Source organism: Pezoporus wallicus, unplaced genomic scaffold (genome assembly GCF_028554395.1).
Source record: "Pezoporus wallicus isolate ANWC-B61680 ecotype Strahan unplaced genomic scaffold, APGP_CSIRO_Pwel_v1 contig_8188, whole genome shotgun sequence".
Lineage (NCBI taxonomy): Eukaryota > Metazoa > Chordata > Aves > Psittaciformes > Psittacidae > Pezoporus > Pezoporus wallicus.
Window position 1 is genome coordinate 2,759,029 of NW_026640104.1, and position 67,193 is coordinate 2,826,221.

At 42.8% G+C, this 67,193-nt stretch overlaps 2 protein-coding genes across 4 annotated transcripts; one reads left to right on the forward strand and one right to left on the reverse strand.

Moving 5' to 3' along the window:
* Positions 1-6,303: 6,303 nt before the first annotated feature.
* On the reverse strand, positions 6,304-23,531 carry BAG3 (BAG cochaperone 3). The gene is made up of 4 exons (XM_057417361.1): positions 23,257-23,531; positions 11,640-11,996; positions 9,189-9,569; positions 6,304-7,612 (listed from the first exon to the last, which is right to left on the reverse strand). The coding sequence occupies exons 1-4, from the start codon at positions 23,428-23,430 to the stop codon at positions 6,839-6,841; spliced, it is 1,686 nt and encodes a 561-aa protein (XP_057273344.1). The 5' UTR covers positions 23,431-23,531; the 3' UTR covers positions 6,304-6,838.
* A 12,339-nt stretch (positions 23,532-35,870) lies between these two features.
* On the forward strand, positions 35,871-57,145 carry TIAL1 (TIA1 cytotoxic granule associated RNA binding protein like 1). 3 transcript variants are annotated; one of them, XM_057417362.1, is made up of 12 exons: positions 35,871-36,157; positions 43,080-43,176; positions 46,505-46,654; positions 46,972-47,026; positions 47,327-47,414; positions 49,258-49,333; positions 52,775-52,883; positions 53,175-53,270; positions 53,357-53,441; positions 53,734-53,857; positions 54,318-54,457; positions 55,509-57,145. In XM_057417362.1, the coding sequence occupies exons 1-12, from the start codon at positions 36,129-36,131 to the stop codon at positions 55,624-55,626; spliced, it is 1,167 nt and encodes a 388-aa protein (XP_057273345.1). In that variant the 5' UTR covers positions 35,871-36,128; the 3' UTR covers positions 55,627-57,145. The 3 variants fall into 3 exon arrangements, with proteins under 3 accessions (XP_057273345.1, XP_057273346.1, XP_057273347.1); XM_057417363.1 differs by having other exon boundaries at positions 35,872-36,157; positions 46,556-46,654; XM_057417364.1 differs by lacking the exons at positions 35,871-36,157; positions 43,080-43,176; positions 46,505-46,654; positions 46,972-47,026 and adding an exon at positions 48,720-48,787 and having other exon boundaries at positions 47,331-47,414.
* Positions 57,146-67,193: the final 10,048 nt, after the last annotated feature.

Consider the following 67,193-nt stretch of genomic DNA (forward strand, 5'->3'; position numbering starts at 1 on the left):
TTGTGTGTTATGTAACAAGAGTGGTGTGTCTAATTGTTACTGCACAAAAAGAAGCATAATAATAATGATGATTGCTCTGATTTCTGCCTTCCCTCATGGTACATATTTTCCTTGAAGTAATCAGGGACTTGTTGCTAGGTAGTTAATATTTAAGGTACCTTAAATATTTTAATGTGTCTGTGCCTGTCGTTTCTAGGCAGCAATATTTGTTTATGATATTGTTATACAACCCTTTCTACCTTATAGCCTTTATTCAGTGTAATCTAATATAATAACCCATACAGTTAAATTTCAGTCCTGAGACTTGTTTTTCTCACAGAGTAGCATATTGAAGTATTGAAGCTACTGTTAAGAATGATAAAGTATCTCTGACATAAAAGATTTATTCTTTGTCAGGACGTACTGCTAGCATTCTTTTTGTTCTTGATACACTTCAAAAGTGAACAGGATACTTAAATAAGGCCATTTACTAGTTGGTAACGCTTCTGTGCATTTTCAGCACCTATTGCAAATGCTTGCATGTTCCAAAAGCAGAAAATTCCAGAGTTTTAAAGTAAATCATCAGTGGTTTGGGTGGAGAGAAGCCCAGTCTGAACTGAATTACAGTTACCTTCATCTTCGTCCTCATGCTTCCAGGCATGTTGCATCTCTACAGCTGGCTTTCTACCTAGTCTGCAGGCATGCAGGAATTGTGATAAATGGTTGAATTTAATGGCTGAGGATCAAGATTACCTCTAGCTGGAGAGAAATCTTCACATGCAAATCTGTTCTATTGCACTCTTTCCTAAGAGACCAAGAGAAGGAAAGAGGTTTCATGGTAGTTGGAAAGGCAGTTAAATGGAGAAGGAGTGGAGATGAGACAAGGGCTCAACAGAAATAGTGACTCTTAGGGAATGTCCTGAAGACCAAGTGATCACCTACACCTACTGAAATGTTTAACCAGGGGTATGCATTATCATTTCATCAGTCCTTTGGAAGTAAAAATCAACATATTTTTGTCTGCTGGGCAACACTGCTGTAGGTTTTCCTTGGTGTAATCTCAATTTTATTTAAATAGAAAAACTCTAAAACATTTAACTTGGGATTAATGTTGTATCTCTTGCTAACGGGTTTTGTCCTCTGAGCTTGCACTTGGAGAGGCAAGAGACTCTGCTGACTCCTCATGTTCTTTGCCACAGATCTATATGGGCTGCAGAAAACATACATCATCTACCTGCCGAGCCTGTGGGAAACACAGAAGAGAATTACTCCAGACAGTGCTCATGTCTGCAAATGAAAGCTGAGCTTTCCTGACAAGACACAAATGGATGGGAACTCAGAAGTTCACCAAATGCTGAAAAGCAGAAATCAGGGCTCCAGGTAACCCATGCTGATGGTTTTGCAAATCTAATCTGTTCACTGTCAGGTGCTGCAGCAATACAGTAAAGCCAGGCAAAGTCCCAGAGCCATTGCTGCTAAATTCAGTGTATTTCTCTTAGTGTTTTAAAACTAAGATAACCTCCATTTCTTAAAATTAATCTTGTATTTGTGAAGGCAGCTGAACAGCCCTGCAAACACATCCTCTATCTGCAGTAGATACAACAGAAGTTCAGAGTTTGTTAGAACAAGTACCATTACTCATTAGGAGAAGCTACTTATTTTCATGTCTCTTCAAGTCTCCAGCCTTTTTACTGAGACCTCCAATAACATTATCAGTTAGTGCAAATTCTAACAGTGATTTCTGTATTTGTTGCAGAACACATCACAGAACACTGCATGGTCCTTGTGTAACAGCACAGTTCAAATGTAATGGACCAGAGATTAAGGACTCCATATACCATGTTCAGCTCCGAAACATGAGGTGTGTCTTTGCCAGTTGGTGCCCTTTGGAATCCTTTCCTGAAATATGTGTGCCAAATGCACTTTTCTTTTTCTTTTTCTAATCTGAAATTCACCATGAGATCCTCTACTCCTGCTTATCCTGCAGTTTGCTGGTGCAGGGGCATATAAAAACTGAAGGCTAGACCTGTTCCTTCCTTTCATGTAGACTCTCAGCTTCTGGGGACAGCAGTGACAATTCTGGTAGGTAACAACTGAACTAACGTCTGATTTTTACCCTCTTTTAAAGCTTAGTTATAAATTCTGGAAAGGTATTTGACTGAGAATTGGTATGTTCCACTGCTTTGTAACCAGCTTCTTGCCCATCTTAAAATAACTCTTGCTTTGGATTACACTGTCTGGCATACAATTACATTTGTATCTAGTATTACAAAGAGTGGACAGACCGTTTGAGTTCACTTGGTGTTTCACAGGGGTGTAGACTGATGCCATCCACAATCCTACGAATGCGAATTGGGAAATCCCAATTATCCAGTATAAAAGGCTCTTTCTTTGTGCCCGAAGGTTAGTGTAGCTTAGTGTCATCAGTTTATCTGTAGGCAAATGCTTTATCTTAAGAGCAAAGTGGTTTCAAACAGACTGGTTGATTTGGATCTCCAGTACTGTTATGAGATACCCTACCTGCATAAATAGATGAAAGTGCCAATAAGATCATTGTCTCTATTGCTAAAATGACTGCATTCATATTTCATTAATGAAAATATCATATATCCAGAGAAATTTAGATTTTTCATTTTAGGATTTACATTAAAGCTCCAGGAAATCGTATTTTGTATGGCTAACTTGTGGCTTCGATCTGTATTCTACAGCCAGCACTACTGAGCTCAGATGAGCATGTTCTAAAGGCCTCCTTTACCAAAGTGGTCCAAAGGGACTGGATTTGTTTCTGTCAGAAAAATGTTATTGATCAATAACAGCTTTTGTAACAAAACCAGAGCTTGATCTGATATTAAATGTTTACAGTTAATGATTTACTTTAGTTTCATAACACATCTGCATGTCATTACTTGGACACAACAGGACCGAAAGCACAGTTACTGCCCATAACTAGTCCTTTAGTCTGAGCCTGTTTTACTCTCATGTTTGTGTGTGTCACATTTAAGTTCATGATGCAGAAGTGTCTTTTATTTGGTTACCTGCATATTTTAAAAGATCAATACATACACATCTAAAGAGGGAGATTGAAAACCTAGCAAACACAAACCTCATAAGCATACCTTGATTAACCTTTGTCCTCTTCAGCAGCTACATGCCAGCTACCAGCAGCTTTATTATAATTCCAACTATCATTTTATAATGTAAGAAGTGTGACATGATATCCTCACTGAGAATACTGAGACTAAAGCTTTCCTAGGCTGGCTTACATTGCTACTGCAGTGCAGGGGTATGACCTGCCTCTACAAACTGCGCTGTGTCACCTTCCTGCCTTCTGGGTGGAGTTTCACTTGTACTTCTTTCCTTCCCCAACCTGTCTGCAAACACAGCTAAGCTAACATGAAGTTGGAAGTCAAACATATCCCAGATAACAGGGATACGTACCTCCCACTGGAGAGAGGGTGAAACCACACACCAGAGTGCCACAGTCCTGTCTTGGCATGTTCTTGGGGGCAATGGAACTATCCCCTGCCTCTTCCTCAGGATATGATTTGGTTGTGCGTAAATAGTCAAAATGCTGTATTTATAGGAAACACAATGCCTCGCTGCTGTGATAAGTTTAAATATAGAGAACAGGCCACTACTGGCATTTAAAATATCACTAGCTGGACAAGATAGTGCAATCAGAAAATAGCCTAAGCTTTTACTGTGGTTCTGTGTACAGGCTTTTCATATCCCTCTTACTGCTTTTAAATGAATTGAAATGGGATTATTTGCTTCTTGAACAAATTAAATGCTTGACATTTACTCAAAGTGAGTATCAGGCAGCTTTATCTTTTCCTTAATATAAATCTTTGGATATTTTCCTCTTTTAAAGGGGCTACTGCAAATGCAGTGTGTGCATTTGAACACCATGTATTCCACAGCGCATCTGCCATTTGTTGTGCACGGCTATATTTGAACAGTAATGCAATAATAATGTCATTCTTATTGTTAGTATTAAAACTATAATTACTTTCTACCTGAGTTTCAAAGCCAAGTTCCCAGTGAGTTACTCACTCAGGGTCAAGCCAGAGACCAGCTAGTACTTGCATTGCAGAAGAGCAAGTTAATGAAGAATCCTTTCCCTCTCCTCTGCCAGTTACCCACATCACTGGTACCAACGCAAGGCAGCAAGCAGGCCCTGAGAGTAGGTAGGTCATAAGCTTACAGGGAAGGGGTGGGAATCTTCATCCACTTCCTCCTTTGCTACTCCCTCCTCTGAGCCCATATGCAGAATTGGTAGCTGTGCTGATGTGTCAAGACATATATGCTGGGCTGGGTGTAGTGTATTCTTGAGCAAGAGAGGAAACAAAGAGAGGCTATGACTCAGAGCAGCCGTCTTCCAGCCAGGCAGCTAAATGCACTTTCCCTTATTAGGCCAGATCATGAAACCTTGCTTCATTTTGAATGGTACCTAATTCTGCAGTAGTATCATTCCCTTCAAGAATCAACTCTTCAAATCCCGCTTAGCGGAGTGAAGCTCCACCTGCAGCTTTAATTCTTAAAACAAACCAAAAAAAACCAACAAACACTTGTCATTAAACTTGACTCCACCTCCTCTGCCCAACATTGAATAGTGTAACATGAATCAGGCTCCATTAGCAGCAGATGACAGGTTTGAAAAGGATAGCACCTGCTTAACTTCCTGTAAATGCTATGTTTTTATGACTGTAATCTGAATTGTCACATTGCCACCTCAGCTAATGAGGTGGGTTTGATCTGAGTTACTTTAGCAGGCTACTAAGAGAAACCAGAAAGAGATCGGGCCTCATGCCTCCCACAGACCTCGCTTATAGCTTAACTGAAAGGACCCATAGCTGATTTTCCCTGATTTAGGTATTTTTGTTACATGATGTCAAGAACTGTGTCCTCGACTGAAATGTAATCCTGCAGGAGGGATGTGTCACTGAAGTGAGTTCATATGAGAATTATGCAGGCAGATGAACTTTCATACCTCTTCTGCTAGAATGCCTACGATGCTGCTCCAAAAGCTGGAGTAACCAAATGGTTACAAGACATTGTGTCTTCTTACAAGGTGGTGTTGACTATCAAAATGAAACTAAAAGCAGCATCAACCTTCTACCTACAACTAAGCAGACATTTCAGCTGTTATTTCAAAACACTTGTTGCATTATAATTTACATGCTATATTGATATTTATAATAAAGAGTGACAGCTCTAAATGACCACTTTCAACCTGCTTTTTAAAACCAGGTTTTCAGACAGGTCTAAACTTCATTTCCCAACTAATCTCATGAGTCAAGAGTGTATGTAATTCAATATGTAATCGATTGCCTTGAGCATCTATTTTCCTCATAAACATGCTGTCAGGTTAAGAAAAGATTTGTTCATTTTACAAATGCAAGTCAAAGTTAACTTCTGGAGTTTGGTTGCACATCCCCCTTCATCCCTTGCACTCACTGGGCTGACTCTGCTGCTTTCATTTTACATGGACGTAGCCGAAATATGTTTTATGTCCCTTGCTTAAGTGTAAGTAAGTTGCTAATCACTTCAAACAACCATGAAGTATTACCTAAGTGGTTCACAGGCAGCTCTAGCACCTTTCATCATACTGGCTCTATGAATAAAAGTGTGTTTAGCTGGAAATTCAGTAGTTGTTAATAAAAGACACTGCAGAACAAGTCAAGATCATAGAATAGTTAGGGTTGGAAAGGACCTTAAGATCATCCAGTTCCAACCCCCTGCCATGGGCAGGGACACCTCACACTTGACCACGTCACCCAAGGCTCTGTCCAACCTGGCCCTGAACACTGTCAGGGATGGAGCATTTACCACTGCTTTGGGCAACCTGTGCCAGGGCCTCACCACCCTCACAGTAAAGAGCTTCTTCCTTATATCTAACCTGATCTTTCCCTGTTTTAAGTTTAAACCCATCACCTCTTGTCCTATTGCTACAGCCCCTGATGAAGAGTCCCAGTCCAGCATCCTTGCAGATGCTTTAAAGTAAGTTTCTGTGGACAACAGCAGTAGAAACCAACTCCTTCATGTTGGCAACGTTTCTGTTAAATGGTGACTCCCAGGGCAGAGGGAGGGGGAACAAAAAACTAATGAGGAAATGCTAAGCCAAGTTCTTTCCTCAATCCACCTATGTGATACAGCAACAACATTAGAAGGGAGCAAGTGAATGGAGAAGGGCACATTTTGGTCCTGATGAGAAAGCAGCTGTCAGACTACAGCAGTGTCCTAAAAGAAACCTGTGTTTAGAGGAGTGCATTTGAAACCCGTGACTGCCCTTCCATTTCCAGCTTATAAAATCACAAGACTAAATTAGGCTTCTATATTATTTTATTTCCCTCTTAAAATATAGCATTGAAGTCCTGCACACATATAAATATCCCTACAGTTTCTTACACACTTTCTATTCATCATTACTTAAAGTGCCCAACTGTGAACATTAGAAATAAAAACATTACTGTTAAGAGTGGCTATGCTTAGAGAAGGACAGGTATTCTGACAGTGCAGGCCTCTGATTTTACAAAAATCACCTGCAGAAGAATACACCCTCAACAACACGCATCAAGATTAACCCTGAAGTACTTGCTTTGGGTTTTTTTACTCTGCTCTGAAAGTGATTAACATACAGGGTTTAATTTTGATGTCTTTTACATAGTGTAAGAATAAAGGATAAATGCATTACTTTCTTTCTAGCTCCCTCCTTCCCCCACAAAGTGTTTACTGTGTCCCAAGCTGCTATGTTGATTAAAAACCAGTTGAAAAGAGCTCTGGAAATGCATGCAACTTAAAATTCACTTAAACACACTTTCAGTTATAAAGTCTGAGAGATTTTCAGTTCAGCACATGGCTATGGTTCAGTTGGGTTATTAGATGTGTTTGTCGTAGTGGTGAGATTGGTAAACACTTCTTCCTTAGTTTCAGGCTGGTGTCTTTCCATTTTGCTTTCCTCTTTAGCATCTTTATTACTGGTATCTCCCTTGCTCTTGACTACCACAGGTTCAATCTCCATGATTTCCTGTGGTGGCTTAGGCTCTGGCAAATTTGGCTGAAGTCCATCAACTTGAACAGGTTCTGGGACATCTTCTGCTTTCTGTTCAAGTCTTTCCAAAATATTCTGGACCTTCCTTACACCATCTCTCCTGGCCTGGCGCACATCCGGACGACCCTCAGGGTCCACTGAGTCTAGGGCTAGCAACTCTTTGGTCAAATACTCTTCAATCATCAAGTATTTTTTGTCATTTTTCTTGCCTTCAAAGGAGTTGACTGCCTGCTCAAGCATCTGTACTTTCTCCAGAATTGCCTCCACTTTCAACACACCAGGATGCTTTTGAGGTTCTCCTGATTCCATCGTCTTCGGTGCCGCCACCTCTTCAGGAGGAGGAGGCCTTTCCTGCGCGGGAACCATCTTAGGTGGGGCAGGAACCCTTTTATCAGCTTTCTCTGCCATGGCTGGAGGCTTCTGGGCAGGTAGTTTAGTATCCGGCTCTTGGTGGGTGATCTGGATTGGGATATATGATGATGGTGCCTCAGCTGGGGGTGGTGGGACTACCTTGTTCTCAGGTTTGATTTCAGGGGATGGTCTTGGTGGCTCTTGAGGTGGGATCTGTTGTTGCTGAGAAACCTGGTGAGCAAAGCAAGTTTGTGTTGAGACACAATGAACAATGCTCCTTATTTCCTTCTGAAGAAGGAACCTAACTTCCATTTTCTGTGCTTCTAGAAGTGCAATTTTCACACCCCCCAGATGACTCATCTTTCCTGTGCACTGCTGAATTTTACCATTCTAACATTAAAAAAGCACTGTGCTGAAGAGTTCTGTTACTGTTTTCAAGCTATTGCAGATCATAAGCACCAGTGAACTCTCAAAGACCAATCTGCCCATGATCACTGGAATCATCCCTACAAGCAGTTTTGTAAGACCCTAGGGGCAAAGCTCTCACCTGATGCAGTCAGTAGGATTTGCTGTAACTGCCTGCAGCACAGTCCAGATTTCATCCTCACCGACAGCTGGTGCTTCTTGAAAAGCCAACTGCTTTGCTGAGTTCTAACCACATTTTGAGCTATTCTCATCCCATTTCTGTTTTCAGGACATTCCTTTTGTTGTTTGTGCTTATTTTTACTGATTTTATCTTTAGAGTATTTACACACAGAGGTTACTATGTCAATCTTACTACACTGTAGCGGTTGGAGACAATGCCTGGGATTACTACAGCTCTAAGAGTCATCAAATCAGGAATCTCTTGCAACTGAGATTAGCTTGGATATCTTAGCAGAAAACTGCAATTCATGAGATCTGTATTTTCCATCTGCCACCCTGTTCACTTACTCTTGCACATATACAGTGATTTTGGAAAGGTATATTTAAAAGGCTTAAGTAAAATACCTACATTTATACTTAAACCAAGTAAGTAAATGCCCTACATTGACAATCTGTTACTGCTTTACCCACCAAACATAAAGTTTGATCAGAGAGCTCCAATTCTCACCCATAAAAATATATTAGTATTATAACCTAGAATGTGCCATTAAATCTGAAGGCTTCATTGTTCCGTACTACCTCCTGGGTTTTCAAAACTATTAACCTAGTTCTGCTGTCAGTTTTAATGTGAAATCTCTCCAGAGAGGAAATCAAGGCTTGTTTTTATAACACATCCTTACACACACACACTTGTCAAATTCCCAGTAGGTTTAGTAGTTTTAGTAACAATTTTAGCATGGATAAACTCTTCAGTGAGCAACAGAGTCTATGAGCAAGAGCACGCTTCATATGGGAAGAATAAAAAGCTCTAAGACTAGGTTTTGCTGATCCCTTCTTCAGAACTAAAATTACTCTGTGCACCTGATGCTATCCTAAATGGTTCTGAGACATCAATGAAGTCTATTTACATAGATGCCACAAATCCCACGGACCTGATTTTCTTCTTAGAAAGATAATGCAACATCAGCTACCTCAGTGTCATTACACCACATTATACCCTGACGAGAGGAAAATCAAACTGTGTGCTAAATCCTATTTCAGTGATCCACAGAACCCACACTCCTGATGGATGGAAAAGCCACTTGCTGCCAGTATCATCTCAGTGTCTCCCAGCTTGTTTAAATCCAGAATAGAGACTGCTTTACATCAAGTACAAGCTGATTTCTCAGCTCTACACTGAACGAACTACCTGGACTGTAAGTCTCTTCCGTGCTCTACATACCTGGGGTCTGTCTACAACTGTTTGCACTCTGATGGGTGCCGGGGGCTGTATCTGGGTGGTAACTCTGGCCGGTGAACTGTCACGGCTCGATGAGCCTCTCTGGGCCATCCTGAACGGAGACTGCGCTCGCGTTGTCTTCGGCTCCCTCTCATCTGGTTGGATTTTGTGGAACACTGGTTGGTGGGCTTGGAATTCGCTCTGCTGGGCAGGGTAGTGTGTCTTCTGTGCCTGGTGGTACACCTGCGCTGGTTGCCGCTGGATGTTTTCATGGATCACAGGAATTGGAATATAACCGCGAGGAAGCTGATGGCTCCCTGCGTTGGGTCTGCCAGAGGACTGAGGGGAAGAGGTTGCAGAATCAGGAGCTCCAGGACATTGAGGCTGCCACGAAAACGAAATCCATTAGTAAACTTTGTGTTCACAGTACTTTCCATTTCCAAAGAGAAAAGGAGACGGTAACAGAAACAGAACTCTTGTTTCCGGCATGCACTTCCTTGTTTTTTTAGTGAAAGGCCTCTCTAGACAAACCGCAGAAGTTGTGAGAGCATCATTATAACAAGTAGAAACCTGAGCTACAGCATTCCCAGCCCTCAAATGAGCAGGGAGTGGATGCTCAGTCAGAATGGTTGCCGCTTTTGCATGGCTGTTCCTGTCTAAACCTGTTAAATTTGAGGTAAGCTAAAGTTAAGCAAACAAATTATACGCTGGAAACAAAAACAACCCCCTACCAGAGGCACACAGCATTTAGACTTCTGATTCCAGCCACACTAGCAGATTTGGTTTGGTTTGGGGTTTTTTAGAAGCATGTAATTAACTCAGTAGCAGGCAATGGCAATGCATATACGGATCATGCTCCCTTTTTCCCCCTAGGACCTTGCAACACCTTAGCCCCTTGGCAGCGAGTGAGCTGCACTAGCTCAGACCTGCTGTTAGCAGAAGCAAGCTGCAGAATCCAGCTTCCAGCGTGTTCTAGGCTGTGGGTCTGCACTTTGCTCACAGCTCTCTCCCACCTCCTGCTATGCCAATCCATCACCCCAAATACTGTGCACCAACTCCAGCAGCTGTCAGGCTATTTTCTGACCAGTTTCACTCTCTAAGTAAGAGGAACAAAATCATTTCCTGATGGGTTTGTTACACGTCTCAGTGAAAGGCCAGGTCAGCCTGGAGCTGGCAGAGGAGAGAGCAGGACAACACAGCCAGAAAGCAAGAGAAGGATGGGCAAGAAGAGGAAGGGGTGCAAAACCCCTCATTTGGTGCTGGTGAGCTGTTCAGCTGCCCATGAAAGAGCAACCTTGAATAAGTAAGTTAAATGCTGGTTTGTATTATGGTATCCATCACTGCCATGATTCGTGCTTTTAAACCCCATGTCAACGAGGCCACCACCACAGGCTCTGGTCAGTTGATACCCACACCATGCTCCGTAAGTTTGTAACAGCAAGTTCTGAGGTCCTCACTAGTTTTGTTGGAGGACTTCAGGAAGAGGCACAGAAGACATGCTCCTAAAGCCACTCTGCGTACAAGACAAAGCTGAACAGTGTGGGGAGAAGGAAAAGCTGAGCCTCTTGCCCTGATATTGCATGGAGATGGCATCGTTAGCCAAGACAGCTGAGAAACCTGCTAACAGACTTCTAATTACATTGTTCAGACTCCACCACTGCTGAATTACAGACCTGATGATACATTTTCAGCCTGGTCAAGGCTGCGTTTCCTGCTCATCTTACTTTGAATAAAGATGAGGTTGGTATTTCCATGTACTACAGGAGCACCAATTCTGCTCATTCTCCAGAGAGAACAGGCAAACCAAAATCCTACCTCCTGACACACAAAGCAAGCAGGGTGACTCTTTTGTTCAATGAAGTCCATAGCTTGAAAATACTCTTAACACACCTCTGAAGAACCAAATTCCTTTACAATTCACTTTTAAAGCTATATGTATGCAAATCCATATGCTTAATACAACTGAAGTATTAAATTGGCAAGCAAAGATCACAGCAGTAGCACTTCTGAAGTGGCCTGGCTTGTTAGCTGCCTGGCCACTTTTATTTCTGTCTCTCCCACTTTTGTTCACTTCACTTTCTGAGTCATGGTGCAGAACACAGGAACCTGTCTGTGTCCTCCACTTATGCTGGAAGCAGAATAAACCCCAGAACAACCCTCCCCTGCTGCAGGGCCTCACAGCTCAGAGGCTGTCCTTCTGCAGAAGCCATCTCCATGCATTTATTTCTGCAGAATCACTGCAGACCAAAAGCAGGCCACGCTAGGAAAAAAACCTCACATATTTATGCTGCCCTGACTGTGCACTTTTGCATTTGAATACTCTTGGGAAGTATTGGGAAAATGTAATCCTGTGGCAAGTCTGGCTTTCTGAAGGATCAACTACCCGTGTGACATTCAGGTCATACATGCTGCGAAGACCAATGCAAACACACCCCAGCAACACTGACAAGTTACCTCGGGTCCGTGCACGGCCGGCGCTGGGGCTGCTGCAGCTGCCGGTGTCTGTCCACATTGTTTATCCGCTTGAGAAGCCTCCACCGGTCCCCTTGGAGGGGACTCGGGGCCAGCATAGGCTCCCCTCAGAGGTGGCTGTGCCTGCACCGTGGTAGGGACAGCTTCTGTCTTGTACCGCTGCACACCGGGCTGCGGAGCAGAGAAGCACGGGTGCTGCTGTCTGCCGTCGATGCCTTCATGGATAACAGGAATAGGGATATAGCCGGCCCGGAGCTTGGGATATCCTATGTTTACTTCTCTTGCTGGTGGCTGCTTGGGGCTATCACGAGATGGACCATTTGCTGATGACTGGCTTTCCTAGAAGTTAAAAACATCACATTGCGCTTGTTGGTAGCTCAATACAATGCTAAAGGTCTGTCCTAAAAGTGGCATCAGCTCTATAGGAGAGGTTCAGGCACTTTTGCGTCTGTGCAGCTAATAGCAGGTGCTCACACCCCAGGTCTGCATGCAAAAGAAGAAAGGAAGCTAGTAAGTCTGCTTATGTATGAGGCTTTCACCCCCCCAACCCCCCCCCCGAATACCAACTTAGGCTTTAAAATACCTGCCTAATTACAACAGCATTTCTTATTTATCATGCATTACTTGTGCTTAGCCACCAGCCCACCCCCTTCAGATGGAGCTCCTCCAATTCAAACAAGTGCCCACAGGACCAGAGGCATTTCTTTAACACCTCTCAGAAGCCAGCCTATAGATAACATCTGAAAAGATACTTTGATGGAAGCCTAACCCCATCAGAAGCACAATGTTTGTTGGTATTGTTCTTCCCACTGGCTATATAAAGAGTTACTGCTGCTGCATACTGCACAATATACTCCCTTTCAGTGAGGGGAGGATCCGGTTCAGTAAATACTGAGGGAGAAGGGAAGACAGGATAATGAAGAGTAAAATGCTGAAAAGCAAGATAAAATAACCCCTGTATTGTCTGCATATGCTCACTGGACAATGTCAAAGCTCTGGCAAGGGTGGAAGTGGTTTGTACTAAGAGCCCTCACAAGTCCTCTAGTAAGTTCTTCCTGCATCGGTCATTCTATTTTGAGGCCCTGCGAGGGCTAAGTTCCAGATGTATCTGTAAGTCAGATCATGTAACAAGCACCTCTGTCATTCAGAGGGTAATGTCATTATTCAGTAAGAGGAGAATTTAATAAGGGGACATATGGTGCAAGTGTTGGAAACCCTATTTTTAAAGGGGTGTTTAAGCTGCAGAGATATTTAGTGTTGCTTCTGGACTGGACTCATTAACATACTAATTCATGAGGAATTAACCCTTTCACCAACCAGATTTTGAGTGCTCTTCCCATATGAATGTCCCCTTAAAACGCAATTCCTGAAAATTCCTGTGAGCAATAAACTGCAGAGAATAAAGGCTCTTACTTAGGTAAGCTAATAAAGATAAGAGTACTAAAAGGAACAAGATCAAAGTCAGAGCCCGGATGTTGCATTTCCTTTTACTCACTAAAAAGGAAAACATTCTGCAAGGGGCACAGAGGAGATCCAGGCCTAGAAACTTCACACAGAGAAGTAACTTGAAGTTGGCTTTTCCAGTTGCAGAACAAGGATGATCTCATGCCAAGGTCTGCACCAGGATCCACCGCCGACAGTGAGTCATTTTAAATCCACCCTGCAGGGAAGCCACGTTCCTCTGCCCAACACACACCGTCTGGGGAAGGGTTTCAGGACCCCCATCACCAACAACCCTTTGCCAGTTTACCTTCCACTATCACAACCCCAGATCCACAGCATTCCCGGCAGCCACCTCTCCCGGGATCCGGAGGGAAGCGCGGTGATGCCAGCAAATTGCATTTGCCGGAAAAATAGATGTGAGGTGCTCTCAGCTAACAACAATGCAGGGCTGTGTCCCTGCCAAATGTCTGCTGGGAGAGCGGAGCCGAGCAGGGAGGGAAAACTGATGATTCCAGAGTGGGAAGCAGCACCTTGCTGCCGCTGAGCACCGACTCGATGCATTCTGCGCCCCGCATGCACCAGCTGCTCCCCGGCACAGGCTCCCTTGACAGAGGGAGCAGGCGGCGGGTGAAACCTGAGCGTTCACAGCCAGCCACCCACAGCTATAAAAAGGAGATTCACTCACTTCCAGTGCTGTCCAAACTCCCCATGGGAAGGGTCGGGGCTGGGAAGGGGTTAGGAGCTGGGTGGGCACAGCAGTACCCACAGATGCCCCAACAGGAGAAGGGTTTCAGCCACTCCTGCTCTGCTCCACCGGGCTGTACAGCAGATCTGCCCTAGGGGATTAGTTGCCAGCTCCTCTCTCTTGGCATTTGAGGGGTCTGCCATGGTTTGAACTGCTCCATTTGGGGATAAAACCTTCAGTCTTTTGGAGTAGCCCGCAATGATTGCAGGGGGGTTGGACTGGAGGACCTCTGAGCATCCTTTCCAATCCAAACTGTTCTATGATAAATCACTGCCAAGGCTTCAACATGGGCAGTCTCCTCTCTTAGGAGTCTGCCCATGGGCTTCATTTTCAGACCCTTGTGGCTACCCTTGTTTTGAACCATTTAACAGTCTGAGAGATTTGCCTCTGCAACTTAAGCCCTGGTAAGAAATACAGAAGCAGCAGCCCAAAACCAAAGGAAAAAATCAGGTTGGACTGCTTTCTCAAACCATTCAGTTTGTGTCCGAAGTGAAACTTCTGGCAAACTTAATACTTTTAAATGGAAACACTGACCCCTCCTTAAGAGCCACAACATAAACTATACTCTCATCATTTGTTATTTATTCTTACAGCTTCAGACAACCTGTGCTGATCCTGTGGAAAGTCAGTATTTCAAGTCGATCCTTTGTTCCAAGCTTTTTTCCCCTGTAGTCCGGTCTGCTAACCACAGAGGAATTTCTGCTTGTGTCTCTCTGCAGTGCCATCGTACTGGAGCAGTCCTCAGTGGAGGAACAAATGCAGTGTCCCCTTTCTTTTCTCCATGGTCAGCAGGTCTGAGGCAGAAAGATCAGATGCTCTCATCACAACTGCTCTTCCTGACCCACACTGGTCTCTTCAACACTTAGTAGTAGCTTGGGTTTGTTCTTAGTGATGTGGATCCCGGTTGTTGATGTTGTTCTTGGTGCATGTGGATCCCAGTACCCCTGCAGTCAGGCTTGTGGCCAGAGCCAGTCTGTTTTGTGCAAGGGAGCCTGGACTAACAGGTTCTGGAAGACTTCAGGAGAAGCTCGGGTGTGCCTGGGGACACTGCAGCAAGGGGGAGGAAGGGAATCCAGCTCTGGAAACCTCTCATCCTAATGCTGCAGAGATTGTGGACTCCCTTTGAATGGTTTAATTCCTGTTTCACAGGTCAGGCAGCCAGGAGATCAAACATGGCCATTTTTTGGCTTTATTTGCCTGCTATCAAATGTATCTGCCTTCATCCAAGGAAATCAAGTTCTTTCTTTGACAATAAAACTGAGAATAATTATAAGCAACAGAGTATCGATGGATTTTCTCCTAGTAGCAGGACTGACCATCAGCACTGCAGGAATCCTGGCTGTGATCACACGCTTGGTTTACATGTAACAGGCAGAATCCCCAAACAGAGATTTGAGGTAGCAGCTCAGAAACATTGACACCAGTTGTGGGCTACATTTCTGGTAGCCTGGACCACCAATGGAAACTCTAGACCTGATCCACCATTTCAGGACTCATCATAGACAATCAAACAAGAGCAAAAAGCATCGCTGCACTGTGGCCAAGCCGTGCTGGAGATCTGCTCAGGAGGAATGACAGGGGACGAGGACATATGCTTGTGTTGTGAGGCCATCACCACGATAAATAAAGGTGCAGCCAGCACAAGTTGTGCAACTGGAAAAAACACTTCATCCCCCCACATCCTCCTGTTGGCGTCCCATGGGAAGGGCACGGTCAGGAGTGATGCTGAAATCCTCCAACTTGCTCCAATTTGAAGCGAGTTCTTGCACTGCGTGCCAGTGGAATGGCAAAGTGACAGCAAGAGAAATAGACAACCTTGCAACAAAACTGCCAGGACAGCTGTACTATCCATCCGGAGCGGATAATGGCATGCGCGACTCCTGATGTGCCCAGCGACTGCTTAAGTGTTATTCCAGACGGAAACAAAAGAAACCTGCAAATTCAGTCACTGCTGATGCCAGCAAATTGCCACTGAGTCATCCAGATGGCTGTACCAAGAGAGTGAAATCTCAAGAGTATTCTGTGCGCACGCTAGGGCAGTTGCACCTGACTCAGAATCTCCCTTCTGAGACTCCTTGCATGAGACGTTTTTCATTCCTCTCCTACTAAAATGGTCTACAGGAAAACAAATTAAAAAGCAAGTCTGATATTATTTGTAGTGCAGTAAATGCAGCTCTCTAAAGCATGTTATGTATTGTACACACATGTAGCGCCTCTGGAGCTCTTGCAGAGCAACGATGCAAATACTTAAACTGTACTCGTTTTGTTAACTATGATCTAGCAAAGGATCACAGATTTCACCAGCATTACCAAGAAATGAATTCTCTCTGATTGCAAATAGAAACTCTACTGTTTTCAGTACAGCTCTATATTTTTAAGCTGCTTCTGTAAAGAGCATCACGCAAATAAAGGAATTCTAGCTGCTCAAATGACTGCAAAAATCCCAGGATCTGACAAAATCTGACATGAGAGCACACTTCTCATGAGTTTAAGCCCAGATCCATTATCTAGGGAGAAAGGAGTAAAATGATTCTGTTCTTTCACAACACAATGTAACTAAAATAAGTGACTGAAATACAACAAGTTCTCTTTGCATATATCTTTCTTTGCATACTCAAATCTATTTTATCAGAAATTGTCATGAATAACCAAAAAAGCCAGTAGCACCTAATATTCAAATCTAAGGTTGATGCACCAACTCTATTTATTTAAAAAGAAATACCACTTTATGTCATGGAAAGGCAATAGTTTAACCATCAGAACTGCATTCCATATCCCCCTGTATTTTCTTTTTGGGCGCACTTTTCCCCCTACCCTTTTCTCTTGCACTAACTAGATGAATCAAAACCACTACGCTAGCTTTGCTACCAACAGAAATCAGCATGTCCAAGTATTTCTAAGGAGTTTCTCAACAATGCTTTGTGTTTAAACACATTCATAGTACAATATTAGCATGAAATACATTTCATTTATATACATATAGTATTTTATTTAAATATATATATTTATTTTCATTTATATACATATAGTTCCCAGGGAACTATACAAGTGGGAAGGTGGAAGGGATTTGCTCTCAGTGCTGACCCCAAGCCTCCCACTGCTGTGCTTTAGCCACTGAGGAGTTTTACATTCTCACTCTTCTACTCACAATTTGTGCTTAAATATACACACTGAGCACACAGGCATTAGAGCAAGATATCATTAGCTAATGACTGAAGGAATCCATGAATAAGCTTAGTCGCATGAGCTGTCTCAGTAGAACTTGGTCACATCATGTAACCCATTTATCCGCCAAGCCGCTTTTGATGTTTTACTTGTTGAATGCTGAGTTTTATTTCCTAACAAATACATGTGTAGGCAAACAGGCCTTTTGTTCTCTCTTGTAATTATCATGTCGTATTAGACAAGCATTACATTAGCACAGGCTCTATCTGATGAAGCACAATGATGTCATTAGAAATAAAGAACCAAAAATTGAAGGAGAACTCTAATCCTAAGCTTTCCAGAGCAGAAAGCCTTACTGGAGCAAATATGTTGGCTATCTTACAGCCCAATTTTGTTTCACAAACTAAAACTGTTCTTATTTGATCACCAGGATGATTCTTTCTTAGGCTAAAATGCCTTGGTACAGACATGACAACACTTGCCCTTCATGCCCATGAGTTGGCCCAGGCACAGAAGGCATCCAACAGGCCAAACCGAACATGTTCAGAGCAAGAAGCAATGACTGACTGCTACAGAAAGCAGAACACTCTTGAAGAGAGAACCGGGATCACCACCCATTCTGTCAGCTTTAAAGGACGAGGTTAAAGAAAAGCTCTTTAGAGCACTCACAGAAGTATCCTTGTCAAGGGCAATGAGAACGACACACTTTATACAGTTATTTCTGTTCACTGCCTGCTTACCTAAGAAGCAGGTGTTCAACCTGGTGCTCTCCCGCTATTAGAGGAGCCAGAAATTTGGAACACAGAAAAAAGCACAAGCCTCAAGAATTTGCAAACCAATGCCCCTTGACAACCAGGAGAATAAGTAGCTAACAACTGAAAGTCACAGGTTATAGCCCGGGTTTACATCTCATTGGGATTCATTTTGCACACAGCACTTCTCTGACTTCACTTCCTCAAACAGCGATTTTCCAACACCATAAAAACACTGGCTACACTGCACCTATTTATCAATTATAAGGCCTTGTCACCATCCATAAAAATGCACTTTCATGCTGCCCAACCTGCTGGGTGATGCTAGACAAGTCGCTTCACCACCCCATGTCTCATTTTCCTGTCTGTAAAGCTAAGTGAGAATCAAAAGAAACCAACAGCTTCTACAACATAATTGAAGAGACAGGGGTTTTCAATTATAACCAATGCAATTTGGGTGAACAAGCCATTTCTTCCATTTTTGTATCTCCATTTAATTTGGCACAACTAGAGGGCATAGCTGCCACAGAAGAAGGAAACAGAGCCTACCTATGAAGTGATACTGTCTATATACCACAACATGTATTGGATTGTTACCTGCCTTATCACGGTTCAAGTGGGAGCAAATCTATTTTTGCCGTGTGGTTATGGAAAAGTCCTGCCTGTGTATGTGTGTTAAAAATGTGATTCCTAGATAATGCTGCCACCTGGCACGAGTATTCTTCCCGTCTCCTTTAGATAAGGGGTGTGCTGCGTCAGGACTTACACAGAACCATGCAAGACCGTCCGTCCTTGCTTCTCCTCTTGCATGCCTGCACAGAGATCGCCACGTTGTTTCCAGCGTCATTTCTTTCTGCTCCTTTCTCTTATATCAGATTTGATCCACCCCTTGTTTTCCCCATCAACTGGCATCTCCATAAATTAACTCTATGCTTACCACGTTCGATTAAAGGGGCCCTTAAATAACTACTCAAAGCAGCTTCAGGGGGTCCAGACAAAGCCGCAAAATCCCCTGATGATAATTTTCTCACTCTTGCATATATCACAGACTGGTTTGTGTTGGAAGGGACCTTAAAGCTCATCCAGCTCCAACCCCTGCCACGGGCAGGGACACCTTCCACTAGAGCAGCTTGCTCCAAGCCCCTGTGTCCAACCTGGCCTTGAACACTGCCAGGGATGGGGCAGCCACAGCTTCTCTGGGCACCCTGTGCCAGCGCCTCAGCACCCTCACAGGGAAGAGATTCTGCCTGATGTCTAATCTCAATCTCCCCTCATATACTTTTCTGTGTATACAGTACCTTTTTAATCCAGTAAGTAATTTATTAACTTGTGACAATGTGTATCAGCAAAGTAATGTAAAAACCACTGCAGGCAAAAGAGGCCTAAGTTGTTACCTAGTCTAGCATCCCCTTCCACTGATGCGAACCACGGCCGAGTTTCGGAAGTATTGAACTTCCAATGAAATTTCTAATTTGGTCTTCCAAGAACTTTTCAGTCAACTTGAACGTGAGAAGTCAGCGCTCAAAAATAAGTTCACTGCTAAAGAGATGGGAATTGAGTGACTTAAGTCTTATTTGGGGAAGCGGAGAGAAAAGAGATGTATCAGTCATGAAGGGCAAGGATGGAAACTTAGGTGTAGTCCCCCAAATACCAATGAAGCCATCAGTTAGAGGGTGACATGGCTTCTTCCATTGTTTAGGCCTGTGCAGTCCCTGTTGCACCCAATAAATATATCCCTATTAGGACTGCTCCCAGACTTTGTGGCTGGTAGAGCTTTTATCTCAAACCCAAAGCATTAGTGAGCTATCGATCACTGCAGTAGTAGTTCGGTGAAGCTCAGTACAGTCAATTCCTTTGGTCTATTTTTAGTTGCAGTATTCCCCACTGGGTTTACTGCATGTGGAAACAACATATGGGAGCGACATCAATAAATACTTAAAGCCTTGTTTTCTTCTTTAATCGTAAGCTATTTTTATCAACACTTTGGGGAATACCAAGTAAGCAATTAAACACTATGAATCTTGCAGAAAGTATGCTGAGCTGTGATGGCATAAGTTAATACCAACAACAGATAAGCATAGGAAATCAATAATTCTACCAAAGAAAAGATAAGAAGAGTGACATTGCTAGGGAAGACTTTTAGTAGAAGTCTGCATATTCATGCTTCATGATATCGACTGTACCTTATTCTTTGAATGTCTTGCTATTAACTCCTTGGACACTTGGAAGAAAAACATTAGTCTACAGGAGGTGTTGTTAATAGATGTTTTTCAGCCATTTGCAGAGTCATGGCTGGTTTCTCACTGGAGATTTTCTGTTCTTTCTCAGGAACGTCTCCCTGGTCCAGCCTTATACTGCAGCGAACAAAGCTAAACGCGCAGAGGAAGGACACTCATCCTTCAGGTGGGTAAAAGAAGGCCAGACTGCCTGAGAAAATAACAGGGAGCCATCTGAATTGAGGGATGTGTCTAAAACACGTAGTTAAATGCAAAACCAAAATCTGCTGACATAAAGTGGCTCTGTCATGGGTTACAATTTTAAAAGAGCCATGTCTTATTTTACCTGATCATCTACCTGGTACAGTTTACTGCAGTCAGTGTAGTTACACTGATGTCAAGTCTAGGGTAAATGAGAAGACCAAGGTCAGCCACTTAGGAAAAATGGGGTTTCACAGAATCATAGAATACTTAGGGTTGGAAAGGACCTTACCATCGTCTAGTTCCAACCCCCTGCCATGGACTTACTAATACTGTCTCAGCTATATTACTTAGATAGAAAAGCTCCGGTAGCTTTAGCCCTGTGCTCCATTCATTCTCCACTTACAGTGTAATCACAGAATCCTAGAATGGTTTGTATTGGAAGGGAGCTTAAAGCTGATCCAGTTCCAACCCCCTGCAACAAGCAGGGACCCCTTCCACTACAGCAGCTTGCTCCAGGCCCCGTCCAACCTAGCCTTGAACACTGCCAGGGATGGGGCAGCCACAGCTTCTCTGGGCACCCTGTGCCAGCACCTCAGCACCCTCACAGGGAAGAGCTTCTGCCTAAGAGCTCATCTCAATCTCCCCTCTGGCAGGTTAAAGCCATTCCCCCTTGTCCTCTGCTTCATTTTGTGGGCTACATCTCTTCAGAAATGGGAACAAATATTCAGAAAGAGAACATAAATAGATATAGTGCAAGGGTTAATTAAACACCACCATAAAGGTGATTAAAAAATGCTAGTTTCACTGGCTGACTGCAATGAAAGCAAGGCCAAGATGAAAGTCAGAACAGGTTTGATATTTGTATAATCATTCCTGAAAAGGTGCATGAAGTCTGACACATACAGCCAGCTTTTGCAGTTCTCAGATCACTTCTAAAACCCCCAAGTTCTCATCTGAGCTAGGCGGAGAACAGGGGAAATCAGAAAGCTGTTCATATCCAGTCTCTCTTTCTGCCTACATCTGTGACTTTGGCTTTCCTACCTGTTTGTGTTAAAAGAAAAGAAATTATACCTTCAGAAATCACTGCTGGATTTGAAATGCAGCGTTAGTGGTTAATCTTGTGCTCTTTGGCATTGTCTAGAGAAGAAAACAGTACTTAGGAAAAAGAATACTTTGCTTAGGCCTTTGCTTAGTTCCTTCTGCTTAATTGTACCTGTCCTTGTGAAATGCACTGGGTACCACTGTGTGGTACTAAATGATTTCAGAAGCTGTCCATTAATTCCAGCAGACATTCTTAACTCAAGGCTCTGACAAGTGACTCTATGAGATCAGTTAAGCACTGCACATACCACCAGGAACTGGAGGGGGTTTTTCTTTGAACTCGCTAAACCCAACAATTTTCCGTATTCATCTCTGGAAGCATTTCTCTCCCTCTCTCCCAATGAGAGATCCCAAAGCGCACCCACATTCCTGCCTACAGGGAGCAGGAACAGATTTTCCTGCTTGGAAAAACGTGTATCCCACAAGAGCTGTTCAAAAGCAGGTGCAGCTTTTGCTGTGTATAATAACCCTCCTCCCAGGCTGGCACAAGCAGAGGCGCTTTTCATTACCACAGATTCCAGGTCAGATAGGGGTGAAAACTTGTTTTGTCTCAGGCACCCACTCCTGCAGAGCACTCACCCATCAGCCTACTTCAAACTCTGTTTTCACCCCATTAACGAAAGCAGTTTAAATGGGGCTTTTCTGTTAAATGGGTTTCTATTCCCACAACACAAGCCTTTGAGTAAACAGACGCTGTTTTATGGGTCCAAACCCCGTCCTATTTGTTAGTTTTATTGCCTTAAGAGCCACTGTTAGTGGGTGCCTCATGACAGCAGGAAGACGGTGCCTCCAAAAGGGAGCTGAAGCACTTTTTCCAATGCCGGTGTCAATATTCCTACTCTCAAATCACATTTTGCCAAGACTTCTTTGTATTACTACTAAAACTATGTCGTCAATGTCTAGAGCAAATGCACCAGCCCCTCACAAGTTGAAAGGGGGGTTGATTTGTGATAGAAAAGCACATCCCTTTCCTTTCTTTCCCACACCGGGCTGCTCTCACACCGAGCTTCTCCCTCGGGAAATTCTAAGACCTATTAAGTTCTTAAAATAAGCGCATTTACTGAGCGGTTTGAGCCGTGTGTTGCATGCGAGGCCAAGGAGAAGGGGGGCAGGAGACACTCTGCGGCTCCCGTTGAGGACCGCACCGGGGGCTCCGCACCCAGCAAGCCCCCGGTCCTGTCCTGTCCTCCCTCGGTGCCTCCTCCCCGAGTCAGCCCGCCCGGGCTCCGGGCCAGCCGGGGGGCCCAGCACAGCCCCAACCCTTGGAAGGACCAGGGGGGCCGGTAACCCCGGCGTGCCCGGGGCGAAGCGGTGCTGCGCGCTGAGGAGCTCAAGGGGATCCCGAGGGAGTCGCTTTCCCACCGGGCTCAAGTTTCCAGCACTTTCTGCCCACGGTCACTGCTCTGGATTGCTCCAAACCGGGAGAACCGGACCCGAACGGGCCGTTCCTGAGGGCCCCAGACGGAATCACGGCAGCTCCCCCCCACCGCGCCTCTCCTTCCATGGACATATTTGGACTAAGATAGGGCTTTTCTCGGAGCACGCTGGAGAATCAAAGCAGAGCAGACAGCTACCGAGACAGTTTGTGCTCAGGAAAACAACGAGAAATAAGGGGAGGGGAAAAAAAAAAAGGAATGAAAAGAGAAGGGAAACAAGTTGACAAGTGAAGTCCTGGCCGGGTTTCTCCTTTTATAAAGGACGTTCGTGACCTGGGCTGCTCACAGCTGAAAAGTAAAGCAAGGTTCGCGTCTTCCCCGGCAGGCCGGGCGGGCAGAACCAACTTTAAATAACCACCACGGCCGAGGGATCGGGTGATTGAATGCACAAAAAAGGGACTGCAGTGCGTCAGGGACAAAAGGCAGCTCCTGCCCTCCCCACCGCAGCGCCATGACCCCCACAACCCTTCCTCCGGTGCCCCCCGCGGGCCGGACCCCGTCCCAGGCACGGACCCGGTTGGGTGCCACCCGCCGTACCTGCGCCGGCGCCCGCTGGCGCGGGTCGTTCCATGTCGTGGTGCGGCTGTTGTGATCCACGAAGAAGGGCCAGCCCGTCTGCGGGTCGATCTTGATCTCCCAACCCGGGGGCAGCGGCTCTGCGCTACCCTCCATCTGCGGCGGTGGCGGCGGGGACTGCGCGGCGGCGCTCATGGCCGGGGACCAGGACCGGCCCGGGTCCGAAGGGAACAGCCAACGCCGCGGCCGAGCCGTGCGCCCAATGCCGGGCGGGGGCGCCGGACCGGCGGCTTTATCCGCCGCGGGGCGCGGGGGGCGGAGGCGCGGGGCTGGAAGTGTCTGGAAGCGGCGGAGGAGGGACAAGGGACGGGGGAGGGACGCGGAGGAGGAGGAGGGACGCGGAGGAGCTGCCCGGCTGGAAACTTCTGGTTGTCTCCAGCGCGGCGCGGCCGACCCGCGGGTGACCGGACACTGGTTCCGTGGTAGCGCTTGGTGTGGGCTCCGGAGCAGGCGTGGGTACCCAGCACAGGGCTGCTTTATGCTCTGGCCGGTTCCTGCTGCACCCGGTAGCCTGTATGTTGAGCAGGAAGTGTCCCTGGGGAGCCTGCAGACCTCAGCGCGTCGTTTGGCAGGGTCCCGATCGCTCCGTGCAGAGAGCAAAACCCCAAAGCTCCTCCCAAAAGCTCTTTGCCCGTGACTGGTAATTCAAGGTTCTAGTTAACAAGTAACGTACTGTTTTTCCCCAGATGAGGGGCTGTCTCGCTTTATTCTTCATATTCAACTACGTTTGAATTTTCTCAGCTCTTTGAAAGTATGTATCTCAGTCCCCAGTTTCACTTAGAAATACAGCTCTTTAGCAGGGAACGTGTCTGTGAGCTTTAAATCATCTCTTTCTCCTTGGGTGCTGTATCAGCGTGTCATGCACTCTGTGTTTAGCTTGAGGTAACTGTACTTCACAATTAGACCACTGGTAGTCATCTGACAGTCACAGGAACAGCCACAGATGCCTGTTGATAGCTACTAAGCAGACGAGTGAATGGATAGTGTCCCTCAAGTGCAGAAGTCACCTGCTGCAAAACTGTTCCCTTCAAGGAATTCCAGGTATTCATTCCTCAGAGGTAGATGCTCATTACAAAGTATCTCTGACAGAGAAACCTGCCTGTTCTCACCAGGACAGTCAGGATCTGCTCCTGCTTGGGGCAGGAGCAGAGGTCTCTTCATACTGCTTGACACCGATAGTCACTCGTCTTTTGCCAGAGTGGGTTTTGTTTATCACAGTGACAAACCTAGTAACTGCTCAAACGTGCTTCATTCCTGCAGCTCTCCCATCCTGCACATCCCTCACCTTCAGAACCATGCTGTGGTCCACCATGGACCAGGGTTTCTGTCCTTGTGTGCCTCTAAGTATTGTAAATGGATCGTTTATTATGCTCTCAGGTATTGCCATCACCGTTACTGACTTCCCTATTTCCTACAGCAACACGTCCCATACCTTGCACATCTCATCATCGGTCCTGTGGTGCCTGTCCCTGCACGTATCTCCTGCCTGTCAGTGACATGAGACCTCTGCTCAGCCTCACTGGTGCCAGCAGTTGCCTCAAAAGACGTAATAGCAGAGATTTATTCTGCTCCCAATCAGTAGAGATCCGCAGAGGAATTTCACTCTCTGTCTTGTCACAGAAAGGCATGCTTGGACCATATGTTCTCTGTAACATATTGCCAGAGTCTTTGCCAAAGCAACAAAGGCAGCTGATTGAGACACAGGGGACACAGATGTTAAAAGGTCTTGCAGGAAAATTACTCCTGTAGGTTGAGGAAGCGATGCAGATGGGGTTTGTAGCTGATAAGAGTGTACAAAGAGATGTGAAGAATGGGGCTGCTTTGTTTTGCTCAGCTGACAGCTGACCATATACTCAGCAGAGGTAGTGAATAAGGTCAGCAAATAGCCAACAGCATAACAAAAGGAGTAGGCAAAGGGGTGGCTAACTAGGTAGCAGTTTTTGTGAGGCACTCCCTGCTAAGAACCACGAGGGTTCTATGTCACAGGAATTAGCACAGGCTGGGGGCTCAGGGAGCTGCTGCAGGAACAAAACCCAGAGGTGGAAAAGCATCCAGCTGGAGAGAGAGCAGTCTGGGCTGTGAAGGAAAAGCACTTCAGTGATTGAATTTAGCTGGCTGGACATCATGCTTTTCTGTTAATTAAATTGTCTGCCTGGACAGGGAGGTTTTAGCCTGTTTTCTTGTGAAGGTGAAAGGACTCCCAGCTGGGTATGTTATACCTATAGGATAGCAGTACAGGGATTCACTTTCTGTTCTCTTGCACTCTGCTCTCTCTGTCCCGTAACTGCAACCTGGAGGCAACATGGCTTCTGGTTTATATTGCCATTAGCCGTATTTCAGATCAGACTGATTTATGGATACATTCATATAAAGAGCACTGCCAAGTGAAAACCTTGGGTTCAGGAAAATTGGTTCTTAAGATAAGCAAGTCTCTGTAGTGTCTGGCTAATCTCAGCTGGGACTCCAGGCTCCAAGTCTATGTATTCCAGTTCAGAAGGGAACTGAGAAGTGTTTGCTAATTTTTGTCTTCTTCCTCTAGGTGCAAGCAGAGCTCTCCCGATTTCTCCAGGTGTCTGTCTGCACACCCAGGAGTACTGATCCAAGCTTTACTCCAGGGTGTTCCAATGCAACTAGAAACTGTGTAATTGTAGTTACCCAGAAGTAGTAAGCTCTAAAGGGTCTTCATGTGTGTCTTTGTCTTGAAAATGGACTGACTGTAGGTAAACCAGCTGGAAAACTATGAGGCTTGCATGAGCAACTGAATAACCCAGGAGCCCGAATCAAAGCCAAGCAATTCCTTCCCCAAGCCATCAATTGCATCATTTCTCAGTTTTGACCTTAGTACTATGAGAGAGTTGGCCTCAGTTTCTGAGTTATCCTGTGGTTACTTGTGGCTGTAGGTATGGCTGCTCTGCAGGAACCTCAGGACAGCTAGAGAGAGTAGCGAGCACCCTGGGGAGCCACTGCACGCTGGCACATCTTCCTGATGCATCAGTAAATGTCTGCTGTGGTGATCTGCTTCATCTGTGGGTCACACGAGGTCTCTGGTTACAGAGCTCTCTGTAATGAGATGGTCGGGCATGTTTGTGTGCAGTGTCCTGCTGCAGAGAGCTCCCTCCTCAATGCACTCCAGCTTTAGCTCAGGTTGTACCAAGCAGCACCCTCATAACAATAAAATCATTATTTGTTGTATAAAGAAGTAGGTATCTCTGGTGTGTCAGGTAAGAACATGTCTTGCAGTAAGCTCTAAATGTGCTTTCTATCCATGGCAGTTTAGCAGATCACCTGAACAGAAAAGGCACTGTTAATCAGGACTGGGTATTAAAATGCTTGTTCTGGATCAGGTACTGTAGAAAGCTGTTGTTGATGAACCTGTGGCTATGGCATGTGTCTAGTGCTGGATTTCTAAGCAGGCGCCAGTCCAAGTTCTCTGCTGGATGTGTTTAAGATTGAGTCATATGAAAGCTCTGTTAATAAATGCTGCAAGAACACAGAGTTTCTCAATCTTCAGATTCAAGATTGCATTCCAGCATGATTTCCATCACCTGATGTTTCATCCAAATCCAGAGCATCAATACTGAATAGTCCAGAACTTCACTGGCTTCATTCTGAATATCCTGCTCTGGGTGAATGAATCATTTCAGCTAAAAGCAAAAGGTCTCAAGTACAGATTCCCTGCTAACTATGACCAGAGAAGTGGAGATGTTTGGCTTCATGGCTTGTTCAGAACTGTGGACTTGTTTGTATCAACAGTATAAAAAAGAGCCACTAATAAAATTGGGCCCTGTATTTCAGAAAATTAAAGATGCAAAATGATTGATAATCTTGTACTAATCTGCCACTTATGCTACTGACCGCCTTTGACTTGATTTTCCGTGTTTGTTTAGTACATAATTTAGTGCAAGTGCTGATGAAAGTAGGGTAGGTTGAGATTAGACATTAGGCAGAAGTTCTTCCCAGTGAGGCGCTGGCGCAGGGTGCCCTGAGGAGCTGTGGCTGCCCCATCCCTGGCAGTGTTCAAGGCCAGGTTGGACACAGGGGCTTGGAGCAAGCTGCTCTACTGGAAGGTGTCCCTGCCTGTGGCAGGGGTTGGAAATGGGTGAGCTTTAAGGTCCCTTCCAACACAAACCAGTCTGGGATTCTATGGCAGCCCTCCACAAATGGTCTGATCTCACGGAGTGCTGTACTGCTGCGGGCATTGTATGGTTCACACAGCTGGATTGTATCAGCTGCTTATTGGACTCAGAGTAATAATATGCACTGTTTTTGATAGATAAATACAGTTCCTATGAACTTTGATAAGAAAATAGAGTGCTAAATGTACTGTCTACATGGACAGTACCTGTTCCAGTCACAGTGCAACTACATGAAATCTGGGCATTCACAAAGCACATACTCAGATTTCCAAATTTTGTATTTTTTTTCAACCTGAAAAGGCCTCCAGAAGCTAATTCCAGTACAAGAATATTTTTTCCTTTCTTTTGCCTTTTTATTTCCAGCTGGAACACAACCTGCCTTAAATCAGGGCGTGAATCTGGCTGCGAACACAGCAAAACCAGCTTTAATTTCTGTCATCTGTATGCACAGAAAGCAAAATTCAATCCAGAACATGGGCAGCAGAAGACAAGTTGGATTTTTAGAGCTCCTCGTTTTCCTAATATGTTAGGAGTGGTGTATGGAAGCTAAATGAGTATGTACAAAACAGGCATTGGGGGTTGACTGTTCCCTGCTCTTCCTAAGTCAGTCAGACTGAAACATGAGGAGACAGCTCTTTGGTGTGAGAGGTGTCTGGGTCTACCCAGGGAGCAGGAGAACCTTATCTTACTTCGTTAGGAGGGTGAATTAGAACCAATTTTTGCCGGCTTTTTCAGTTGCTGCGGGGTCACCATCCATTGGTATTTACAGGCCTCCACCTAGTGGATAAACGGCTCCTCTGTACCCAAACCTGCAGTGACCCAAATGAGCATTGGGACATCTGAGGGGCTTTTCCAAGGCCAAAAAAGAACCATTTCCAGAGGTGAGTGTGCCCACAGCAGGCAGGGTACAGAGGGTGGGAAAAACAACAGGAAAGGGAACTTGAAAACCCTCTTCTATGAGTAAATGAATCCTTTTATAAGCAATAGCAGAGAATGGCACATGTGGAGGCAGAAGTATTTCTCCAGTTTCTGGGGGATACTGCAACTGATTTAGTGTCAGTGCTCTGTTCCTAATCATCCCTTCAAAGTGTTTTTATCCCCTTGAACTGAAGAAGCAGCTGCAGAGCTGATAGCATCTCTGTCTCTCTCCCTGGCGCTCTGGACTCTCAAAGGAGGCAGCAGCAGACTACGAGGGAAAGAGAAACAAACGCATGTCCTTTAGTCTCTGCTCCTCCTGGCTCTCCTCCTTGGAGCAGTGTCTCTCTGGGAATTCAGCTTTGGAAGTGCTAGCATTTCCTAGCCATCCAAAGAGCTCTTTGGGTCCATGCCAGGAATGCAACCCCTCCACTTCTAAGAGTGTAGTTGGCTGCTCAAGGCTGGCTCACTGATAAGAGCAGTTGAGAAGAGTTGGAAGAAGCATTAGTGCCTCCCCCGCTTCTTTCGGGAGCTGCTTCCAGCTGAGCTCTCACTCCAGGCCCTCCCAAATCTGCACAGTGGCTGCACTACCACTGTTGCTGTTTATCTACATAGGAAATCCATCATTCAGAGGTTCAGCAGTGTTATCAGCACGATGGGCAGATGCAAGGTGGGGAGTTTCTGGACGGTGTTACTGCTGACATCAGCTATCTGATCAGTGTAGACAGTTACACAATGCTGCAAACAAGTGAACAGGTAAAACTAAAACTCCCGGGTAGCACAGAGCATACATGTTATCTTAATGAAGAGTGTTGCCTTGTCTGTGCTGAGCTTTAAACCAGCCAAGAAGTCAGGACAAATGTTCACTTTCACAATAACCTTCAGAAGAGGAAATTATACACTAAACCAGGCTTATAATAGGTATGCTTATGAAGAAGTGAGTTTTGCCAGGGTGAGTTTTGAGACTCTGGTTTCAGCAGCAAGGAAATCCAAGCAGAAAATCTTTGCCTGCATCCTCCTGGAAAAACCAAAGCAACATCCAGAGGAGGCATTTACACAATTCTCCTGGCCAGAGGAGTGAATCCTACTCATTAAAATCATTTTCCTCTCATTTCCCTGCTAATGTTGGGTAAACATCCCATCTGCAGCAGTGGCTCCAACTCATGTTGACAAGTGAATCTGGATGGGGTGGCTCAGTGATTACTGCTTATACTCATCAGCTTTGTCTCCTCCAGCATCCTGCCCCTGCACGAGGGACACAGAATGAAACATCACTACACTGCAGCACACAACCTGCAGATTAATCTGAACTGTCACTAAATTCCTTCCTAAATTAGAACAGAGGACTGTAATCTGGAGCTCTGGATCACATATTATCTTCTCCTGCTCGAGGGTCAGTAATGCATGGCAGGGCAGAGAGGTGGGAAACGTGGGCCTCCACTTCTGCTCCACTGGCTGAGTTGCATCTCCAGAGTTCAGGGGAAGGCTGAAACCTGGATAATGCATGAACCCTGGAGTTCATTGCAGCTGTAGGAGAATACTTTCCAAACTCAGTTTCTGAAACAGAGGGTTAGATGATGCTTATCTTGGTTTGCAGAACCACTATTGTTATAAAGTGATAACAATCTTTTTTCCCCCTAAATTCTTGTCTGTAGTAGCTAAAAAGATTGTTTCCAGCCTTTAGCTAGTTTTAACCAGAATAAGGCTGTTTTCCTTTCCCAGTGTTTATATTTCTAAACACTCCAGAGCACTGCAAAACTAGGGTTTTGTTTCTAAGAGCATATGGCAAATTTTCTCCTGTCTGTCTATATTCTCATATATTATTTTACTTCCTTTTTTTGGCTGAAGATCATCTATTCTGTGGTTTAAATATCACCTCCATTAAAAAACAAAATACATATGGTGCAAAACACAAAACCAGTGGATCTGATTTCCAAAGGGTGTCATGGACACATCCTCACTAAGCTTTAGGTCAGCACAGACCTCCTCCTGATGCATTCCTGCTGGGAATGTGGCCCGCAGTTGGAGTAGATCCCTTTTGCAGTTCAAGTCTCTTGGCTCTTACCCCAGTCAGAGACCTTAACCTTTGTTTCTTACAGCCCAGTTGAGGTCTGTAATACAAGATCATTGCATGTGCTTTGTCTTTCTATTCTCTTGCCTGTAAATTTTACTATCAGAGCTCATAGTCCTGAGAAAAGTTTGGCTTTAAGGAGTGAGCAGGTTCTAATGAGGAGGTTGTTTGGGGGTTTTAATTGTTTGGGGGGGGGGGAGGGTAATTCCCTGGACCCTTTTGAACAGCTGCTTTAACTTTTTTAGCCTGGTCCCAATGAAAAGGTGTTCATGCATTCCTGCTGCCTGCCTGTCATCCTTTGCGCCCACAGCCACTTTCCCATAAGTCTAAGCAGGAAGAACATTTCAAAAGCAATTTCACCCCAGTACACTCCATAGGAATCAGCAGCTGGGCAGAAGAGAGAAACCCATAGAACATCTCTTAGGAAGGAAAGATGAGTAAAAGACAGCTGCTCATAGCTGGTCACTGGTTCGTAGAATCACAGAACGGTTTGGGTTGGAAAGGATCTTCACATCATTCAGTTCAAACCCCTCACCATGGGCAGGGATGCCTCACACTAGACGCGTGCCCAAGGCTCTGTCCAACCTGTCCTTGAACACTGCCAGGGATGGAGCATTTACCACTTCTTAGGGTAGCCTGTTCCAGTGCCTCACCACCCTCACAGTAAAGAACTTCTTCCGTATATCCAACCTGAACTTCCCCTGTTTCAGCTTGAACTCATAACCCCTTGTCCTATCATTAGAGCCTCAGCATGGGAATAGCCCTGCTACACATCAGTGTAGATGTTAACAGGAGCTTGGGAGAGGGCCTAGAAGTGACCAAATAATCCTTCTGGTGATAAACTCAGCCACAGCCGTAGTGTTAATGGTGTTTGTAAAGGTTATCCCCTGTGAGAAGGTGACTGTGCTCCATCTGTCTGTGTTTAATGAGCTTCTTTTCAAGACATCAAAACATGGAATTACATGCAAAACAGTAGCTCCATATCTGTGTTAGCTGAAGTCCATCCTGAACTAGGTACAAACTTTTGCTTTGAAAATGATGTATTAAGCCTTTACCCTCCACTGCTTTAACCAACAGGAGGAGAATCTGAGACTGAAGTTCTGCAGGTTTCATTGTGCTTTTTAGCTCCATCATCTTCACTGGGAGCAAAGCCAAGTCTGAACATCCCGGAAGGATTTGCAGGAGAGTTTGCAGTAATATCAAGCAGGCAGTAGTACTCAGTAGAGAAATATGCAGCTTGAGAGGTAGACTCTTGTATCTGAGCCTTTTTACTCAGTGTGGGATACTGTAGTTTACTAGCATCTAGACAACTGTACCTTACATAGTTTTCTTCCTCCTCTAACATGACTGCAGCTAGGTTTCCCAAAAGAGAATACAGTAAGAGAATTGCAGGTTGCAGGTTTACACGCTCACGAGTCAAGGAACATCCAGGTGAATACTGCACAGAATCCCTGTTTTTATAATGAAGGACTAACAAAATCTTTGTGAGAGTTTTTGATGCAAGGCTGTACATTCATAGCTCAGTGTATTCCTGTGACAGGAAATTACATTTTAACTGCACAATCAATGACAGCATAAAGAAATTAATCATTTATCATCATTAACCAAAATGATGAGTGATTATGCATAATGGACACAAATGCATGAAAAAAATTAGGTCATGTCAGCAGTTTGGACTAAGATCTCTTCTGGTTCTGAAGAGGCAAATAAAGGTGTTTTTTACCCAGTTCTGCATCATGGTTTTGGTACAATAAACTCTTGAACTGGAGTAACTGTGATAAGCAGACTTAAGAAAATAATTATGTAGTCCCAGTGGTGGGAGGTTTTCAACAGATCGAATTTAGAGCAACTATGTGATTTCTGGGTTGGTTTGGAAAATAATACAGCAGTTGTCAGTACATCCGGCAAGAATCTGTTGAAACTAAAGTCCTGTAACTTCATGTTCAGTGGAGTATGAGTGAAAAAGAGAATTGGAATTTACTTCCCTGGTTAAGGTGACCCGAGCTGCAGACAAACAAAAGGGATACTGGGACCTGATCCATCTTCCCTTCACTGCTCATCAAGCAGATGTCTTGTGTTAAGATGGCCGGGGCCTCATGTTCTCCCAGGTTATTTTTGCTCAGTTTAATGACAGAAATGAAGAGGCTGTGAATATCCCTGCTTTTGAAAGCAGCTCTGGTTAAGACAGAGATACGGTCTTCAAAGTGTCTTTTTGTAGCTTCAGGAAAGCAAAGCTGCACCAGGCTATTTGTGTGTTTCACTCACTGATGTGTCAGATCACATTTTGCTCCTGTTAGCCCTGTGGGATCACATCCAATGTTTTTTCAGAGTTTAGACTATGATCAAATAGGAGCAGTGTGACATAACAGAAGATTTTATTTTATTTTGGGATACGCGTGTGTTTTCTCGTTGCAAACGAAGAGTTGACAAATAGATGACAAATTCTGGATGGCATTTGAAGTAAACTTTCACTAAGCTGGCAGCCTCTTTATGTTTATTTTTGGTGGAATGACCTTTTGATGCGTAAAGGCCCTAGATGCTTCCTGATTAAGTTGTACTTCCATGTGAGAAACGCTTTCAGCTCAGAGGAGTTACGTGGGAACCACTGATGAAGGTGTCTTCTGCTTTCTCACAGCTCAAACTGTAAGATAAATGGAGAGACACATTTACCTGAAGCATAAAGCTGAAATGGAGTTTGCTTTTTTCTTAGTTGCACCTCCTGGTGCAGTCTTTACAACCAGATGTTTTAGAAGAGCTGATGGGGTGGATGAGCTGCATGAAAATACAGAACTGACTCTTCTGGGTTTGACCTGAAGGTAAGAGCTCTTCTTTGAGAAAGGTAACTAGTGTTAAAATAAAAGAACATTTCAATGCAGCAAATGAGCCTTCTTTGTGCCTTATTTTTTTTAATAATTTTAATCATTTGAATATTCTTTTTTTTTCAAATTCCTGATGACTGAAAATTCCTGACCCTTTTTCAGCCTGGAGAAGAGAAGGCTCCTTAAGGGGAGACGTGAGAGCAGCTCCAGTGCCTGAAGGGGCTGCAGGAAAGCTGGAGAGGGGCTTTGGACATGGGCCTGGAGGGACAGGCCGAGAGGAATGGCTTTAACCTGCCAGAGGGGAGACTGAGATGAGCTCTTAGGCAGAAGCTCTTCCCTGTGAGGGTGCTGAGGCGCTGGCACAGGGTGCCCAGAGAAGCTGTGGCTGCCCCATCCCTGGCAGTGTTGAAGGCCAGGTTGGACACAGGGGCTTGGAGCAAGCTGCTCTAGTGGAAGGTGTCCCTGCTCGTGGCAGGGGTTGGAACTGGATGAGCTTTAAGGTCCCTTCCAACCCAAACCAGTCTGGGGTTCTGTGATTTACTTATGCACTACTGTTGATTAGTTTACACTGCTCAGCTCCCATCCTGACCTAGCTCTCATCTCCTGCCTGTGTGGTGTGAGGAAAGAGGTTTGCGTATGCTTGCATGTGTGTGCTTCGGAGTTGCAAAATTCAAATAGCTCACACTATTAGCCCTGCCTCCTTGTAAATGTCAACCTTTCAGCTAAGTCAGAACTTAAATACATTTGATTTAGATGAAGCATTAGGGTTTTGAGGGTGGAATAAAAATAAATAATAAAAATCACACACACAGGGAGTGCAAAGTATATTCTCAGGATATCAGGCTCCTTTCCTGGTTGCAATCCATAAACCCGTGCTAAATCCCAGTTAGTTCACAGGAGTCTGACCAAGGGCTTGGCAACAGTCATGAGGAGACCTCTTAATTTTGCCCACAGGTGTTTCTATTACACATCGGAGAGTTTCCATACTGTGTAAGAATTATTTGAAGTCTCTGTGCATTCTGCTTGTCTTTGGAGGCATAATTTGATCAGTAAAGGAAGGCAAATTAGATTTAAAAGAGGCTGGATATCAAGACTATAACCCTCTTGCTCTTGACGTAAGGATGCCAGAGAGCAAGAAAAGACTGTATTTAAGTCCTGTTTCCTTTCCCCTGCTTCTCAGCAGGGCTCTGACCTGGCTGTCCTGGATCTTGCAGCATCACTGCTGATCTGTACAATGCAGGTTCTGTAGAATAAAAAATGGAATAATAGTAATTAAAAACATGTTTTGATTTTAGAGCTGAGGTGAACACAAGTCAGCAAACCATCCCTGCAAAACGTCACTGCCACGGCACAGCTTCCAGGCTTGCCCTGTGTAATTAAGAATAAGGTATGCCAGCTAACAAGTTGTATTAGATAAGCTGCTCTGACAGATAAATCAAGAGGCTAGTCCAAAGCAGTTCCCCTGCTGGGGTCTATAGATAATGAGAACTGTGTGCAGGGAGTGTTGTTGCACCACCAGCTGCGCACTGGGGAACTCTTTGGGATCAGCCATGCAGCCAGTTTACCCACGGAAGAGTGCACTCATGCAAGCCATTAGCAGCCAGTTTCTGCAGGAGAACATTCTGGGAAATGGTGTCAAAGGCTTTACTAAAGTCCAGGTCAACAACATCCACAGCCTTTCCCTCATCCAGTAAGGAGGTCATCCTGTCACAGCAGGAGATCAGGTTAGTCAAGCAGGACCTGCCTTTCATAACCCATGCTGACTGGGCCTGATCACCTGGTTGTCCTGTGTGTATATGCAGCAGGGACACCTTCCACTAGAGCAGCTTGCTCCAAGCCCGTGTCCAACCTGGCCTTGAACACTGCCAGGGATGGGGCAGCCACAGCTTCTCTGGGCACCCTGTGCCAGCGCCTCAGCACCCTCACAGGGAAGAGCTTCTGCCTAAGAGATCATCTCAGTCTCCCCTCTGGCAGGTTAAAGCCATTCCCCTTGGCCTGTCCCTACAGCCCCTCTCCAGGTTTCCTGCAGCCCCTTCAGGCACTGGAGCTGCTCTCAGGTCTCCCCTTCAGGAGCCTTCTCTTCTCCAGGCTGCCCCAGCCCAGCTCTCTCAGCCTGGCTCCAGAGCAGAGCTGCTCCAGCCCTCGCAGCATCTCCGTGCCCTCCTCTGCCCATTCAACACATTCTAGCACAAATCAACTCCCCTCAGGCAAGCACACGACAACAACCATTTACAGGATGAGCCCCCGAGCAGTACCAGACCGCTTTATCCCTCATTTATGCACAAACCACCACAACACTTCTGCCTTTGAGCGCCAGAAACCGGACCGAAACCCCGGCGGTCTGTGGCTCAAACCGGGCTTTACCCGGCTCCTGACGCCCGGCGTTAGCGGCTCCCCGCAGCCTGAGGCCGGGCCCGGCGCCGTGGGGAGGCAGCGGCCCGCACAAGCGAATCTTCCCGGGCTGATGGCGGCCAATCGGCACCGCCCGGGCTCGGCCCCCGCGGCGGGAGGGCCCGGTGTCCGCCTTCCGGCCCGGGCCGCCTTCCGGCCCGCTGCCGCCAGGCCTGCCGGCCAGCGCCTACGATCCCCATCGCGCTCCGCGGCGCGGCGGTGGGGACCGGGAAAGAGAATCCGTCCCGAGAGGGAGCGGGGCCGGCGGGGCGCGGCTGCGCAGAGTGCGGCTTCCTGAGTGTCTGGTGGCGGGCGGCCATTTTGTGGTGTTTCTTGCCTCTCAGGTTCGGGGCTGCCGGATCGGGACCTGGCGAGGGGTCGAGACGGAGCGGGGGGAGCCGGGGCCCTCACCCTTACCTTCCCTTCGCCTCCCTGCGCGGCGGAGCCCCCCTCTCGGGCGCTGCCCCCGGCTGCGGCTGAGAGCGGCGCTCGCCCACCATTATGGAAGACGACGGGCAACCCAGGACCCTGTGAGTGGGGAGGGGACCGCGGGCGAGCCGCGGGGGCTCGGGGAGTGGGGAGGGAGCCCCTGCGGGCCTGGTGCGGAGGGGGCCGGGCCGGCGGCGGGGCGAGGTGAGGCGGGCAGGGGGATGCGCTCCCGGAGGCGTGCGTGGCAGGGCCGCGGTGGGGGCGGGGAGGCGCGGGCCGGGCGGGTGTGTGGAGAGGAGCGGGGCCGGGCGGCGCGGGGGTCCCGAGGCGGTGGGGAGCGGGGCCGGGGAGCACAGGCCCGGAGAGCGGGGAGGAGAGGGCGCGGGTTCGCGTTGCACCGATGGAGGGCGAAAACGGCGGGGAGCGGAGGTGTCGCCGCCGCGGTGGAGGCCGAGGGGACTCCGGGTTTAACCGGTTCCGTGCCCGATGCGGGGGGGACCCTGCCTGGCTGTGGGTATGAGCCTTCTCACGGGGCCGGGCCGCCTGTCCTCGGGTCCCCCGTTCGCAGCGGTCCCGGCGATAGGAAAGTTCTTTGTGTTCTCCGTGCGTTGGGTGGGATGGGGAGCGCCGTGAAACGAGACTCTCCATGGCGGGCAGATAGGGAGAACTGCTTTTCCGTCCGGTGTTTGATGGTGTGGTTCTGTAGCAGCCTCTTGGGCCCTGGCAGCAGGAATAACTGGATGTTGGCCGTGTCTCCCTAGGCAGAGTTTGATCATTTAGTAGCTGTCATCTGTTTTCTGTTTCAAACTATACATTTGAGGGGTTTTTCTGGTCGCTGTTCAGCTCTTTTCAACTCTGCAGGTATGGGTTTGACGAGTTTTCTTTGTCCTGTTGACTTATAGCAGGGGAGCTTTTATGTGTGGTCAGGCGCTTGAGAGCACTTAATTCTGTTGTTGGCCATTTTAAGGAGTTCATAGAGCCTCAGTTGCCAGAGGATGTTATGTGCTTTATGAGCAGCTGTGGTAGCTCAGGCTGTCCATGTCAGGCAGCCCCAACAGTACAATGTTCAGGCTGCCCGTAAGAGAAACACAGTTCAGGGCAGTGCAGATGAAACCTTTGTCTATTTAGTTTTGGGGACAGTAGCCTTCAGGAAGGCTTCCAAAGATAGTTTGGATTGAAGGCCACTTTAAAGGAACTACGGAAGCAGAGTGAAATATCCCTGTAGTTTGTTCCCACTTCCAAAATGATGACTTGGCATTTAAGACTTTTCGAGGCGATTTGTGTGTTTTCTGCTTCCTGTGTCTGCAGAAGTTACTTTAACTTGTTTACAGTGTAGTATAAGTACTTAATTAGCCCTTGCTGCCCGAGATTCGTAGTTTAAATAAGCATATCTTAAATGCTTTTTGCATTAACTACCCAAATGCTTGGCCTTGATAGTGGATGTAGTTTTCAGTGTTGCTTTAGAATGAGAAGAGATAAAAGGACAAAGTTTTACTGTTTTTTTTCTTTTGCTTTCATGTTCTTTTCCTGACAGGCTTTCCCCCTTGTTTTTTAAGTAAGTGCTATATCTAGACTAAGTTTTAAATGTTCTTCTCTATCTAGACTAAGTAGTAGAATGCTCTTTCACTGCTAGCAAGTTTTGGTGCTACACTGGGAGTAGGTTCGATGACCTGACTTAGCCCACTTAGTCACTGATAAGGGAAGAATCCCATCTGTACTAAGATGCATGAAATAATATCTCCCCATCTGCCCAAGATGTTTTATTGCACAGTGTGAGACTGTTTAATTTGTCAAACTAATAAACAGCCATGCATTCGTTTTCTAGTAGTTTTGTAGTAACCACACTCATGCAGGGTTCCTTTCCTGTCATTATTTGAGGGCTTTTTTTTTCATAGAACACAAAGATTCCTCTGTAGCGTTTCTTACATCTTCCTCTTGTCCCTGCTTTTATGTGGAATACCTTTAAATGCAGAACTGCAAGTTGTGTTTTAAAGATTATTATCCTGGGTAATACTTTTCAGGTAGAGGAGTTGCAATCTCTGATATGAATACAACTCACTAGCCCCCATGACCAGCGAATAATGTTGTAAGTTGAACTCCTTGGTTTTGTTTGTGTTTTTATGAGGTGGGAATTAAGTGAAGAGCAGAGTGTTTCAGTAGCTGTTTGACCATATGCATAAGCGCTTGGTTGATAGTTTAAGTGATACTTTTTGAGTGTCTTCAGTGTTTCCTTTATTCCCTCAAGAAAGAAAAAGTAAACTTGTGGGTTATAAAGGAATTTTCTTTTTGAATACATAAGGGTGTCCCTGCCCGTGGCAGGGGGATTGGAACTAGATGATCTTAAGGTCCTTTCCAACCCTAACTGTTCTGTGATTTTAAAAGAACAAAGGCCTCACCCAACTACTGTTCACTGAACATTTATACCCATCTTCAATACCTCAGGAACAATAATTGTTTCCATTTGTGGTACTTGCAGGACTGTTATGTTGGTTTCCATCATGATGGGTCAGTCATGAACCTCTAAGAATTCAAAATATTTTCTGAAGCTTAATATAGAAAACAGGCATAATTTGCATGTTTATTTCCCACATTTCATAACTAGCAGCCCTGTGTAGAAATGTGAGAATAACATTCAGCATCTTCTGCCCAAAAGTTTTCCTTACTGCTCTGAACAACTTGAAGATAACTTGAGAAAGGGGGAGGCCTTTTTGTAGGATTTGTCACAGCCCTTGATTCGAATGGGATATAGAACATTCACAACATGTATTTTTTCAGCTGGTCCTAAAATGAACTGTGGGTGTTTGATTTTTTTCAGAGGTTTTTTTTTTTTATATAGGACACTTAAACTCTGTTTTCTGTGAGTACCATTCCATCACAAGCTGTATCAAAGTCCTGTTCTACTTTTAAGGTGGAAACCAAGCCACCAGAAGCCTTGTGTGTTGCTGATGTTACCAGCTCTTGCTGATAACTGGAGTAAAAGTTCCAAATCTGTGTGTTCTTCTTACTAATGGCTTTAGGAAAGCTTCATGAACAGGCCCAGAGTACCTGTAAGTTGTTGTATCATTAGTGGCGTATTTGAAGTGGTGTGGGATGTGAAGAGGGTGCAGAAGTAAGACTTCAGTTGTGAACCAGGAGCAGGATTCCTTTCTCTTGGTCTTCTTTTCAGCTCAGTTCTGTTGTAGAGGAACATAGTCTGCTAGTAGAGTCTACAGAGTGGATTTTTCTTGGTATCATTTTGTTTCTAGCAGCTCAGTAGCACTAGACAGAGATGCTATTTCTATGGGCTTTTCACCACATCAGTTACTGCATTGCTTATCATACTTTCTTCATTTAAATACGGAATCTGTCTCTTCTTTCATGTTGTCTGTGTGAATATGAAAACATATTTACTATCTTTCCACTAAATAGTATGTAGGGGAAGTTTTGTGGACCTAAACTAGTGGCTGCAAATCATAGAATCATAGAACAGCTTGGGTTGGAAAGGACCTTAAGATCATTCAGTTCCAACCCCCCTGCCATGGGCAGGGACACCTCACACTAAACCATGGCACCCAAGGCTTCGTCCAACCTGGCCTTGAACACTGCCAGGGATGGAGCATTCACAATGGGACGTTTAAATGTCCCTTTCTTCCCTACCTAAAATACAATAAAATCCTGTTTACCTTCACAAAGAGGACTTTTCTGTTCAAGCCAGAATTTAATTTGAAAACTCATTACTTGCTGATACGTGCTTCATTTATTCTTTAGATAATTCTGCAAGATCTCTGAATTTCAAATACAGTTTTATTCTTTGTGTTGTTAGCAGCATTCAATAGTGTAATATCAGGAGATCTGTATATAGAGAGAGATACATATATGGTTTGGGTTTTATTTTGTATTTGCTTATTAATTGGTATTTAAGTGCTTCAGACTTGCAGAGGGAAACAAACTGTATTGCCTGTATGCAAAAAGCCACAACTTTTGCTGCCCTGTCCCATTAAGCAAGACAACAGCCTAGAAAAGTATATAGTAAGTGTTTCTTCTCTGGGTTTTGCCATTTTTAAAAGTTCGAGTAATACATCCTCTAGAATGTTAAGGAAAAGATTAAGTTACTGCACACGAGCATGTTCAAAGGCAATGTGTTTTCTTCAGGTGTGCTGCTGTTTACTTTGATTTTGTGAAGTAGAATAGAGAATACTATGTTGTTATATATAATGTCTAGATTGAGCTAGAAAGGGGAAAACTGGGTGCTTAAATAGGCTGGCCATGGGTGGTTGGTGATTAGCATCAGCTGAGGGGAGTTTTGTGTTTCCAGAATGGCAAGCTTTCTGTTCCTAGTGTGTTGAATCTATTTCTTATTTATGTAGTATTCAGACATTATGCACTGAAGATGTTTGTATGTTTTTAAGTCATCTTTAACTGTACTCAAGGAGGTGACATTACTGCAACCTACTTTACTTCAAGACGTGAAAGTAGTCGTCAAACCTTACCTTTTAGTGTATTGTTCCCAATTTGTCAAGTTTTGTATTCCCATAGTTTAAATGCAGTTCAAGGGATCTGGGGCTCTGTGGATGTTGTCCTTGTTACAGGAACCTTTTATTATGTATTACTCAAGTTTCAGAATATTAGCAACTTGTGAAAGGTATTAATGCCTTCTGACTGTGGTAATACTAAACATCAAGGCTGTATTTATCATATGTATTTAGAGCATTACTGGACCAGTAGGACTTTCCATCCCGTTTGAATCTGGTAATCAGGTGATGCAGAATTACATTGCTGATTTTTATGAAGAGGTGACTTGGTTTATAGCCAAGGTTTATGATGCAGTGTTCTCACAGCTATCTTAATGAAAACATAGTGGTATTGGAAGTCCACCTAGGATTTCTTCTAGCAGGTAGTGGCATTTGGTTAGTTGAATAGATTTCTGAGGAATGGCTTTTCCTTTCTTTTTTTATTGTCAGACCAAGAGGAATATTTCAGCTTGCTTTTCAGGGGTTTTGCATTTCCAAAGTACATAGTAGTATTATGCAGAAGAGGCTGAGATTTTGGGTTTCTGGGGTGCTAACTGTGTTCCACATCTGAGTTTGCACTAGAAATAATGTTAGTAGGACTTCACTGTACTTAATTTCATGTCACTGCTACTGTACAGGTGCTTATATCGGTATGTTAAGGTGTGGTGTTAACTAATACTATTCTACAACATACAAATTAAAATAGCGCCTAGTGATAAGTTCACAGCAGTCCTGACATTTTATGTGGGAATTCCTGCTGGTAGTTGTATTTTCCCTCTGATTTTAGTAGCATCTTCAGAGGTTAATGTTTCCATTTAAAACTAATAGTGATTTACGATTTGATCTTGGTGAATGATTAACAAAAAATGAGTTAAGGTTTTGGAACAAAGGTGTAGATAAATATTTAACTGCTAAGATTTCAGAATAGAGAATTGAAAAGTCAGTGAGATGGGCAGTTTGTTCTGTAATGGGTCTTAGAAATCTGTAGGTTTTAATTTCTTTACTGAAATCCTTCATAACAACACAGGCTGAGAATGCATCTTCTGTTAATGACTCCTATTAATTCAAATGTATTTAGTAAGTAATGAGTACATGAAAGTTTTTAATGGCTGTTTCTAATATTCGGATGATGTGATGCATGAGAAACTCACTCTGGATCTTGTGTAGCATTTAAGTTCTGGCTGAGGAAGTGCAGAACTGTTTCATAGCTGTTGAAATAATTACAACATAGAGAAAACCCTGTTGATATCATTCTGTAGTATTCACATAGGGTCCATTTGGATTTTGCCAAAGCTAGATGAAAGTCCAGTTGTCAAGCCTAGAATTGGCTTTTCAGAAATGGGAAAGGGATACCCATGAAGGAAAAGCATGCACTTACATGTCTTTACCCAAAAGAAATTGGCTTATGCATAGGCTAAGAAATGCTAGTTTACATTTATATTCCCTGAAGTGTATTAACAGCTCAGACTGACTTTAGTTTATTGTATTGTGACATTCAGAGTAAAATGAATAAAATGTATATTGTTTCAACAGCTGAATCATTAAAGTTCTGCTCATGTTACTGATTGCATTTGAATCCTTGGTGTCTTGACAGGTTTACTTGTAAAGATAATGAATGTCCCTGTGCTGTGACTCTGAGTTCTGGTGCTTTGACAAGCCTTTCTCTTAACTGATCGCTTTGCTTACAGTTTGATTACAAATTACTCACTTAAAAGTAGTTCAATTTTGCATTCATGACTCTTCTCAGCCATCCCTATGACCTCATTTTACTTCTTGCTAGTGTAAAACATAGCAGAGTATCTAGAAGTAGTTTTCGAGCTCTGCTATTGGGTTTCTCGCTATCTGGATAAATATAGGGCTCTGTGTAAACTAGACAGGTATTTTAAAACTTGAGTTGTTTCTAAGGTTTTATAAATAAATCAGGAAGTATGGGTGATGTTAAGATAACACTGCCAAAACTTTGGGGTGTTTTACAGAGTGGTACCTGTGGAGATAAACTCTGTGCAGAGTATTCCTGTGGCACAGTGTTGCATGAATTGCCTGTTGGCAAGTGGGCTGCTTTCCCAAATGCTCAGGAAAACAAAGTTGGAGCTGGAAGGCATCACAGTTCTGTCTGATAGCTATTACAGGAGTAATAGGAGTTTGGTGTGGGTTTGTACCCAAATTCAGAAGTAGTCTGGATTAGATGCTCTGTGGGAAGTGAAACTTAAAACGTCTTTTCCTAGTTGTTTGCTTGTTCTTGAGCAATGTTCTTCATGCTTCTGATATTTCTGATACTGGCACTAGATATCTATGTCCACTATTATGTCTGAATCAAGCTTCATGTTCCCAGTTGTGTGGGCAACTTCAGAAACCACAGGAGTGCTGAATTAAAACTGTATCATGACATAATTTGTAAATAGTATCTTTAAGATACGTAGGATATTTAAAGGGAGATGTTTCATAGTCATTTAAGAGTTTAAAATCATAATGACATTTGAAAAAGATGAAAACATGTGGTTTAAAATCCTGTTTTATTTGTTTCCTTGTGTAGCTATGTAGGAAACCTCTCCAGAGATGTGACTGAAGTTCTTATACTTCAGTTATTCAGCCAGATTGGACCATGCAAAAGCTGTAAAATGATAACAGAGGTAAGGCCACTTCCAGGGGGGTAGCAAATATAATGTAAGTGATGATAAGTTATGCACATAAATGGAGTTGGGGCTTCTTTTGCCATTCCTGATAGTGGGGTTTTAGGTTGATTGCTCTTGGCTTTGGGGATAACTTTTTGCAGAAGAGACCTGTTGTTGTGCAGAGTCCTGTACTTCTCCCTGTAGCCCTGACATACCCTTCACCAGCTGATGATGAGATTCCACCTTCTTTAGAAGGTTGTAACCCCTTCTTTTCAGAATCCCATTGTGATGATCAGAAACCTCATTGTTTCAAGTGTTATTCATGGCTATTTTGTACATTTTTTTACTTTATTTGAACATGAGCCTCAGTAATTCTTTTTCCTCTTGACTAAATGCTGCTTCACTATGGATGAAAAGTCCAAAATCCTTCAAAACAAGCTGTGCTCTTCCTGAGTCACTTCTGTGCCAGTGCAAACAGCTTTTGTCTGCATTGCTCTGTTCTTAAATGATTTTTTTCTTGAAACAAAGTGACAGAATTCCCATAGTATCCCAGACAAGGTCTTTTGTACAAAATAGTGGTAAGTATTAATACTTTCTTCTGACCGTTGCAAATGCTCCGATACCTTTAGGATTGGTTCCATTTCCACAATCTCGTTGACACATCCTAAGCAATTTCTTTATCCCTAATATTTTTCCTTCCTTGTGCATTTATAACTGATAAACTTCTGGCAAAGACTGATCAGAACTTTTGCTGGGTTCAGTCTTTGGTTCGTCAGCTCTGGTTTTCTCTATGCTCTTCCTACTTCTGCTTATGCTTGTTACTAACCTGTGATTACAGATTTCCTGAGTACAGTCGCATTACTTTTTTTGGCCAGGATTGTTAATGAAGGTGTTAAAAGGCAAGTCTGGAAAGCAGACTTGTTTAGGGACACTCCTAGGAACTCCTCTGTGGTCTTCTTTTCCTCTCAATGTGACACACTGCTTTTTTGGGGGGTGGTTTTAGTGGCTTCTTATCCATCTGATGCTTGTTTAGTCACTCTCTTGTCTTCACTGATCATTCCCCATTAATTAAAACCTTCTAGTGGAGATAGGAGCCACATACTCTACAGGTTTATTGAAGAAAGGTGACTAAACAGAATAGAGCACAATTGTTTGTTTTTTTTCTCTGAAGAAACAGCTTTGATTGTCATAGGCTCATTAGAAATAAGGTACTGCAGCTCCAGCCTTCATCGATTGAGAGATGTTAGCATTAGTGTGATTTCTTGAGAACAAGATGAGAAGTTCCAACACTCTTTTTCCTTGATTTAGACTTTATGGTTTTAGGATTTTACATAACCATACAAATAACAAGTGAGGCATCTTTCTGAACTGAGGAGCTAAACAAAAAGCTACTCACAGCTATATTCAGTCATCTGGAGGTGAACACACTGAGCTGACCTAATCCCCTGTCACTGAGCAGTCAGCAAGTGTGAGTTGGATTTTAGACTGGAACTGGCCTGCAGCTACAGCACTTCTGTCAAAGTACCTGTCCATGCTGTCCATCCTCCTAATCAGTGTTGTCACCTTCTCATAGGCACCGAGTTGCGTTTAAGTGGTTCTTACCTGTCTTGTTACTGCCACCATCAGTCAAGTTTATACCTGAATGCTTTAAAAACTTCTGTGATTTTGTTTCCTTCCTCTCTTCAGCCAGATGTATCAACTGTTTGATCACTGTCTCTTAAATTTGTACAGTATATGACATGAACATGTCAAGTGTTTAGAGATTTGAAGTGGTTATTTTGGAGGTATATAATACCTCTTCATGCTACTCACGCCACCCTGGGTATCTCAAACTCCTCAGGATCTGGGTATCTGCGAAAGAGGATCTTTTCATGTTCAGACAACTTCTTAGTGGTAGAGAAGGCCTCTCCACAGTCTAAAAGTAAATTCTACTTCAGCTGAAGCACAGACTGCACTCATCTGCTAAGTCCTCATCTTGTTTTCATTGTAGCAGGAAGGTAGTATGGGGAGAGGAGTGAATTAAGGATCACTGTTTTGAGGCATCTGGGGTGAATGTGCTCTTAAAGCATTTCGTGGCTGTTGTGACTTAAAGTTTTTTACGATCTCAGGCATATTTTCTTTGTCTGCTCATTTTGCATCATTTAGAGACTCCTTGTACTGACTGTTTAGAAGGATGCCTTCAGACTGCTTGGTCATTTTGAGTATAAAAAGGCCTTGTGATCAGTTCAGCTGTGAGATCTTAACTTCCTTGTTCAGGTGTGGACAGAACTACTGAAGATGTACAATCCAGTTTAATGGGGCAGAATTAGAATTTTTTTGTCTATATAAGCATGTGTGAATTTCCAGAAGTTAAATAATAAAACTGTCAAAGGCCTGCTCCCAACTTGAGTTAGAGCCCTCTACCTAACCCTGAGGGGTGTTGTCATGCAAGAATACTGGTGCCAAAGCAGTTTCTTTACATGCTAGACCCTTCCCTGTCCGTGCAAGAAATAATTGGTTTAATTCAGTAGTGTTTGTCATCTCCTGGTCTGTGCACATGCAGAGCACTTAGTGTAGATAAGTACTAAGAGTAGTTAGTGTAGATATTCTGGTGCAAGGCTATAAGTTTTGTACTCATTACATCCTTTAGGCAAATTAAATCCAATGGCATTCTAATCATCATTTCTACTTGATCAGTTTTATGTTCTTTGCTCTTAATAGTTTGGTACATTTAATACTTCAGTGAGTTTTGTTTGTCAATTACTATGTTTAAAGGTGTTTTATTAGGCCATCTTACAAAACCAGGTTGTACCCCAGATTTAAGAGTAACAATCAATTGATATCTTTCCCCCCTCCCCCAGTCAGACTGTTTTGAGTTCTTTTAAACGGATGTTTCCCCATTGCTGGGTATAACATTTTTCATATGAGACTGAGAAGATGCAACTCCTCGGTTGCATTCTGGCTGTGATTTTTAGGCAAATGCAAGGAAAAACTTCTTAAGTAGGAGGAGAGAGAAAATTGGCAATAACGTATCTGGGGAACAAACCTTTTAAGCTTTGAGTGTATGTATGAGTCAGAAGACCGTATTTGTTCTCCTTTCCATTCTTCCCTTTCCCACCTCCCCTTTCATCCAGTCTGCAGATCACATTTCTGGTTAGTTGAATTATTCTTAGTGTAAGAAACCTGAAGTACTGAGCCCTCACAGAAAATACACTATACTTCAGACATTACTAGACCTTTAATAAAAGTCCATCTTAATAATTCTTGCATTTAAGTGTAATGTCAAAGGCTATTTCATAAATCTAATGCAAATAATTTTTAAAGTTTCTAACTATAAGTAATATATTTTCCTGGATTTTCTTCTCAGCAACCCGATAGCAGAAGGGTCAACTCTTCTGTTGGATTTTCTGTTTTGCAGCATACAAGCAATGACCCTTATTGCTTTGTGGAATTTTATGAACACAGAGATGCAGCTGCTGCATTAGCTGCTATGAATGGGAGAAAAATTTTGGGGAAGGTAAGTTGCTTACATTGGAATCTTAGATTTAAGGACTCTTAAATCTTAGATTTAAGGTTTGTGTAAAAGCTGTTCATAAAACTGTGGGATGTTCATTTTCTTGAAGTTGTTTCTCAAGTTTAATATTTTAGATTAATAAAATACTGATTTGGAAAAGTCAGTCCTGTTTAGGAAACATACTGTTTGTGATGTTCTGACTAGGACAGTGTTTTATACTGAGTGATGACTTGTAGACATTGTTGTAACCCACCCTTGAATGAACTTATAAAAATGTAAGGATTTTGTGAATTCATACTAAATCTCATGCTTATTTTCAGGAGGTCAAAGTAAACTGGGCAACAACACCAAGTAGCCAGAAAAAGGATACATCCAGTAAGTAAAGTAATGCCACAGTATCACTTCTACACAAATTCTTCACATTGTGGTAATAATTTGTCATAAATACATTTAAACATAACTTTTCTCCTTCCCATCTTGTGTTTAATAGAAGTTTGCAAACTAATTCTTCTGTTTCTGCTTTACAACTGGGGAAACTGGAGTGGACAGATTAAATTGCTGCTGCTCATCCAATGGAATCGTGGTTCCCAGTGCTGTGTGCAGAGCATCACTTTCTCAGGAGTTGACATTGTAGATAGCAGTTAAATATTTGATAAGTAAATTATTTATTTTCAGATCACTTCCATGTGTTCGTTGGGGATTTAAGTCCAGAAATAACAACAGAAGACATCAAGTCAGCATTTGCTCCCTTTGGTAAAATATCGTAAGTATCATCATAAACATTTCCAATATCGGTTAGAAAATGACAGCGAAAATATGTTTGAGTTGAAATGTTAGTTCTTGTTTTTAGATGATTTTCTGATGTTGATTTCCTTATGTTGGGTGGGCAGTAAAGAAGGGGTTATTGTTTCATCTTAATATCTATCATGATTGCAAATACAGTAATGTAATTGTGCTCTGGTTTTGCTGAAAGCAGTGTGCTTTTAACCTAATTTGTATGCTAATGTCCTTCAGCTTCTTATTAATTCTTAATTACTGTTCCTAAGTGTGACTTTTTGTTGTTTAGAATGTGTACAGAGTAGTGACTTGATAACTGGTATATGTTGCATCTTTGGTGTATTGTGTATGCATTCATACTGCGTTTCATAGGCAGTAAACTGGGTAATTGGAATATAACTTAATGAAGCAGCTAATTGAATAACTTGTGATGAACATGTTAAAAAAAGCTAATAATGAAAATGAAATCTGCTTTTGGGGGATGATAACGGGTTGAATTAAGATTATAATATTGAAATGAAAAAATGGTGGATTTACAATATGTGCATATTTCTGCCAGTTAAGAGAAGGTTACTTTAAACTTCTCATAGATAATTGAGGTGATCCTAAATCACCTGGTGTTTTAATGGAACACATTAAACATGACAAGCATCCTTGTGAGTGCTAAAGTATGTGTGTCCTTAAGAGTACATGAAGTTGCACATGAAGGTTTGCAGGGCTATAGTTCTAAGAGCAAAATGCTGAGTTTTCTCTTGTTCTGTACATTTTGAAATGAAATCATAAATCTTATTTCTTACCTCTTGCTATTTTGTTTACTTTGCTTTTTGTCTCTTAATGTGGTAAGTAAGTACTGTTTTAAAAATGGGGTTTTAAAGAGAATAATTCAGGTTTCTGTTTTCTCAATCTATATTTATACCTGAGACCTGCAGTTTTTCTTAAGTCCAAGTCACAATTAAAAGTAATAGCATTCTGGTTATTTTGCAGAATTGCTCATAAGAATGGACAGGATCTTGAAGGCTAACTGCAAGGAACTGTGCACACTGGAACTCAGTTGTAGATTTTTTCTCATTTCTATTTATTCTTATTATACATTATTTATATATACATATTTTAGTATTTACATTTTAACATTCTATATTCAGTGCAGTTCTATATTTCCAATCATTTTAACTTACTCACTAAAATTTCTGTGTAAATTTGTTGTTTTCGTACTGGTGTGCTTAGCATTGTTGTTAGTTTTATTCTCCTTTTCTTTAAATATCTGAAAATGTCAATTTTTCAAAATTTACAGCTCCCCAAACTCCAAAATGATGCTAGAGAATTGACCAAGAAAAATAAAGAAATCTGTTAACAGGCCATGTATGCCTTTTAATTCCTATTTTTTCCTCTTTTTCCATTTTTTTAATATTTCATATATTTGGTATCGGTAGGCAGAAGACCTTTAACTATTTAGAGAATGCATGGTAACTTAGCTAGAATTGTTACAGTAATTTCTAGAACAGTAAACCTTAGAGGACCCTAGCCAATAGAATACTAGAAAAGGAAACGTTGTCTCTCTTTATGCTGCCCAATTTGAGCATTCTAGTCCTAGCCAGCATAGGTTATGTGGTTAGGTTGCATGTTTATTACATGTTATTTTTTTTTGTCCTACTGCTTTTTTCTAACAGGTAAAGAAGCAATAGGGAGAGTTCAGGAATGAATTGTAGTTGTAGGGCTAACTGAATTGCTAAGACAAAATTATGCTCACGATACAGTGTGTGTGGTTCCTTTTAGTTTTTATTTTGCAGGTTATTAATATTGCCCTCATATAGCTGTGCTTCTCTTCACAGGGATGCACGGGTAGTTAAAGATATGGCAACTGGAAAGTCAAAAGGCTATGGTTTTGTATCTTTTTATAACAAACTGGTGAGTAAGCACAGTGTCCACTGAAAATCATTGCCTGTTTTCTCCTTGTAGCTTTGCCTTTTTGTTTATATGTTCACTGTGTATCAGGCTTTCCCAAGGGAAATAAATTTGCATGTACGGGAAAAACGTACTTTAGTCAAAAGGTTTTGTTATCTGTGGTTAAGGATTGAAACAACTCAGATGACAGCAATGCCGTGAGAACATTATGAAAGATTCCTTGATGTAGCAAGCTTGTTTGGGTGAGTTAGGGTAGGTCAGCTCAGCCTGTGGAACTGTCTCTCCTACAGCGAGCTGGGTGCCTGGTCTGATCAGCAGTGCTTTGGGCCTCTTAGCTGAGGCACCACGCCAGGTGCCTGTGTTAAGGTAGGAGCTCCCCTGCAGAATGATGTCTTAGAGCTGTCAGCAGCACAGTGCCATGCTACATGGCAGGGTTTGGTCACCGTGAGGGTGCTGAGGCGCTGGCACAGGATGCCCAGAGAAGCTGTGGCTGCCCCTTCCCTGGCAGTGTTCAAGGCCAGGTTGGACACAGGGGCTTGGAGCAAGCTGCTCTAGTGGAAGGTGTCCCTGCCTGTGACAGGGGGTTGGAACTGGATCAGCTTTAGGGTCCCTTCCAGTCCAAAGCGTTCTGTGATTTGCCAGGTTTAGGTTTGTGCCAAAGCTCAGTCTTTGTACTGTACTGTACTGTAAAGTACAGCCAGGTTTACTTCCTTGAGCTCTGCATCTTCATAAAGCTGTTGGTTGGTCCTTCACTTTAGTTCTTATTTTGGACTCTTAAAATGGGTCTTTGTATTGAGTGATTCTCAGCTAAGAGCTGATTCTGTACTACTAGAGCATTTGCTTCTGCATATTGTAAAACTGAAGGTTGTTCTTGGTTTTGTGTTGGATGGTCTTACGTGACGGATGGACTTACATGATGGATGATGTTATGCATGCTTAGGAAGAAATACTTTTAACAAGGGACTAGTCCCCCTTACTGATACTGATGTTAAAGGTGTTATTTGTAGAGTTTAATCAACGTAGTAGTGATAAAAATAGTGCTATTATCTATAAACAACAAATCTGTTTTCTGTTAACAACAAATCTATCTATTGACTTGACAAGTAATCCTTAGTAATTTGGAAATTAAATGTCAAACAGCATGAGAAACTTGTGAAAATTGATAGGAGAATTGAGCTGTGTGTATTCAGAGGTACATATGGGCAATGTGTGGAAACTATAAACCATTTTCCTTAAATACTTTGCTTAGGAAAACCACACACAGTTAAGGATTTGGGGTGTATAAGCCTGTTTGTGTGGTCAGAAGTCCTATGTGTTAAGATGACTTCTATCTTCTGTCACAGTTATCTGGAGATGAATCAGAGGATAAGTTGGAATTTCTTGTCTTCAGATTTGCAAACGCCAGAAGACATTATGATTGAATGCCTTTATTTAGTGTATTTTTCCACTTGGGCTTGGTTTATTTTGTGTTGCAGCTGGAATAGACAAGAGAAATCTTATTTCCTTGTACCCCTCTTCCCTTATCGTATGATTGTGCTTGGTTTCTGTGACTGTAGGGCAAATGTTGTAACAGTCATATGGAATGCAAGTTGCTGAGTTCTTTTAAGTCTGAGCCATAAAACCTGCAAATTAAAATCTGTATTAATTCTGCAAAATTAATCATAGAATCCCAGAATGGTTTGGGTTGGAAAGGACCTTAAGCTTATCCAGTTCCAACCCCCCTGCCACGCTAAACCATGTCACCCAAGGCTCTGTCTAGCCTGGCCTTGAACACTGCCAGGGATGGAGCATTTGCTGCTTCTCTGGGCATCCTGTTCCAGTGCCTCATCACCCTCACAGTAAAGAACTTCTTCCTTACATTTAACCTAAATGGCTAAATTCTAAATGTCATACTAAAAAGTGCCTGTAAAACTTGTCCTGATTGCTGTTCATTCAAACTGCAGCCGTACCTCGGTGGTTGTGGCACCATCATCCTGAGCTGGCAGTTGAAGGCCTATTTTTCAGACTGTATTGATGTCCTGCTAGGTTTGGGGAAGTGGGATGTGTTCCCAGATTGCAGGTCTCTAGCCTGAGGTCCAAGTGCACGCCACATGGTGAACTGGAGCAGTTACAGTATGGGCTCGTTCCATTTGTGTCATTGCAGTGACCCTCAAGGCTGGCAGCAAGGTTCATTAGAGGTAGTTGTCTTTCCTAGTCAGTTTGTAATTTAATCATGTTTTGGGAGTGAGGGTGTTTGAGTGAGGTTTTTGTTTATTGTCTAGTGGTTTTAGTCTTATCAGTCATTTTGTAACTTCTTTATTCTGTTTATGTATTGTCTTAAAAATGAGCACCCTCTGTAATTAATACTTAGGAGGATTGAGGTTCTGAGTGACGAGTTACAGATGAAAGCTATAGCTGGGAGCCTTCAGTGTGAGGCAGGACAGTGCTAGCTGCTCCCTGTTACCTCGTCCATGTGTTCTCTTTCTTCCATGTACTTGGTGTTCTCTTTCTTAAGCTTTGTGCCCTTGGGAAAGCATTTCAAACATATGTACCATTTGCTCTGCCTCTCTTCTTTCAGAGCAAGTGGAGAAAAAATTGCTATGTGGAAGTGTTAGCAAAGTTACCCCATGCTTACTAAATGCTTCTGCTTACAGTGTGAACTTTAAAGATTGTCTTCTAATTCATGCTCGAGATAGAAGTTAAGCCATGTGGGCCCTGGACTCACTTTTATGTCTGTTCATGACCTTACAAAGCAGTCTGAGCTCAGACATGTCTTGCGTGTCTCCAGAGGGCAGAAGAGAGGATGGGACAGGGGGTGTGTGTGCAAGTAATAAATAAAAGCAATGTGCTCAATCTGTTTTGTATCTCAGCGTTACAGACTCTGAAAAACCACATGCAGACGCTGTACAATGTCTTTTGCAGACACGTACTTCAGGGTATAAATGGTACTTGAGCTACAGCAGAGAAACTTTTCACTAAGTGATTCTGACAATTTTAAATGTCTTGCCTTTCTTTTGATCATTAAATATACTTTTGTGTGTTGTATTTTTAATAGTCATTGGCAAAACAAGTTGATTTTTCAATAGTTAAATGATAGTTGTTTTATTTTAGTAATTGCTTCTGGCATCTATATGACCTTTGTGCTTTTTGAGGTAGCCTTCAGATATTCTAATACAGATGGAGGTTGTGTACAGGTAGTATATGTATGACTGTAGTTGGCTTCTAACCTATGTGTAGAAAATGAGGATGGGAGGAAGGTTTTACCAGCTCACTTGAGGACCTTCTCTGATGGGCCTCAAGTTATTTTATTTTTGTCTGCTTGCTGTGGTTGCTCAGAATTTCATATGCTTTTTAGTACTGTTACTGTTGTCAACAGAATTAACTGCCAACCAAGTCTGTCTTGGAAGTAGACTTGTATGTACTACTTGTTTGGGTGTGTTACAGTCTCCATTTTAATCTCTTTAGGATGCAGAAAATGCTATTGTACACATGGGAGGCCAGTGGTTGGGAGGCCGTCAGATCAGAACTAACTGGGCAACGCGGAAACCACCAGCCCCCAAAAATACACAAGAAAGTAAGACCTTCATATCATGCTCCGTTGTGTTTGCTATCTTGCGTGGCACTGTTCAGTGGAGGAATGAAACATAGTGTTGCCAAAATCATGTCAATTATGTATCTAGGTTGGCTTCCAGATCTCAAAGGATAGTTGTTTTTTTTGTATATTAGAGTAATAGCAGTGCTGGTCTGTCATAAAATATTGAATGTGTGTGTTTAAATGTGTAATTCATCCTTGTGTATGAGGTAAGTATCTGAGGCTCTGGTTACTGATAGCCTACTGCTTAAAACCAGTCTTCTCTCTTTATAGATAATACAAAACAGTTGAGATTTGAAGATGTAGTAAATCAGTCAAGTCCAAAAAATTGTACTGTGTACTGTGGAGGAATCGCCTCTGGGCTAACAGGTAGGATTTGTTCTGTTGCTGTTGGTATTACTGAAGCTTTCTGGCCACCAGGATGGTTACTAACCCAAAAATGTTGTGTGTTGTAGATCAACTTATGAGACAGACTTTTTCCCCATTCGGACAGATAATGGAAATAAGGGTGTTTCCAGAAAAAGGTTACTCATTTGTCAGGTATGGAGAGAGAAAAACAAAATCTGTTGTTTTATTTGTGTAATAATGTATCATCTTTATGTAATTTTGCTTGGCTGAGCTTCTGCTGCTACATTTAAAGCTCTCACCATATGTTCATTGAAAAATTTGGAACCTTAAAAAGTGGCCACCAATCTTCCTACCTGGAAAGATGAATATCTGTGAAAGCAGATCTTTTTCTCTGGATATCCTGGATGTATGGATGGAGTCACTGCTTTTTAACAAGGTGAAAGTACTGTGAAGCGTAACATGAGTTTGTTTTTACATCCTTCAGATTTTCAACCCATGAAAGTGCAGCACACGCTATTGTTTCAGTTAATGGAACCACAATTGAAGGACATGTTGTTAAATGTTATTGGGGTAAAGAATCCCCTGATATGACTAAAAACTTCCAACAGGTAACTGCACTTTTACCTTTTCATTGTATTACAAAAGCAATCGTATATATACCTGTCATACCTTCCCAGCTATGATAGCTGAATTTTGTGCTGGAGTTCTTATGAAATTCAATGTTCTGTCTCAGTTATGTTCCAGTTGTTCATCAAATTGGGCTAGTGATTTTGATGGAATATCTGTTACTGTCTTCTGGATATGATTCAAGATAGGGAGAAACTTTGAGGTAATTCTGATTCTTGCTAGTTCACTAACTGCAGCCGAGGCGACTATCCATCCAAATATTCTTTTGGTATTTCAAACACACAAAGACATGTTTCAGTCACAGTGATGTCTTATTTTGCTGATCTCCATTGCTCCTTTTAGTCCTGCAATTGATAGCACCCAAAATTTTGCCTTCAGCAGCACAAAGGGAACATAATCCATCTCTAGAACCTTAAGTACTGTGAATTATTCTCTCCTTAGGTGGATTACAGCCAGTGGGGGCAATGGAGCCAAGTATATGGAAATCCACAGCAGTATGGGCAATATATGGCTAACGGGTGGCAAGTACCATCATATGGAATGTATGGCCAAGCATGGAATCAACAGGGTTTTGGAGTAGAGTGAGTAATTGTATTTAATTCTTTTAGACTATTCCAAGAATGTTAGGTCTGAGTTTCAGATTTAGTTGTTTCAAGGACTGAACAAGGTTTCAAGCCTTAGGTGGACTCTTGGGTGCTTAAAGCTGATGTTTAATGATTTCCATGGACCAAATAAAGGGGTGAGTCACTCTGACTTGCACTCAGTCACATGCTTTATGTGTATAAGTGTTTTGAGACGGAAGGCACAGAGACCTTCTCCAGCAGCAGTTTCGGGTAGCGGTCTTGTCTGATGCCTGAACATCTTCTGGACTCTGACTTAAGGTGGTGAATACTGGAGAGTCTGAGATAGGGAGCCCAGGTATTGCCTAAAGGGTTCACAGCCCTGGAGAGCAGCAGCTTACCTATGGACATTTTAACTTCTTTCAGATTCAGAGTTCTTAAAAAGCTTGACACTTTCAAGAATCACATGTTGTAGCACTTAACCTGCATTTTTCGTTAAAGATAAGAAGAAATTGGTGTGTTTTGGTATGAATAGTTCATTCATTCATTGAATGGTATGAGTGTTCAATGTGGAGAAGAGAAGGTTCAGAGGAGACCTCAGAGCAGCCCCTAATGTCTAAAGGGGCTACAAGAAACCTGGAGAGGGGCTTTGGACAAGGGCCTATAGGGACAGGCCAAGGGGAATGGCTTTAACCTGCCAGAGGGGAGACTGAGATGAGCTCTTAGGCAGAAGCTCTTCCCTGTGAGGGTGCTGAGGTGCTGGCACAGGCTGCCCAGAGAAGCTGTGGCTGCCCCATCCATGGCAGTGTTCAAGGCCAGGTTGGAGACAGGGGCTTGGAGCAAGCTGCTCTAGCGGAAGGTGTCCCTGCCTGTGGCAGGGGGTTGGAACTGGATGAGCTTTGAGGTCCCTTCCAACACAAACCATTCCATGATTCTGTGAATAGCAGTATAGGAAGTATGATATAGGTTCTTTTTTTTTTTTTCTTGGTCTCTTGCCTTGTAGATAACTTGACTAGCTTGCATGATGAAGTTTTTCCCTTTCCTGTTTTTAACCATCCTGTTTCTTTTTAAGCCAATCTCCATCTGCTGCCTGGATGGGTGGATTTGGTGCTCAGCCTCCCCAGGGACAAGGTGCTCCTGTAATACCTAACCAAGCTGGATATGGTATGGCAAGCTACCAAACACAGTGAGCTGGGACTCTGTTTAAAAGTGTGTATTTCATGATAGGCTGCAGTTTCCAGTGACATTCTGAAGACTGGAATGTAGACAATGGAAAAAAGAAAAAAGAAAATATTTATTTTAAAAATGGAAATGTTTGGAACCTTTAGCACAGCTTTGCTTTGGTGAAGGACACAAATGTCTTCTAGTTCTGCCTTTTAAAGTTTTTTGTTCATGATGGAGATGAACATGTTTTTCTTTGTGTACAAAAATGAAAAATAAAGTCAATAAAGACAATTCTGACTACAAATTTTGATATAGTAGGGGAGATGGCTAATGGATCTGATCTTTTAGGTTACCATTCCATTCTATCTTTTTTTTTTCTTGTGTGTGTTCTGTCTTCAGTGTTTTACATCACTGTGCTTTTTAAGAGAGAGGACGTTGCAAAACGGCGAGTTGCTTTTAGTCGAACATGCCTCCTGAAATAAACTGTGGACCAGTCATTCCAGCCAAGAAGACAGTATTGATTTTCCCAGTACCTATGGGCAGAACTCAGAAAGGATGTGTAGGGCTTGAAGGAACTTTTTAAAAGATACGTTTAATTTTTCTAAGTTCATAAAGAGTCTGATACAAAGAATAGGTCAGCCTAAAGTGAAAACCAGTACTGTCTGAGGAACGTCACATCACTTTTACAGTCCACATTCAGGCCCACGTGAAACCTTTTCAGGGCTGGTTTTCTTCTTAAGACTGTAGGAATTTGCTTTTAATTTTGAGAAGTAAAAGGCTTTTGCAAGTATGTTGTTTGTATCAAAGCAGACACTCGTACTTGGGCTTTTCCATCAAGTTTGAAGGCTGCACATTGTAAATATTTCATAATGACAGTGTTTCAAAAGCATGCTCAAACATAGAAGTAGCAATGTAATTATTCAAAGTAATACTTAATATACTCTACTGCTTTCAAGGCAGTAGATTGACAAGAATGTGCAAGACTGACATTTCCAAAGTTGGCTATTATGTAAAGTTACATAAAGAACTATAACAAAGAGCCTTAATTTTAATTTCATAAATCTTTAATGCATCACCTTTTTTGTCATTAGAAATACCAGTTTTTTGCTTTACATTATTTGGTATGTAAATACCTTGGTTAACAACCTTGTAAAACCTATTTCAAGGTTCTTCTAAGTTGTATAGTATCTTGAGTGTTTTGAAAAAACCTGGATGTTTTTTAAGTCTAGAAATATTTTGCCCAAGAATTTTTTAACAAGATTGTTAAAAACATCTTATTTTAGAGACTATTCAATGTGCCATTTTGGTAAATGGAGATGCAGTTGAACCAGTACACTGAGTTGTGACTTATTTTTAATTCCAGTTTTTTGTCTTGCTGGGTGGTTTGCATGTGATGAACCTGTACAGAGGCTGGGTTGTTTGTGTACTGAGTGTGTAAATGGATAAATCATGAAGATGTTTAAATGGTATACTTGGGTTCTTTCTGAATTATTTTCTGGATACATTGATATAAACTGCCTCAATAAATTTGAAGTTGAAAATGAATGTAAGTTAGATACAAGTACTGTGTCTTACCTGTGACAGCTAGGGGGTGCAGATGGTCCAGCTGTGTACCAGCTGCAGAGGCAGGCACAGTTCAAAAAGCAACTCTAGGATTTGCAGTGGTAGTTCAGTGAAGCCAACCTGCATTTTAACAGGGGCAGAATGTTTGGTTTTAGAGGTGATAGTTGTAAATGAGTGTCTGAGGAGCTGTACATTGTTTCTTGCCATGCAGGTGGTAGAATAGGTTTTTGAAATGGAAACTTGCAGTTTTGTTAAACCCGGCCAGGTTGTGCAAATAACTACACTTGATGCTGTAGCAAATCACATGAGGCTTGGTTTTTATTCCCTCCTCTTCTACTTGACATGCTAAGTAGTACCTTGACTTCTAGATCAGGTTGAAAGTGAGATGTATTGAAAGAGTAATTTAGTCAGTTGGCTCAACTGTACCCAGAGATACATATAACTCTGGGTATCTAGTGCATGCAACGACTGAAGTTAGTGTGGAACCAGAAGTGCTTGTGATGACAGAATTGGCCCTTTATCTCTGTTTGTCCCTTACAGTATCTGTAATGTTTTTCTGCCTAAGTTAGGAATCTTGCTACAGGACTTTGAGTTTTCTATGGATTTTGTATATATGTGTATATCTATGCGAGGATCGGCCTATACATTGCAGTTTGGGGAAAAAAGAATCACGAGTAAGTCTGCAGTTTTGTTACATTTATCAGGTTTAAAAAGAAATCACAAGTCAGTAGAGATAGGAACTTTTAAGTTACTGTAGGGTTTCTTAGCCTTCACTTAAATCTGAGGTTTCTACATAATTCTAGGTGTTTAACATATGACTGTGTGCTGGTATGTAAGCAGTGTGTTCTTTAGGCAGTACTGAAGATCTAGATGATTTAAATACCTTGCCATGTAAATGCCCGTATAAATGGGTGTAAGATTAAGGCAGTGATCTTTGAGGTCTCAGTGTGTAGATCACCTTAAATCTGTTATTTAATATGCCTGCTGTGGAGCTGGGCTGTACCTGACCTGTGTTTAAGGATGAAAGAGAGTATCTACTTTCTCATTGAAGTCTTTTGTCATTGATTTTTATACGGCTTTTCTTTAATGGTGATATTTCTTCGCAGTCCGCTCAAGATATGGGAGTCTCCAGTGTCCTTTAATGTCCCTCTAGCACTGCGAGGGAGAGTTGTAATTTGGATTGCTGTGTACTCAGTAGCGTTCAGAAATGCATCCCTGACAGTGTTTTTGGCACCAAAGAGCCTCTTGCGCCACACTGCTTTTACGAGTGACTGTTACACCACTGTCATTTCTCTAACTACAGAAATCAACCACTACAAGGCTTTGGATTTCCAAACGCATTGGTTTCTCATGGCTTAAGTTGATGCGTACAACCTGAAGCAAGGTTGGAATCTGCATTTGCAGGAAATGTTCAATAAAAGTGAAACATGATAAAGGGCTTATCCTGTATTGTCATCTGTCAAAAAGCACTGTCCCTCCTGGCTGTAAACCTGACAACAGGCAGACAAAGGATGAACTTGTAAACTATGCACTTGCGCTCGTGTAAAAGATGTTTGATTTAAGGCTTTTCATACAAAATCAGTTTGTATGTTTCAGAGTTGCAGTAGTAAGGTTATAAATCAAAGGGTACATGTAGCTTTTCATAAGTCCTGCCTCCTTGTGTATATTTGTTAGCAGTTTTCAGATAGACTCTTCCTGCAGAACCTTCCTTACTGAGCTAACTTCATGACATAGCTATTCACCGTAGCACAACCATTGCCTACATTTCACTTGCCTAAAGAGGCTCACAGTGAGTAAGGCTTAGTTTTGCAGAAAACTAGTGCTTTGTTTTTCTTGTGTTTGTACACAAGGAAGCAGACTTGAACTGTATGGACATGATTAGTGTCTGATACTACTTACTTACCTGACTGTTTTTGAACAAGGGCACACGTCTTTGTTTTGAATCATGTGGAATTTGTTTCCTAGTCAGCAATAAAAGATTCTGTTGCACTGTTCTTACATTGCAAGATATAGGCAATCTTTTATTCAGTATACTGCAAAAAAAGGGATGGGGTTTGTAAAGAACTGTCTTGTTCCAGCTGGAATCTTCATATATAGATGTGGTTTGGGATCTGGATTGTTGCTGTAATAGCAAAAGGAAGTTGTGCTTTTGAAACTAGAATTGGTTTGTTCTGATCATATGTTCTGTTCAATGCTGGTAGATTGAAGGGTTTCATTGTGTAATAATGTTCCTGTTGATAAAAAGGCAACTGCAAGGCAATAGCTGCTGAGAAGGTCTTTGTTGTGTTTCATTTCAACCAACTTTTGTGAACCCAGTTGACTTAAAAAAGAATTAAAAGATATTTGTGGGTCTTTTTCAGTATCACATGGATAAAATCCCTCCTTCCCCCTTTACCAGCACTTCAAGGAAAATGGTGAAGTGTTTATTGAATATTTTACTTTAAAAAGAAACAGGACATTATGTTGAGGAGAGAACACTGATTGTCATCTTTGACATCTTTACACTGACATGTAAAGGGCAATGACTCAAAAGTTAATTTGACATCTAATGATTATTTGAATACAAGTTATTTTTGCTTAAATACACTGCCACTCGTTCTTTGATCAAAGCTGATCCAAGTCTTACTGGTTAAAGTATCGCTGCTGTGTTGTGGGAAGAAACATTGCTTTACCTTGTATTGTAGTTCTTCAAGCTGTCAGTAAGAGGGTTTGTTTTGTTTAGAAGAAAAACACTTCATGAAGTTGTGTTGGGAACTCCAGTGTAAACTGACTGTGCTGTAGAGATGGGGATAGCACTTGAGTTTTCCCTTGGAAAATACTCAACAAGGGATCAGTTGCTGTTCTTTGTGTGAGCCCAGGTTTTCACTAATCCCAGGTACTCAGGAGCTGTATTTCTCAGCTGCTTGCAGGGAAGGGAAAAAGAGGAAAGGGGAAAACGGAAGGGTAGGTAGTACACATGCACCAGCAGTATCGGTGCCAAGTTGTATTGTCAAACGTGAAAATAGCAACAGGCTTGTGCAGGTACCTCAGCAGTATTGAGGATTGTGGCTGCACAGACACAAGCTTGCTTTAGCTCCTCACTTAAAATAATGTTGCTGTCAAATGACAGAAAACACAGTCTCTGGCCATTTGCTTTTCGGTTTCTGAGAGGATAATACATGATAAAGGGCCAGGTTGTGATACTGAAGTTTACTGAACAAGTATAGAAAACTTAAAGAAGCAAATTGAATTAATCATCTGAATTTGTAGACCTCTGTTTGATTCAGACCTCTTAGCATGTCATTCTGTTATTTGCCTGTATTGACCCTTTTGTTTGTGTAGATGAAGTAGTTTGAGGTATGCACAGCTGCTTGTTGAATGTCGTCCCAGTCTTTAAATGTATAATTTCTGGAGCAGGGGTGGGTAGGAATTAAATAAGAATCACAAGCCTGCCACATGAAACAGTGAGTAACGCATTTCCTAGATGGGAATTGACTTACTGGAGCCAGCTCTGTAGAAGTTTAAATACCATAAGTGATGATGAAAAGCTGCTCTACTCCATTTGAGTAGCTCATTCTTTGACCTTAATAAATGGAGAATTACTACTGGCTTGGTGCTACATGAAGGACACTGTAGTTTCTTTGGCCCTTCCAATGAAGGGGATCATTTTATTCCACAAATGGTTTCCTTAAATGTTGGGTTATCAAGTGTGATGGGAAAGACCAAGTGTAAGTATTGCTTAGTTCACATCTTCAACTCTGATACTGACTGCAGGGAAAATAACCCTCTTGGGTATTAAAAGGACCATTTAATTTTTCAGTATACCTTTAAAGCCATTTCTCCTCGAGGTTTACTTGGACCTGAAAGCACAAGGAGGCAACATGAATACACCTTGGACCGAAAGGATGGAAGCTTGAAGCTGCTGTTGATGTTCTGCAGCTCTGCACTGGATCCCTGTTGTACAGTCACAAGCTGGAGACATTTATGCCTTGCTGCTTGCTTTGTGTTCTGTAGAGGATAAATCTGTGTGGTAGCAGATAGAGAGGGCTGAGGTCTAACAGTATTTTCTGAACTCTTGATATCTTATTATGAATTAGGGCTTTTTTCAGTTACAGGGATATGCTGTGTGTGTGTAGGAGAAGTTTCTCTTATGTTTGTGGCTAATTTCAGACAGACTAAGAAAAATAAAATGAGTATTTCTAGAATACTATTTTTAAATGAATCTTGCCTCCTACTAGGTTTATGTATTCCATGGAATAAGGATATAAAAGTCCATGAAACATCTCTCAAATCACTTGAACCTTTTCAGAAGTGAGCAAATGACTATAAACATGCAGTATCCATGTAACAGGACCTTGTTCTAGAAGTATGACAGCTGATCATATGTATTGCTGATACGTTTTGAAATGGGCAATGCCTGAGGTCAGAGAACCAACATATATTGCTGAATGTATGTTGCATTTTGTAGATTTAAGGCCAGTATACAGGGTGTTCTCATTGATTTCCAAGGGCATTTTTTTCCAGCATCCTTTTGCTTTATGGCCTTCTAAGACACACTGTAGAAGCTGTCCTTCAAGATGTATACCTGGAAAGTTGGACAGGTGTGTGTTATGATGCTTTAAATACATTTTAAAAGGTCACAGCATCCATCAACAAGTGTCTGACAAGCTCCATAGGTTAGAAAACTGATGTCCTACTGAAATGCTTCTATATTAAAATACTGGAAGGTATTGCCAGAGTCTTTCTGTCCATGCCACTTCTAAATGGAAGAAAGCAAGATGCAAGCTCGGTAGAAGTGTCTTAGTGTGGCCAAATCTTGGTTTACCAAGGCTGTAGAAACAAGCATTGCCTCATATCTATTTTCACTGTAGAAAATGCATATGGGGGTTGCAATATACATATATTGTGTTGCGGTTCAGTTATTGACAAGGCTGTACATCTCTGTACCCTGTTTTGCTGTATTTCTCACTTCAATTATGTGTTTCTAGTCAACAGTTGTGCTTACTTTTCATACATAAGAAGCATTTGCATCTGGTTCTTAGCAGAAACACCCACTGACCTCAGGTATCATTTTTAATATCTCTATTGAAAAAAGCCCTTTTGATTTCTATACTCCAAGCATGTTTTAATACTTGCATGTTGAAAGCATTTGTTAAGTACCTTTTTTGTTTTTTATCTTCAGGTTCATGCCAGCCTGGACATAATTCCCCACACCTGAGATTTCTTTACTGCATTCTCCAGTCAGTCCTAACTGTATGTGGTCCAGAGGGGCTTAGGATGCTTTCAAGGTTTTGATTATGATTTCTCAATTCATATCTATTTGAATACATGAATATTGTTCTAGCAAGTGAAGTTTTTTTTACTGACGTGAAATTAGTTACTGAAAACCATGTTTCTTCATGTCAAGTTTTAGTTCATGGTGCTACTTTATTTCCTGAAAGCTACAGGTATCCTGGTGGGTAAAAAAGGAAACATTTGCCTTTTTCTTGCCTTAACAAAGTTGAAGAAGCTTAAGCAAGATTGCTTTAGCAATAAGGTTTCTATCCAACTTAAATATGCATTTAATACTAACCGAATGAAACGTTTTTACTTCTTCACATACATAAAGGAGAACATAAAACTTTGTTTTAAAGAAACCCACTTAAATTGAAGCGTTGAAACACATAAGTTTTGCTCAGTGCCATTTATGAAGAGATCTGGGTGTAACTAGCAGAAGGTAGGATTGCTATTGTAATTACTTGGCCTGAAACTCAGTTTCTACATGTTCAGATGTCACTGCCGGAGTTTTGCAGCCTGTATTTTGGCAAGCATAAATCTGCTGGAATTGGAGGTATTGAGGAATGTTCCACAAGATTAGGGATAAAAGTTGACCCTGTGAACCTCTTCATACTAGAAAGTATTACAGAAGAGTGAGTCAGAGCCTTCTCGGAGTTCAAAGTGAATGGTGCTGGACAAACTCCCCTGATTTATTTAAGCAAGCCTGAAATAGCATATAGTTTTCTATCAGTTCTCTTCAAAGCTGTTTTACACTGTGTACCTCAGGGGGAGCATTATGTTTATGTTTTCTCTCTGTGTTATTAGAAGATTAAACCCATGGTTTTTTATCTGCTCTTGTGCTCTGGTGTTTGTGAATCTTCAGCTAGTAAATGCGTTTAGCTAAGACTTGCCAAACTGGATTTGAAACTAAAAATGGCTTTGAACTGGAAAAACCCAAACAACCAGATCTTAACAGCATCAAATCATGTTGTTCTCTCCAAAAGGAGTAGGCTTAACCACACTGAAGTATATTCTAGCAGCACGCCTGTCACTGATTTCTTTGTGTTTAAACTGTGAAAACATAGAAGCTAAAATATTTAGATTTAAATATAAATATCTGTGTATCTCTAGGTCCATGATACTAGAGCCTAGAGCACTGGCTGATGTGGAAGGAAAAGCTTTAAAGGCGTGTTTGCCAACCCATCATGAACACTGAAATGAATGTTCATGAAGTTTGAAACCTGGTTTTACTTACGGAACCTGTGATGCTCTGAACAATTGATGATTATTGTGCACATATTCTTACAGCTTTAAATGTATTCTGGCTAGAATTCACTTTGCAGTGTAGCATCTAGTTGTATTTTCTGCTGTTACTTATAATGTCACATCAGATGAGGCTAGTTTTGCCCAGTTGCAGTGTGTGTATTAACAGATCACTTGCTGCTTAGATTCATATAAAAATGTATTTGGGCAAAATGCTGAACCATCGCTCATACTCAAAAAGTCCTTTGGAAGCTGTAAAATCATAGTAATGTTTGGCATTGCTTTCTGAATCTGACAGAAGCGAGGATGAAGTGGTTAGTCCTTGGGTGTAAGTGAAAACTAATCTTCCTAGAAATCAGTCCAGCCAAAAGCATGCTCATTTACTTTGGAGATTTTTTGGGGAGACTGAAACATCTTGTTCTGTCTTTTCAGCTTGTAAAACCTCACTGCCAGCTATGAGCCAAGATTGTTAGAAGGAAAAAATGAATAAGGGATTTCTCACAAGGGTGCTCAGGTTTTGGTAGAACAAGCAGTAGAAATCCCAGTGCATGGGCTTTTATATCCCATTGGTCTCTTCAAGCTTCTCGTGGGAGCTTTGTGTCTTCCTAGCATCTCCTACCACATGCCCCAGCAAAGAAAGGTGCTGGGGACAGCAGTGCTGCAAGTCTGGTACTGAGTTGAAGGAGCCAGGGGACATGTCCAGTTGGGACAGGAGTGACAGGGTGGCTGCAGAACACATTGAATCGGTACCTCTGACTGCTGCAGCTCTGGTAGGAGGTGGAGCTGGTCTTGGGGGACTGACTGAGGGAAACTTGGTGGCAGAAATACCATTTACTGGTGTGAATGCCACCTCCAGAACAGTGGATGCAGCATAATATAAACCAAGGTATGTGAATCTCCCTTCAGTGTATGTAGTAATTCCTATGCAATGCCTTGGTTTTGGAGTACTTTGGAAACATGCAGGATAACTGGAAAATAAACTTTGCAAGTCTAAATTCAGATTTTAAAGGTGTTTCTGTGTAGCAGATGGGAGTTTCCTATTTTGAAGCTCTCTCCTCATTGTTAGCATCTCAGATTTGAAGTTTGTATGTAAATAAGAAGTACTCTACTGAAATCAGTTGTGTCATGTTGGTGTAAGTGAAATCAGGGCCTTCAGTCCTAAGTGAGGTTTCTCATAGTTTGTTGATTAGTTTTGAGTCTTCAGACTGCAATTTGGCACTGAAACGAGCCACACATTTAGAGATTTTTCTGTGATGTTATTCATCGTTCAGTGTGTTCCAGAATAGACTTGCACTGGCAGCAGCTAAGCACGACTGCTACCCTTTCTTTTCAAAACCTGCTATTTAAGTCAACCAGTTACTCTTCAGGATGCAAGTAAATGTTTTAAATAGCATCTTTAGTATCTTTGCCTGCAGTCACAGATTTAGCAAGTATGCTTTGCATTTTTGGGTGTCTTGCACATTCTCATTCCCCCTTACTTGTTCCTACCATTGTCAATGGGAAACTTGCTGAACTTTATCCAAATTGTTAAACCTACCCTCATTTAGGATAATAAGCAGTCCAAGTTTTGCTGCCACACAACATGCTAATAAGCCGTGTGTGTACAGAACGGAGCAGATGTGAGGCTCTCAAAAGCCTTTATGTTCAGTTTTAAGTGAGCTTTTCTACTGGAACATCATTGAGTAGTGCTGAAAGAAGAAATAAAAGCTGAATGTAAAATAGGTGGTATGATTTCATTGACTCTCTCTCTCTTTCAGTTTTAATGGTATACAATTCTTGAGATGGAAGTGCAATGGCTTGGTAAGTACATGGAGTGTATCTTCTGCTGTGTGTTACCTGGCACAGTGTGCCAACAAACTAGTGTTTGACAGCCAAAGATTATCAAACAAACCTGTGGTTTTGTTAGCTTAGTAATTTTTAAGGGAAGCTTTACCCTGTGGAATTAAGGAAAAGCTGGTAAAAAAGGTTGTGATGCAAGGTCTAAAAATCAATGTAAGCATGTAGATATGGCATGTGGACAGTGGCACAGACTGAAGTTGCATATGGCTGTATACAGGTATTGTGGCTTATCTGTGGAAAGAGACAATTAAACAGATGAACCACGCCTGAATATCTCCACGAAATTCACCTGGAAGGAAAATTCCCTCATGTCCTGGCTTCTACAGGTCAATCCATGCTGGAGCTGAAGGTCAGGCTTAGCAGTGTGTGAATGGAGCACAAGTGGGCAGCTGGGTTCCATGGCGCTTCTTGGAGACATCAGCAGCAGAGCACACACCGTGGGCAGAGCCCAGTCTGCAAAGATCCTCAACTTTCTTATGTACTACCATCTCCATCTCCATGAAGTTAAGCTTTAAAACCACCCCAGTAACCTGTTGTGTCGGTACATTAGCTGTAAGATGATGTAGCTGGTCTAGGGAGTACTGGTTCTTAGCATTTTAAATTAAAAGCTTTGGGCTTTGTGACCTGATTCTTAAAGAACAATAAAACCTGGTGCTACCTGTACTGCTTCAGTGTAAATGTACTGCCCTGAAACACGTGACCGGAGTGGATATAGCAGAGACCACCTTTTGGAGCTCATGTCCAAGCTGTCTCCTCCCCAACCTGTGTCCCTTACCTCTCCCATGGTTTTACCTCCGTCTCTTCTGTGTGCAAAGTAACGCCACTTGTGGTCCACATCTGTGCCCGTCCCACACATCAGCTCCGACGTTCCACATGCAGCTGTTGAGCGGTTCCCTCAGCAGCACAGCAAGCTTCTTTATAAACCCCCACCAAGAGCCAAGAAACCTGCACCAGCTCACACAGCTTTTGGCCTTGGTACCGGAGGCAGGAGTCCAGCGGTGAGCAGGCCAGTGCTCTTCAGCTGGAAGGCATTGTGCTGTTGTTTAGTTTGGAAGCACAGATGCAGTTTGTGTTCATCGTTCTGGTGTCACCAATTCCCAGGAATGAAGTCTTGGCCTTGTGCATGTAAGCGGAAAATATCCATACGTGTCAGTGAGGCAGGGAGCCCGTCCAAGTTCACTGTGTGAACAGAGCATCAATAAATGCTGTTACCCCGTGTTTCGGGTGGGATTTGGCTTTAGGTGGAAATAAGCATTGGCTTGTCTGCTAGCAGTGATTGCTGCAACTTTTTAGGAATCAGTGCCATTTCCAGTGGGATTTAAGCACTCCCATTGCCTCCCACCACTGTTCCTGAGATAATTGTCTGTCAGTGGCTTACAGTTGTGTCGGAATTACACAAATTTCTCACTCTGGCTACATGCTGGCTATTTCTTATGAAATATTTTGGTAAAAAAAGTTATTTCTGAAGGTAAAAACACCTTTGTGAGATGGTAATTGTGCTTTTCCTGTTACTTCCTATTGAGAAACAATTGTTCTTCCACGTCTTTGAAGAGCACAGAGTCCCCCCAGCACAAGAAGGTTGGTGCATTTGTTTTGGTTAGAAAGTGCACACAGTCATCAAGGCTGTCTCAGGAAGTGGGTTTGTTTCTTGCACCTGCTCAGCAAACACTTTATGGTGTCTGAATGCTCATGG

Bases quoted from the DNA above. Each gene is read 5' to 3' on its own strand.
- BAG3 (XM_057417361.1), bottom strand. From the start codon at position 23,430: ATGAGCGCCGCCGCGCAGTCCCCGCCGCCACCGCCGCAGATGGAGGGT. The intron at 9,570-11,639 runs GTAACTTGTCAG...TTTTCGTGGCAG, and splicing joins CGGCCGTGCACGGACCCGAG to CCTCAATGTCCTGGAGCTCC. The intron at 7,613-9,188 runs GTATGTAGAGCA...TTTGCTCACCAG, and splicing joins CAGTTGTAGACAGACCCCAG to GTTTCTCAGCAACAACAGAT.
- TIAL1 (XM_057417362.1), top strand. From the start codon at position 36,129: ATGGAAGACGACGGGCAACCCAGGACCCT. The intron at 52,884-53,174 runs GTAAGACCTTCA...CTCTCTTTATAG, and splicing joins CCCCAAAAATACACAAGAAA to ATAATACAAAACAGTTGAGA. The intron at 53,271-53,356 runs GTAGGATTTGTT...TGTGTGTTGTAG, and splicing joins AATCGCCTCTGGGCTAACAG to ATCAACTTATGAGACAGACT.